Source organism: Pinus tabuliformis, chromosome 9, assembly GCF_031772625.1.
Source record: "Pinus tabuliformis cultivar Carrire ecotype Pingquan chromosome 9, CPIR1, whole genome shotgun sequence".
NCBI classification, from domain to species: domain Eukaryota; kingdom Viridiplantae; phylum Streptophyta; class Pinopsida; order Pinales; family Pinaceae; genus Pinus; species Pinus tabuliformis.
In genome coordinates this window covers 1939062204-1939134292 of record NC_142307.1, presented here as the reverse complement: position 1 = coordinate 1939134292, position 72089 = coordinate 1939062204, and the positions used below count along the sequence as shown (strand labels likewise).

General features: G+C 34.7%; 2 protein-coding genes across 2 annotated transcripts; both read left to right on the top strand.

Moving 5' to 3' along the window:
* Positions 1–32431: 32431 nt before the first annotated feature.
* On the top strand, positions 32432–41401 carry LOC149156722 (NAC domain-containing protein 16-like). The gene is made up of 7 exons (XM_089438460.1): positions 32432–32586; positions 35784–36460; positions 38023–38300; positions 38490–38888; positions 39552–39983; positions 40272–40422; positions 40588–41401. The coding sequence occupies exons 2-7, from the start codon at positions 36289–36291 to the stop codon at positions 41166–41168; spliced, it is 2013 nt and encodes a 670-aa protein (XP_089294586.1). The 5' UTR covers positions 32432–32586; positions 35784–36288; the 3' UTR covers positions 41169–41401.
* A 25292-nt stretch (positions 41402–66693) lies between these two features.
* On the top strand, positions 66694–68191 carry LOC149156721 (uncharacterized). The gene is made up of 5 exons (XM_089444845.1): positions 66694–66734; positions 66826–67030; positions 67157–67201; positions 67348–67396; positions 67547–68191. Exons 1-5 carry the CDS (start codon positions 66694–66696, stop codon positions 67597–67599), a joined length of 393 nt encoding a protein of 130 aa, XP_089300971.1. The 3' UTR covers positions 67600–68191.
* Positions 68192–72089: the final 3898 nt, after the last annotated feature.

Here is a 72089-nt window from a genome sequence, read left to right as displayed (position 1 = left end):
ATTTTTTTGATATAATCAAGTGTTATATAGTAAATATGATCGATATAAGATTTCCTTTGTCACACAATGTGGGATGTTTTAATATGAAAGGATGTCAATGGGATTTGAAAACAATGGAAAGGCAATTCAAAGAGCCATGGATTACATGTTTAAAGGTATGATAGGAAATTTCATGGCTAATTATCAAGAGAATCTCACTTTTCATTCAAAATTATGAGAGCAACGTATTATACATCTCAGACAAGTGTTCCAATGTTGTATATCGTATGATATATCCCTCAATCCAAAGGAATGCCTATTTGTACTCTCAGAGGGGAAAATGTTGGGTCATGTTGTAAGCAAAGAAGGAATATACATAGATCTAGATAGGATGGAAGCTATAAGTGAGATGAAACCTCAAACTTCCAGAAAAAGGTGTAATTATTCTTTGGAAAGTTAAATTGTGTACAAATATTTATACCAGACTATGCGTCAATAGTAAACCCAAGAAACAAATTATTAGAAAAGGATCAAATCTTTGAGTGGGCGTTGGATGTTGGAAATGCAAATGAATTTTAGAACATTAAGTAGGAAATTACTACAATGTTAGTCCTAATAAATCTAGATCTTGAATGAGATTTCATACTCTATTATTCTTCTTCTAATGAAACTATTACTTCCATTCTTACTCAGAAAAATGCAAAAGGGGGAGAGCTTCCTATTTCATTCTTGAGAAAAAATTTACATGACTATGATTTAAAGTATTCAGATTTGGAAAAATAGACTATCGCTTTAGTGAAAGTAGTCACTCATTTCAGAGCTTACATATTTTTAGCTCATTTTATTGCTTATGTGCCCAACCCTCTTGTTAATACCATGCTCAACTAGCAAATTAGGGAAAGAAAATGGGTGAATTGGCTTACAAAATTACAAGAATATGATATCAAAGTTAAACATATAAAGGCAATAAAGGGATGAGGATTGTGCAAGTTAATCAATGTTATTGAAACTATGAATATCACTCTTGTTGATGACAAATATAACCATTCCATTTCAAGAGTGATTAGTACAAATATATTATTTCCTATTTTAAATCTAGATAAGTCTCAGTTGAAATGACTTCAAAGGAGAGAAAAGTCTTAATACTTAAAAGCAATTATTATGTTCTAATCTTTTGTGTTTTATTTGAAAGGAATTTTGATGGAATATTACCAAGATGCCTAAATGCCCAAAGGTCTCAGAAAATTCTTAATGAACTCACATAGGGAATTTGTGGTGGACATTTCACTCATCTGATTACTGCTCATAAAGCAATTAGGATTGGTTATTATTAGCCAACCTTATTTAAATATGCTTATGTAATAATCAGAAAATGTGTTCCATGTTAGAAATTCTCAGTGAAAATGAAAATAAGAGTTAAGTTGTTAAAACCATTTACATTTGAAAGTCCATTCTCACATTGGCAGCTAGATGTTATTAGACCAATAAATTTGAAAGCTAACAAGAGGAATTGATATGTTTGGACTACCACTAACTATTTTAAACAATGGCCAGAAGCTAGTGCACTAAATATTGTTGACTCTAAATAGTTGATACAATTTTTGAAGGAAAATATTTTGTCACGATTTGGTATCCCAATTTTTTTATAACAAACAATGGATCCATCTTTACTGGATCCAAATTTACACAAGTCTATGGAGAATATGGTATATTTAGAGGACAATCATCAAATTATTATTTGTAAAGAAATGGTTTAGCTGAATCCACCAATAAATCATTAATTCGAACTCCGGAGAAAATTATTTCTTTAAATCAAATAATTTGGCCTAATAATCTATTAGACACACTTTGGGCTAACATAATTACCCCAAAGAAAAACAAAGGGTCGTCACCCTATAGGTTGGTATATGGAAAAGATGCCAAACTCCCCAACCATTTAGAAATAAATTATGTATCTATTTCTATGGGAGTTTATGATGAAAATTATGTTAATTCGCTTCAAATGAGATATTATCAGCTTCTCATCTCAAAGAACAACACATTCAAGAAATGACAAATATGCAGAACATACAACAAATAGTCAAGAAATATTTCGATTAGAGTAGTACATTGAAGGATTTTTGAAAGGATTAGTTGGTGTTATTGTGGAGCAAGGCAAAAGAAAAATCATCCTTGCATACAAACTTCGAATCTCTTTATCTCAAACCATAACAAATAGAGAAAGTATGTGAGTTTAATATGAGACATCTTAAACATTTCTTCTTTTAAAATATCTTCATCCCTTTCTGTACAATATTCCTTTCTTCTATGTAATTTTTTCCATAGTAATGAGAGAACTAGTAAGTATTCTCCTATTTATGATTCCATGCACTTAATGGATTAGACCATTTGGATTCTTAGTAGCACATAGGGGTCCACTCTCCCATAGTCGGAGCCAAATATTGACTAACTTTTTGATCAACTAACTTGTAAAACATCATACTTCTTATGAACTTTGAACCTCCCCTCTTTTCCCATACTTAACCATTTTTATGATTGTTGGTGGTTAAGCATCTCTTCTTTTTATTTCTCATTACCCTGCAATAGCCTTTTTTCCTTAGTCATTATTTGTATGTGGATATTGACTCCCTTCTTTCTATGAATCATCTTGCACCCGCATTCTACATTATGTAGTTTGCACTCATACTTCCACAACACACAAATTGCACGTTTTCTACACATCCAATTTTCTCTTGCATGTGGGTTCCCAATGAATTTTCCTTACCTTTCATCTCACATGGGTCATCCCAGGTGACTTGATCTTGCATGGTACTCTTAACCTTTTCCCACTTAACCATTTCTTCTATATTTAGGCTTAATACCCTCCATAATCCCTTCTCTCTCACAGATCACTCATTCCCATAAGGTTCCACAATTAACTATTTAACATGACATTTTCTTTGCATGTGAATGTGAAATTCCCTCCTCACCAAATTCTTATTCTCGTGTCCCACTTCCCACATCCCTATTCATTGATTCTTCATCTTTTCGAGACACATTTATTACAATTTCCAGCACATCCCTCACGTGCTCAAATTCCTTTCTAGTATTACATATGTCATATCTCTTGTTAATAGTTCACTATCATTTTGAATCATGATAATAATTGTTATTTATGAGCCATCTCTTTTGCATGAATCCATTCAACCAAAACCAATATTATAGTTAATATATAAAACATTTCAAAGTCACCACTTTTTATTCATTCACTCACTTAGCAAGTGTTGAGAAGTACAAAGCGGACACAAAGATACCACTAACACTTTGGGAAGACAGAACCAAGATTTTTAGTGGTCAATAGCTTATGGGTGGTATTCAAGCCTCAATCCATAAGACATAAATAATAACCAAGATCATACTTCATGAATTATGCATGTTGGGTGTATGCCCAAATTATTTGATTTCTCAAAGCTAGTTTCTAGTGTGTATAAAGATTTGATTAGAGAAAAAGGAACATATTCCTTGCCAATTCTTTTAGCACCCTTGTTCCTCTTAATCCTAGTGTTTTAATAAAATGCTTAGGTTTCTTAAAGTTGATAAAGTTTTCAAAGTAGTCAAAGTTGATGCCTTCCTGGAAAACTTCAATGGAGGAAAGACCTTGTTGAAGTAGTTTCTAATGAACCCTACCAAAAAAGTGGTGAGCACCAAAAGAATTGAGGTATGTGCACTCACCAACCCATACAAAGAAATTTCCTAGTTGTTACCTTGGGTTCTGGGTCTCAAGTCAATACAGTATGTTCCAAAATATTTTTTATATATTTTACATTATTGTATGTATGAAGGAGTTGTGTTTGACTGAGCTCTTGTTATTTCTACATAAGTTTCTTATCAATTAGGATATTTTAAAAAAAATAAAAAAGGTTTTACAAGAGTTCATACATGGTTTATGGCATTGTCTACTAAAGTCTTTGAAGGTCTTCCAAGGATGCGAGACTCTAATTTTGATAGTTCCCCTATTCAATTATGGCACTTGTCTCTTTGAATACGTAAAGCTCCAATCCATTTTTATCCTTATAAAATTCATTTTTGTCAAAGTGTAGAATGATGTTTGTTGGTCCTTTTGTTGAAATATGCTCTTGAGAGACCATAACCATCCTTAAAGGAAAAGAGACTTTTCAAATGGATGAACAATTTTCTCATCTTATATTATTTGGATTCAAAGGAAATCCCTTAATGCTCCTAGTATATGTTAACAACGTAAACTTTGAAACGGAACTGATACTGTTACCCATTTTGTAAAGATAGGAAAAAAATGACCTGATTTTGAAAAGGGGTGATGCAAAACACACATGTTTTTTTAGAGCATAGTTTTTGGCACTATAAAAATTTTTATGTACATTGCGTTTTAGAATGGCAGTGATTTTGATGTTGATTTAAAAAAGTGGTAATTCTACACCATGCCCTTTTTTTTTTTTTTTTTTTACTTTTAATTTTATAATGTATGAAATGTAAATATTTATTTTGTAAATTTAATAATTTTGGAAGTGGCCTTCTTCTTCATATTTTTTTGTTTTTATTTTTATTTTTATTTTTATTTCTTTTGTACTGAGGTTTTTATTGTTTTGTATATTTAAAGAAGAAGGTCCATATTTTGTATTTACGATATTCTACATATTTATACATCGTTAATTAAATTTTCAATCCACATGAAATAATTGTCTCTAAAAAGCATATTCAAAAAAAAAAATCTCATAAACCATAAAAGAATTTGGGAAAAAAAAAAAACAAAATTAAAATAAATAAATATATATATATATATATATATATATATAGATATATAAGTAAAAATAAAAAACATTAGCAAAAACTAGGAAAAAAAAAAACAAACACACTAGTTAAAATATATATATATATATATATATATATATAGAATGTTGATTTAAAAAAAAAAAAAAAAAAAAGGATTATTTTTTATTAAACCTACATTTTTATTTAGAAACCAAAATAATAATAATAAATAATTTTTTTTTTTTTTTGTAAACAATTTTTTTTATTAAAAAAAATTATCATTATTATTATTTTTTAAAACAATTTTTCTTCTTCTTTTTTATCTAAAAAAACAAATCATTAAAAAAAATAATTTTTTTAAACAAATTTCATTTTTTTATTTAAAATTTAAAAATTAAAAAAAAATTAAAAAGAATTAAATTAAATAAATAAAAAATTAAAAATTTATAGAAGTTTTTATTGATTTTTTTCTTTTTATTAAAAAAAAAAAATGGGCATGGCCTGCCCGCTCACCGACCGCCCGTGGTGGCGCAGTCGTGGGTGGAGGGGCCTGCACGCAGGCCCTCTGCCCATGGCTGCGCCACCATGGGCGACAAGGGAGCGGGCAGGCCATGCCCAATTTTTTTTTCTTTTTTAATAAAAAAATCAATAAAAAACTTTTATAAATTTTTTTTTTTTTTCTAAGTAATTTTTAAAAATTTTAAATTTTAAATTAAAAAAATGAAATTTGTTTAAAAAAAATTATTTTTTTTAATGATTTGTAGGTTTAATAAGAAAATAATTAATTTTTTTGTTTTTTTTAAATAAAAAATATGCATTTTATTATAAACTGTAGATTTTTTTTTTTCATTTGAAAAGACATATATATTACGCCATTTTCATTATTATTATTATTATTTTTAATTTGAGTTTATTTTTGTTTTTTTTAATATTAATTTTACTAGATTTTTAATTTTTTTCATTAATTTTCTATATATATTTTTTAACTAGTTTGTTTTTAATTTTTTTTCCTAGTTTTTGCTAATGTTTTTTTTAATTTCTCTATTTTTACTTGTTGATGATGATGATGATGATGATGACGATGGTTAACGTCCGCTGAGCCAAACAATGGTCTATCGGACCTAAAGAAACAAATTATTTATTTTGATTTAAGATTTTATTCCTATACTCAAAAGGCTTGGAGAGAAGCCTCCCGAGCTCACTATAATTTTGACATTGTAAAAGGCTAGGAAGGTCAATATTGTAACAAAGATTGTGGAATTGAGATCTAATGTGGTTATATGCGGGGCACTCTAAGAGGAAGTGGTTTTCATCCTCGATGTTCCTATTCTCACATATATGGCAGATCCTTTCCATCCATGGCGTTTTAGGAACTGCCCAACGACCTGTTTCACTATGGAGCTCATGAGAATTCGTTCTAATCTTTGCTATATTAATTTTCTTCTTTGAGCTAGTTAAAATAGAGAGATACTTTTGATCTTCTAGGGTGGGGTTGATGACCTTCTTATAATAACTTAATTTTCTTTTAGCCGCTAAATCTTTCTCACACCACATTTTTTCTTTGAACTTAGAAGTAACAATATCTTTAATGTTATTTATGTTTGCAATGCATCATTTTCGTTGATCTCCCAATAGTTTAACCAGGCCCTTGTGTCTTTATGCCACCCTTGATTGAGCCTTAGGTGGTTTTGGCTAGAATTTAAAGCTAGCTTAGGAAGTCTATGATCGTCTATGTTACTGATTTTGTGCTTGTACAATAGAAACCTAAGCATAGCTAGGCTCTCAATAGGGGAAAGACCTGCTTCTATAAGGAGAATAGGATAGGGTGTATTACTTTTAATTTTCAGGTTATAAGTTATAAAACGCTTCTGGATTTGCTCAATCTTTCTCCATGATTCTCTGGAGATGTTGCAACCCCAAACCTCACAGCCATATAAGATAACAGGAGTGACTAAAGTTTCAAAGAGGAACTTCTTTTTATCCCACTTTACAAGGTTTGCTATTTTACAATTATTTTCAAGACCAAAATAAGCTTTCCACCCGCCATTAATCCTTTTCTCAATGCTATGGTTCCAGTTGAGCTTGTGATGAATATCAATTCCTAGGTACTTGTAAGAATACACTTCCTCCAAGTTATTATTGTCATACATAAAATTAGCGTAAGTGTCCTTCTTGGATTTGATAATCATAACTTTTGTTTTGTCAGTGTTAACAGTCATACCCATGGTAGAGCAGAAATCCTTAAGAAGCCTAAGTTGCTTATTAAGATTAGATGGGCACCTTGCCAAAAGAACAATATCGTCAGCATAAAGAAGAAGGATGATGACTATCCTAGCTAAGATCGTGCCATCACATCCTGCTTCCTCTAAATAGCCTTCGAGCTTATCGATGTAAATGCCAAATAGGGTAAGGGAGAGGGGGCAACCTTGTTTAACTTCGATGTTACACTTAATATCTTTCGACCACCCCTCATTGCTCTTTAGCTTGGCAATTACATTCTCGTATAACCTTATAGTGGCAGCTCTCAACTCGAGAGGAACCTTTAGCTCTTCTAATCTATTCCAAAGGTTGTATCTAAGAACCGTATCGAAAGCCTTTCTAAAGTCCACAAAGCAACAAAATAAATTGGATTTATCATTACGAAATTCCTCCGCAATGATCCTAAGCGCAACAAGGTGGTCTGTTGTTGAGTGATGCCTTCTGAAACCTGCTTGGCCTTTAGTCCGCTTACCTTCACTTTCAAGCCATATGCTTAACTTCTTTTCCAAAATACTACCATATAACTTGGCTAAGAGAGAGCTAATCATAATTGTTCGATAATTAGAGGGGTTATTTGTATCCCTGGTTTTAAAAATAGGAATAATGAGGCTCTCAGTCCAAGGTTTAGGGAACCCTTGCTTGACTGCTTGATTGAAAAGCTTGTGGATGTGGGGGATGATGACAAGACCTCCAATTTTTAAGATTTCTGCTTGGTAACCTTCAATGTCCTTAGCTTTCCCATTAGTGAGGCGATTAACCCCAAACTTAATGTCTTCTAAAGAGAAAACTTCTTTCGTTGTGAGAAGGGTTTCCAAATTATCCATGACATTTGGAGATTCATAAAGCTTTTTAAGATAGGAATTCCAATCGTGAAGAGCAATTTTATTATTATCCTTAGTCTTCCTAGTTAGAATCTGCCTCCAAAATTTCTTAGGAGCTACCTTAGAGAGGTGTAAGAGATTCTCCTGTATTTGACGAATGTACTGCCTCTTTTTCCTTTTAGTTAGGGATTTGTATATTTTTACATTGTCCATTTTAAGAGATTCATCAAAAGCTTCCTTAATTGCTCTCCTCGCACTTTTACAATCTTTGTCATACCATGCATTGGTTTTGCTATTTCTTTTATTATTTGAAACTTCAATTGAGAACTTGTTAATAGAATATGAGAGGGTTGTAGTAAAATTATGATAGAGGTCTTCTATGTTGTCTATACTAGATAAAGGAAGCAAATTAGTTTTTAATTCATTTAGAAAGAGATCATTTTTATTTCTATCAAATATTAAGTTCTTTTGGCTATAAGTATTATTTTCTATGGGAACTCTATGCATGAAAAAATTGAGAGTTATAAGTAAAGGCCTATGATTAGAGTCAGGTTCGTGGTCGTTTAAGATGTCAAAATTTATTATTTCGTTGTATAATGAGAGATCGGAAATAACGTAGTCTACCACGCTGCTACCAAGTCCATGGATGCAGGTCATCTTGCTGGAATTGGGCCACTTCTTTAGACCGTTGCAAATTATGAGATCTTGAGCACTACAGAGCTTGACTAGCTCCGACCCAAACAAATTTTCCCCGAGATCTTCAGAGCTCCTTTTGTACTTGCTAGCCAGAGTAAGGTCTTCGTCTAACCAAAGAGGATTAGGGTTGGAATGATTGCTTAGAATAATAGCTTGGTTGTTTGAAGTTCGAGCATTAAAGTCACCTATTAAAAGGATATTACCGTCATTCCTTAGGCTAGAAATATCATTCTCTAAACCATTGTAAGGTTAGTTTTATCTAGATTCTTCTTCTTATAGAAGTTAGAATTAATGGGGGGAAAATAACATATTGCTATGTAGGACTTTTTATTATTAATGTCTTTGATCTCTATCCAACTATATTGGATGTGAGGGTTGTTTTTATAAATCCTAACATGGGGGGAGATGTTCTTCTTAATGTAACAAGTTATTCCTCCAATGCCTCTACGGGAGGATCGCTTGTTCCAGGTAGACCATAGCGTAAAGCCATCTATGTTAGGGACCTTAGATTCTTCGTGCTCCCAAGTTTCAACAAGCAAAATAACATCAACATCATTTGAAATCCAACTTAGCTTGGGGCCTTTGTTCCATGGGAAGCCCCGACAATTTCAAGAAAGGATCCGGAGCATGTTTAATTGCTATTGATTACCATCTTTTTGGTTTCTATCTCGAATAAAGGCTTTTCTATTTCTGATTATTGCCCATTTTCTTTCCTTTCTAGCTTCTTTTACCTTTTGAACACTTTTCTTAATTGTGCTTGATCTTCTGGAATGAGATCTTCATTTATGAATATTCTCGTTCCTTTTAGACTTGAGGTTTTACTAAGTATGTCGTGCTTATGATCAGTGGAGCTCACCTTTATGCGGATTAGTCTTCCTTTATTCTCGGTTAATTTCCCCAACCTTGTTGCTTCTGTGAGACACAATGTTTCAATTTGTAATCTATTATGTAGTTCTGTCTGGGCTAAGGCTAAAGTATCCTCATCTACTTCCTCTTTTAAACCGAATATTATAAGGTTTAAGGCCCTTTTGTTACGTTCGTGGTCTAATTCTATTAATTTTTTCATTTCATCTTTAATTGGTTTGATATCTAACTTATCTACCACATTATTTAGGGTGAGGTGGCTATTAACTTTTTCTTCTAGTTCTTTAATCATGTCTTTCATTTTAAGACTCTCTAAAGTATCAGCATCTCCTTGTTGGGATGGTTGGTTAGTATCTTGGTTTTGTTTTTCTATAATCTGCAGTCTAGTCTCCATTGCCTCCATTTTATTCTTTAGTAGTTCTATTTTATTTTCTATTTTCTACTTATATATATATATATATATATATATATATATTTCACAAATTCTTTTATGGTTTATGAGATAATTTATTTTTTTAACATTTTTTTTTTTTCGTCTTTTTTATATATATTTTTATATTTGTTTTTTGAAGTATTCAACATTTTAATCTTAATTTTAGTAGTTTTTAATTATTATTTTTTGTTAATTTTCTATTTTTATTTTTTTAATCTAGTTTGTTTTTAATTTTTTTTAATTTTTAATTTTTTAATTTTCTATTTTTACCTACTTAATTTTTAGTTTATTTTAAATGTTTTTTTTCTTTTCCATATTTTTGTTTTGTTTTTTTTTTTTTTGGCCAATTTTTTATGATTTACAAGATTTTTTTTATTTATTTTTTTACTATTTATTTGTTTATAATGTTTTTTTTTAGTTTTTTTAATTCTTATCATTATTTTTTTTTTAACTAATTATTTGTTTATAATGTTTTTTTTTTAGTTTTTTTAATTCTTATCATTTTTTTATTTTTTTAGTGATTGATTTTTTCTTCATATTTGATTTTTTTTTTTTCATTTTTTTTTTTTTTTTATGTTTTGTTTTTAGTATATATTTTAATTTATGTTTTGTTATTTTTTTTTAACTTTTTTTTGTTTTGTGTGTTTTCATTGTTTTAATTTTTTTAATTTTTATTTTATTTTATGTTTTCATTATTTTTTAAAAATTTTAATGTTTTTCAGGGTCATGATAAAATATTTAAGCCATTATTTCGAAATGTTGAAATTTTATTTTTGAAAAAAAAAATTGTTTTTTTCTAGCATTAACACTTTTCGTTTTAGCCCACGGGGCTTTGGATTGACGGTGAATGGGTGCGCTGTTAAAGCACTCCTTGTGATAGGTCACCGGTTCAAATCCCCCGTGGGTACTTAGGTTAGTCTTAACTAGAAAAAAAAAAACACTTTTCGTTTTAAGGGTGTCTTTTGGATAATTTTTGTGCAAAAAATTGGTTTTCACCGCCATTTTTAAAACAGGTTGAAAATTTACCCAAGAAAAAAAAGGTGTTATTCCAGCATCAACACTTTTTGTTTTTAGCATTGTTTTTGATGTTTTTTCAGGGTTTTTTGGCCAGAGTTCCCGTTTTGAATTTATAGTTCCCGTTTCAAAGTTTACATTGTTTGTTCGAGACAAATTCTTCTTATCATAATCTTGTCGACAATATAAGTCACAGTTTAACTTCTTTAATGAAAATAAGGAGAATTAATTCATACCCGTGTCAATCACACTAGGAACTCTTATAGTCAAAAACATTTATGGAGTTGATGGATATGCGAGCCACCTTGATGAATTCAAGTTAAACAAGCTTAAAGAAATGAAAGGTTTCGATCTTCAATTTGTATTTTCTCTTCATCTTAATTCAATTGGATATGGTATTGTGTTTTATGAAAATTAAAATTGAAGGTGCTGGAGATAATTAGATCTTTCCTTATACTTCGAAAACTTTTCTTGATGATGCTAGTTCCTTTTTCAACACTAACTTGTTGAAGAAACATCATGGACACTCAACTACAAGTGCTAGTTCCACTCCTCAACATTCGTAGAAGAGCACCTCCACTTGAGCGGGTCAAACTCAAGGGAGGGAGTTTAAGAAGAAATTTAATAATGATAGTAGAGATGGTAGTGATGGAAACCCCCAGGGTTTTCCCTTATGGGGTCTCATACTATTGGAGTGAGTTTGAAGAGAAAGAGGATTCACACCCCCTGAACACCCAAAGACACTAATGTTCAGGCTATGGAGATAATTGACATTGAGGAAATGCTAGAAGAACTAGAGTGGACTGAAAGGAAAGTCTTGGAATGTCAATGCATTGTTGAAGAGCTAGATCAACAGGAGCCGACTAATTTTGAAATTGAGTATGCTACTTTGCATCACACAACCTACAATAAAAATTTGAAGAAAATACAATTTGAAAGAATACATGTTAAAGATGATCAACTAAATTCAAAGGCGAATTATGAGATTGATATTAAAGGGATAAAACCTTTGAAATTGTATGGATTTTTGGGCTACTGGAGATGCATTAGCTTATTCAAATCAAAATAGGAAGTTGAACACTTAAAGAAATGATAAAGAGTTGGAAATGGCTGCACTGCCTAGGCCATCGTTTGTTAAACCCATCTCTATAGTCAAACCAAACTCAGCTTTAGAAGATGTATCCGAGAGTAGTTCTGGCATCAAGGTGACATAAAACTCACTTGTCAAACTCTAGAAATACATTGCCAAATATATTAATAAAAGACTTGATATATTTCTATAAATGTGGGAAGTAGCTACAACCTTATCTAACACATCCGTGAGAATTAATTCACTTATTGAATATTTGCAAAAGGGCTTAGAAAATGATGAGTTGTTTTATAAAGAAGTGTTAACTACATTATCATGAGAGTGTCAAATATGAATGAAGTGCAAAGAAAATAATAAGATCTTCCATCACTAGGGCGGATCAAACAGTTAAAGGCCTATTGGAAGGAAAGAAGAAGGAAACCCCACGAATTAATTACCAAGTGTGATGACTTAAAGACAATGCAAACATAATTATTCTTTAAATTAATTAAAGCAACAAAAGAATTAGAGGGACCCAGTCTCTTTATGGATGCAATGTTATTAAGTAGGGAACAAATGCAAGAACTTGTCGACACACTACGATCCACATGGGGAAATGATTTTAATCAACTTGTTGATTTCCCCAAGGAACAAATTGAGAAGTGGTTAATTCATTTGATCACTACAAATGAAGACCTGGATGTAGTGCAACAAGCCAACTATGATTTGAAAGACATTGAAGATGAGTTATTTGAGATACAAGTGAGGTAGGAAGTTATTGTGGCACTATTACAAGACTTCATTGAGAAATGACTCAAAGAAAGCTTAGAGAAGGTAACTACCTCAAAATAACTACTTGACAATTCCAACCATTCCCACATGCATCCTATGTTTTAAAGGAGAAAAATTCAACACAATAGAGAGACTTCTTCTAGCATTATAGGTAGATTGTCTAATCTTTGGTCTTCTTATCCTTATTCTCGCTTAGAAATCATCTAGCCTGTTGATTGTGGAGTTTTCCACAAATGAAGAATTATTTCTAATTGTCACTTCTTTTCTCTTCTAGGTCTTTGCTTTTTTTAAATGGTTCACAAGAGCTTAACCCATGTCTTTAAATGGATGAATGCATTTACTTTGATCGGATAAAACATACTTTATAAAACATTTATAGTACATCTCTAGTGTGATATTTGAAATTTGATTTTTAATTTCTAACATTGCAAGGGTGTATGTATTTTCATCCCTATGATTTTAATGGAAATATCCTTTAAAGTTCTCCAAAAATGTGTGTCATGATTTCTTTCATTGTTCCAAATGCTTGATATTCTCACTTACAATTTTGCTGGAAGATTTATGGAAACATATGAGTTATGAAATGTAATGTCTATTCGAATACTTATGTTAATATGTTTCGTATTTTATGAATTTCCAAGACCTAGTTCCATCTTAGGTTTCTTTCTTTCTTTATATATGTGTTGTATTTCTATGGATTTTTTAGGTGTGGTCCTATCTCATGCTTCTTTATTTATTTTTGCTTGAAATTCATTTTTTTGCAATATAGAGGGGCACCACTTCTTTAAAAATGAGGGAGGATTTATTCCCTCAAATGTTGTCCTGATATTTGGTCAATCCCAACGATTAATAGGGTGTAGAGTACACACTAAATCATCTTGTAAAAAAGAGAGAAAGTGCCTTCACAATCAAGTGAACTGAGGCACTAATTGCGATAAACCACAAACATGCTACATGCTTAACCTCAAGGTAGAATAAGGTTGGATGGCAATGGATTTTCATGTTAACTGAAGTTGACATGTTGTAACCCCATTTGAGAGAAGTTAGATGTTGATGTTGAAACATAGAATATATATATAAAAGTTGGGATCAAATATTTACTACATGCACATATATCACACATATCTCTTTTTGTCAGTTTAAAGAAATACAAGTAGGGATACACACATTACACACACTTTAGTAAATATATATCTAGATGGTGGAATCTATGTATCTCATATGTTGTGTCTGAATAAGTGCTACAATTACTTCCATCATAATAAACCAAATCATGTGGATAAATTTATTATTTGTATTCATTATTCAAAATGTAGGTTATGCTTCAAAATAATTTTAGAATGTAAATCAGGGTTAATAGTTATCAATTTTGGGTGGGTTTTTTTTTAAATGAATAATGAACAATATGAGATTGAAAGGGGAAATATATAAAGTAATTCCCATTGAAGTTATATTGACCAAGAAGCTTTGTGAGTTGGTTGTGTGTTGTATACCAAAACGGATACTTATGGTATTCAGCTAGAATAAACTTTCCAGAATTCATTGCTACATTAAAGGGTCATGCTCATTGCATGTAAACCTTGGACTCTATTATTATTGATGTACTATTTATTGATGTAGCTTTTGCTAGATGGTCATAATATCGAGGAACAGAACATTAGAAAACTGAACAAAACAACTATATATATATAGAATATATATATATAATATATATATATATATATATATATATATATATATATATATATATATATATATATATATTTGAAATTGTCTAACTACAGTGCACTCAAAGACAATCTTGAATAAATATTTTTCACATTTTGGAAAAAAAAAGTCACATACATATTTTATTTTAAACAATGTTCAAAGCTTCTTTGTTCACTCTGAGCTCAAAATTTGTTCCTCCGCTCTATATTTCACACGAACACGTGCATGTGTGAATATTTGCATAAATTTCTTGTAAAACATAGGAGGAAAACTAGAAAAAATATGCCTTTGTAGACCTCAAAATGAATGCCATAGTAATATAAGTCATGCAATTGTCATCAACTTTCTAATATTAAGTTTATCTTTATTTAGAAAAAGTAGTGCATAAATTGTGGACTTGCATCGAAACCTAATATCTCTATCATTATAGACTTCGTATTTAATCAAAATCAAGAGAAATAAATGTGATGTTGCTCCTTTGTGTAGGGAAATGTTACCTAATTTAATATAACAATGAAGATATCCAACCAAAGTAATTGGAAACTCTTTACTCACTAGTTAACACCTAATTTCATGGATGTTATTTGTGGAGTGGATTTTTAAGGATGGGATGTTTATAAAAAATAAATAAAAATAAAAATTAAACTAATTCATCTTGATAAGTTTCTTCATATGGACATGCAATTAGAAACTAGCCACATATGTTATATGCACCATGGCATGCAACTAAAAACCCATGACTTTCAATTCAATAGCATAGTTTCGTTCATCTATTTTCCTTTTAAGGATAAGAGTCAACCTCTTAGGGACTTGTCTAAAGTTTCCTCTATGTTTTTATAGAGGTGGTACTCCTCTTTCACACACCCAAATTTTCTAATTAACTGAAAATGAGAAATTAAACATTCAACATATTCACCTATGAGTGGACTATGTGATTTTAAAGAAGAAGAAGAGAAGAAAGAGTAAATAAAAGTAGTAAATATAATATCATTGATGATTGATTCCAAGGTACATATCCATTCACATATCATGAGGAAGACACATCTGAAGTGAATACATAGGTAGAAAATAGAGAAATGGTCAATATGTTTCAAAGAGCTCTAAAATAATTTCATTCATTCAATATCATAAAGAGTCATAGGAAAAAATTCATGAGATCTCATTGCTTAATAAAAAATCTATGAAACCACAAATGGCATGCACTCCTGGAAATAACTTTCTTTTAGATTCAAAATATATTATAGGATTTAAGTTCAAATAAAGTAGGTGCCTAAAGCACTCTACAAATTTATGATACTTAAACATAACTTGAATGCATTCACCCCTAAGGGACTGGGATAGGGATCCTTGTGGACAAATAAATAATATATAGTAACTTTGAAGAAAATTAAAAAAGATGTAATTAGGGATCAATTCTACAACTTTATAACAAAATTTACAAAGTTGGGTGATCCAATACTGGGAAGAAAGAAAGGGAAATTCTTCAAATAAAATATAGAACACTCACAAAATTGTAAAAGGAAAACTAATGGAATGAGTCTTCTCTTCGTATATATGTTGATATAATTGTTAAGGCAATTATTCAAGATTAACAATTTCATTTAAATATATTTTAAACCATTCTTCAATATACTCCTTCATAGGCGCGACAATTCTATCTTGCTTTGCCCTTAATGCATATATTGCTTCCTCTATTTCCTTTGAATCTAAACATAATTGTTTAATGGCCCATAATTGGTCTTCATTTTTGTTAACAAATGTAACTGACCACTTTTTGCTTTCTTCCTCCATAAAATTTGTTAATTTGTTAAACTCATTACCCCATGATAACTTAATAACTTCCAAATCTCCTTGTAGAACATCTTTTAGAACTAACATGGAATCTCAAAACATTCTTGGCCCTTGAAGATCTTCTATGAATATAATAGCTTTGGAGTGATCATTGTTCCTTTGGTCATTAATTTTGTACACTTAGAAATAACATATTTTAACATTTTGATCTCGACATACCATCTTGTTGTAATGTGTTCTATCCACTTCCAGGTAGAAAGCCCTTATTGGTTTTTCTGAAAGTCACTAAGGGTAGGAATTTTAGTAGTAAATGTCAGTAAGTCATGTTCAACAAAATGTTGTTTATGTTCTAAGTCCTTTTGTGAATAATATGTAAAGAATAATCGTCTAAGAAAGATTTTAAAATACAAACATATCTCACATGCCTCTTCAATGACATTTAGTTGCCTATTGACATTAACTGCGATATAAATCCTAATTCCATTCAATATCTTTGTTGATTTCTTCATTCTATTCAGTGTGTTAAGCATGATTGTTCGTGTAGGTTCTAGGGTTGTGATAGCCAAAGAGGGCATAAACAAAGGTCTAGTATTGAGAGCTTCTTCAAGTTTGTTAATCTTCTTTTTCATTTGCATGTTCTTGATCTCTTGCTCTGTGAAAAAATGAGCAAGTCCATCCCCTATATTCATATGTGATTTAAGAATTATAGAAGGTCAAAATCTTAGTACATCGACTTTTGCTTCCATTTTTTTGTCACCTTCTTATTCCTAACATGCACCTTCTCAATCTATAGCTTCTTACCAACCTTTTCATGGTGAGTATTATGCATAGTTAATGATTGTTCTTCAAAAATGGTTGGCTCTTTTGCAACCAATTCTTCTAATATTCTTTGACATTTTGTGAGAAATAGTGCTACCCATTCAAGGAATATATCATTATCTACTTCCATGTCAATGGGTCCTTTTTTCTTACTACAACCCTTTCTTACTAGAAATTTTAATACTTCTTGAAGAAGGAATAGCACCATGATATTTTTTCAAGCTACCATGAATGGGTGGCTCTTCACCATCATTTTCACCATATTATTGTTCATTACTTTCAAGTTGCAATTGTCTCTTGTTTTTTACGGACCGAGGAGGAACTTTGACAAGTTTATTGAGCAAATAAGGATTTTGCATTTGCAAGGTTATTCCCTCTTTGCTTGGTTTTGATCTTCCTTCCTAAATTAGTACTGAGGCTTGTGTGACTAAATTATCATTACGTACAATTTGTTCTTTCTATTTTTCTCTTGAAGTCTCTAATTAATTATCTCCAGTTCCTTCTATGATATTAGTGAATAGGTTGCCATATATTACCGATGCTAGATGTTGGGAAAATAATCCCTCGAGATCAAATCCTTAGACAAGTTCAACCTCTTTCAAATTGAAGGATTTTAATGTTTGGGATAACTTTGTTAAATGTGCATAATTATTCAACATAACTTGAATCTCCAAAACACAACTTCTCCAACTTTAAACAATAGAAAAATAATTTGTTTCTTCTTTTTCTTGTTGAATAAAATTGACTAAGAATGATACTTCCTACACACCTCTACAACAAAATATCTATCAAAAATGAAAACACGGAGTAAGAGAGGCATATCTTGATAACCATAAAATGTTATGTATGTATGATTGTCTTTTGTTATATACACTCATTTTCCCACTAAGAACTCTAGTGCTTCTCAAGTCAACCTTTGTAGTTCAATCCCAATATATACATTCTCTAAAAAATCTATCCAAGACAAGGAATAAATGAAATGGTGCCCTACGTCTCCATAAAATAAGATAACTGAATTGTATTGGATCTACTTCAGGATTCATATTATTTTTAGTGGGTTGGATATTGAACATATTGCAATAGACTATCTCCATCACCAAATAGGTCATCATGAAAAATCTCTAAGTTTTCAAATAATTAGCTAACTAAAAAGAAATATCAATAGACATTTCTTTGGCCTAGTCGAAAACAATTTCCTTCTTGAAATAAAATAAAAGATCTATAAGACTGACTTGGGTAAATGAGATGTTGATTCACATACCATAATACATATAAACAACCCAAAAAAACCCTAGTAGGGATTTTCTAGCATTGAAATGTCAATGAAAGAAAGGTTGTCTGGCAGATGTGCAGACTGAACCATAAATTCTCAAATGACATTCATTCCACCACCCTGAGAATCCACGAAAGCATCAAACTTTAGGAACTTGAGTTGTTTATTTGGGTCTAGTAGATTCATCATATTTTTTTAAGGCTTTTGGATTCAATAAGATTGAGTTCTTTCCTTTCAAAGAAACTTTAATAGTTCTGGTCTCGGGGTTGAACCAATGGGCACACCAGTAAAGAAGTTCTCTGAAAACAAATATCTCAGGAACACATCTAGAATTAGCAAGGCCTATAGTCCATATTCTATTATTTAGATTCTCCTCAGGTGTTAAATTCAAATACCATTTTTATGTTGTCGACTAGTGGAAATTCTTTTCTTGTTGAGCAAGTGAATTAGCAATATCCCCATAAACATACTCCTTCTTTATTTTACTGGCCATGTGCTTAATTCTTTCATGAATGCACTTTAATATACATGAGCGGTAACATGTGGTTTTAGGAAACTCTTAGTTATTTGAAACCTAGCTTAGTTTACAAAAAAATTAGTAATACATGCCTTCATCACACTCCACCTTCATTAGGAAGTGCGAGAATCATAACAAGGAGTTAGTAACCTATGACACGTCTCCAATGGAATAATGGTAGATTTGATTCACATAACGCCTTATTGCCACCTTTCCACCTTGAAGATCGAGCTCTCTTAAATAAGCTTTCAATTAGCCTTGAAAGGAGAAAATGAATATTTTCATAATTTTGCATGAAGTATGGCTTACAATTGGAGAGGCGACATTTATAAAATGTATTATATTATTTGTGAAGAATTTTGTATGTGCAAAAGAATGGTTGTGTGGAGAGTTGGATGTGTAGAGGATTCCACACACTTGCAAAATGACTACATATGAGAGGAATCCATGATGGACTATGTGTAGAGCGAAGAGTTTGCAAAGTGCAGAACTATTATTTGAGATGAAAAATTCCACACAAATCTTTTGGAGATATGACTAAGTATGACATTTCATAATAGAAATGATAAGTGTAAATGATAGCTATATAATGATGATGATTTAGAACTAATTTGGTGATACATGAAAATGGATCAATAAGTTAATAGGTGGCATAGTAACTAAAACCCACAACATGCAATTCTTAGTAGGTCGCACAATTGACTAAAACCCATAACATTGAGTTCATTAGCATAGTTAATAGGTGGCACAAGTAACTACTGGTTAGAAAAATATGTCATGCACTTAATATAGATGAATAATATAACACGTTAATAATTTGAGGGCAGAGGACAATGACCTTTCAATGTATATAGATCATACACTTGGCTCATATTACTTTAAATATAGAAAACAAACTCTTTATCCTCCACTACCACATTGTAAGAAGTATTTCTGGTTATTGGTGTCACTATAACTGCTTTGAGAAGTGGCTAATTTATTTGAATTTTGTACTCTTACATTTGTTTTCATGGCTAACTTCAACTACATCTAATGTGCTTATTATACCATGAAGTGAGAAGTGCACACTCAACCCTTTTGATGTTGGATTACGAGGTTTTGAAATTAGTCTTTAATAAGTATTCTCTTGCATTAATCTATTCTTTGAAGCATTTGTGAATTTTACATAACATTCATCTTTTATAAAAGAGATAAGCCATAAAAATAAGAGTATTTTGCATCATAAAATTCATTGGCATGTATTCCACCTAAAATACTCATGAAACCCAAATATCCCATCACTTGGTCTCATAATTACATCAAAGGCATCGATACAAAGTAAATACAAATTTAAATGATTATAAAAATATTAGTTTTGAAAAAATTTTAAGTAGGAAAATGAATCTTTATGAATTTATCGAAGGCAAAAAAAATAAAAGAATAAGCTAAAATAGACAATTCATAAACTCATTGTTACCTTACAGTAAAAAAAGGTTACGTATTTCATCAAAATTATGAAAAAATTAAATCCCAATTGTCGATATATTTACTAATAATTAAACTTTAAATTTTAATAAATAATATAATATATCATAATTTTCATTATTAAGTACAACTATATTAATATATAAAATATAATAAAATATTTATATACATGGATTAACAAAAACATAAAACCTAATAAAATATTTATATACCTTTATTAACAAAAACATAAGCATTTTTAAAGCAATGTCTACATTTACCATGAAACCAAGTTATTAAACCAAATGTTTAAGTACCAATAACGTAAAATTCCACATAAAAATTGTGAAAAAACGATAAAGCCTCGTCTAAAACAAAAACACAATAACATCATAATAAAAAGGGACAATTGGCTGGTACATAATTTCTCATTAGCTAATAATATATAACGATTTAACATCATGAGAGGTGAACATTATTCTCAGGATTTGACCCAAAAAAGTTCAAGCTTGGTTTCTATTTATTTTTTACTATTTACTTAGATTTAGGATGTATTTTTAACATTGAAATATAAAAACGATGCAGGGAAAAAGAAAAAAAAGCGAGGTAAGTGAGAATTATATATATAAATAAAGAGTTAACAATATATATATATTTTAAGTCAACTATATATATTTTTGTATTAATTTATGAATATTTATATTATGATGAGTATATGATCAAAACAATTTTGATTTTAATCTTGTTGGATTTGTTTGGAAGGTGATAATGACAAAAGATACTAACAATAACAAAATAAAACTAAATGACCATACATGGATTGCCAAAAAGACCAAAATCAACCAAGGATCAAAATACAACCCACTATCATAACTTACCAGCAAGATTAACCAGAGTCGGCTTGTCTGTACCATTACCACATGGTTGATGAAAGCCTTCATGGATATGAGCCTCCATGTGTGTCATCCTTCCTTCGAAGTTGTCCAACCTCACCCAAAGTCGATTCTACCCTTCCCAGAGAGAAACCAACCTGTCCATCATGTGCCATTGATTGTGCTAGAGGTTATTCATGAATGTGATGATCTCGTTACAGTCTTCATGTCTGTGTCAAGCTAGTTAATCCACCACTGTTGACATCTGGCGAAGTTGAGCTTCTAAGACGTCAAAGGGAGAAGGAAAATTGACATGTCCCAATGAGTTTCCGTACTGCTGCTCAATCTCCCCCCCCGTCCAACTTCTCTATTTGATGACAACCTCCTCGACCACATGGACTAGCACCATGACCGACCCACCCTCTCTGATGCAGCAGAGTGCCCTTGTTGACCCCCTGATACCGCTCACGTGAAACATTTAGTCCAAGACCCCTTCTTTCACGATGATTAATCTACCAAGACTCCCAACGCATCCAAAATCTTGCTCCAGCTTGACCACCACACCCCACACTATCGTCCATTTGGCAAAGTCTTCAATGATGACTCTACCGCCACCTATTAGATCCCAATCAACCTCAATCCTAAGCATGACCAACACTCCCGCAAAGATGCCACCTTTCCACACTTCTATAGGCTCCTCCTTCTCAATAAGAGACGTGCAGACCCCGCCCCAAATGAAGAAAATCCCCAACCTTCTAGCCCCTCTCCACACAGGACCCCCAAAGACAGATAAAAACAAGAAAGAAAAGTAGGATACACATAGAGGTTCCCACTACCCCTTGAATTCACTTTGGCTAAACCCCAACAGTCTGCAAACGCCACTACAAAAACCCCACAAAACAATACCCCAGTTAAAGTGAAAATTAGACAGGGATCAGGTACCTACAGCACCAAGTGAAAATACAAATTGCACCCCAAGTAGTTTTTGAGTGCCTTAAATGTTTTTCCACCACCCTTTCCACTCACAACCACGAGCACCCAACTCACATCAGCTTCTGTGTAGAACACTAGACTAGACCCTTCAAAACAACCAAATAGGGACCCCAAGGCAACTGATCGGTAAAAAGTCCCTTAAGAGCTCCTAACCACACAAATTGAAAGAGACTTTTGCATGAAATTACAAAACGCCATGACTCCGAGTCCCAAACGACTATCCCTTGCACCACCCATAGAGCCCAAAAGACACCATCCTTCCCACTAGCATAACAAAATGTTGTAGTCCACAAGCTAAGAGCAAGTGGGCTGGACTGAGAGCCACCCAACTTGTTTGTAGAATTTCCTTGCACCACAAGTGTATCCCTCATTTTCCAAAACCCACAAACCTTCCCTACTACAATGCCAGTGGTATTTAAGAGCAAGTGGGCTGGACTGAGTGCCAAGTGAGGCGCCCACAACACGCTTGAATAACATTAATGTCGCATGGGAGGGGAGGTGTAGGCCATCTCTAGAGCCACCAAACCAGCGTCTACCACCCCCATCTAGCATGATTAAAAACATTTTTATAATAAAACTTATATTTATTTTAGCTTCAGGGACGAGTTTAGTTGGTTGAGTTTTCGTTGTTAAAACACTTTTACTATTAAAAAATTATAATTTAATTCTCTTAACACTATCGAGGTTAGACTTTATAATTGATCCATCAAGAAATTATCCTTTTAAATAAATTTAATTGATACAATATTTTATGAACGTAATAGTCACCAATCTCCAAAAATTATAAACTACATTAAAAAGCATTTATTTATTTTTAATTTAAAATTAACACACATATATATATATATCACAATTTCATCCACATATATATAACTTGATATGGCATTCTTTTTAAATTGATAATCCTCCAAATAAGTTAAAAAAAAAAAAACCTAAACACCATCCCAATTCATTTCTTATCCATTTATATCATGCTTACACACTCATCGAATTATATACATGCATCTTAGTTGAGATGTCACACAAAGCCAACATCATGACACAAGTTTGTTTGTGTGTGCCATTTTAAACACGTGGTGCCCATGGTGTGGCACATTTAGACCCACATTAAGACACATCTATGGTGTTATCATAACAAGTCAAAGCAACCATCTAAATTGCATGTGTTATGGTGTTAGCATAACAAGTCAAAGCAGCCATCTAAATTGCATGTGATCATTAAGAACTGGAATTAATTTTTTAATTCCCTTGCCCCTTGTCCCTTTGTAGATGATGTGACTTTATGTAACAATATAATTTTTAATAAATAATAGTGATTTTTTGTATAGTTTATTGAGTATAATATGTACCTATTATAATAAAATTAATTAATAGAAAACAACGTACTCTTATTTTCCTAACCACTTAACCATAATCTCATCAACCCAATCATTACTTTATAAGGTATTTTTCCATACTTTGAACAAGACTTCAAAAGAGTCCAAGGAATATATGTAATTATAATGACGAGTGTGCTTACGAGTACATAAATAATGCACCACTTCAATACATTACTTTTAGCCTTAACTTAAGGGGTGGTCAGTAAAAATTATTTAAAAAATGTGAAAGTCCAAGGGGCAGAACCCATTGAATTACTAGAATGATCTATGGTCATTGTCCCCATGGTGGTCACTGTGCCCATGGCGTGTAAGGAAAGCTTTTCCTATATTTAATATACAAACAAATTGCCTATTTCCACATTTGTTAATAGTCCAGCAATGTCAATAAACAATGATTTTATATTCACATTGACATTATACATTACCAAACATATATCCATATTAAGAAATACCCGGATCTTGTATTCACATTGAAACCATATATTACCTAAATTTAGACTTAAATAAATTACATATTACCAAATTTATATTTAATTAAACAATACCCCTATAGTGTGATCTTGGGTTCATATTGAGATCATATATAGTGTAACCTTATGTTCATATTGAAATCCCATATTAATTTAAATTAAGGTAAATTATATATGGTCAAATTAATATTTTATTAAAAAAATTATGTCGTAATTTTGTATTTATATTAAAATGATATATTATTTAAATTTAAATAAATAATATATTGTTAAGTGAGAAAATATATCATAATTTAGTTATCAAATCAAGGAAAACCACACCACTTGGAATAATTGGTTGGTGGTCTGTAGGGTCTTGGGTTGTTAAGGCCTAGTCTAATTTATAGATGAAATCTAATTTTTCCTTGGAATCTCGTAAAACAATTTCAAAAAAGAATGTGATTTTTTGAATCTGGTAAAACAATTTCAAGAAAGAATGTGATTTTTTGTTGTTTAAAATATATTTTTGATATCACTTTGTAAAACCTCTAGGGCACTCGAATTTTACATATTAAACAACTTAAACTTGTAAATGAAATAGACTTTTTCATGGGAATCATGTAAAACAATTTCAAGAAAGAATATGATTTTTTGTTATTTAAAATGCATTTTTAAATACATAAATAAATTCAATAACTTAAAAATATCTCTATATTATAATTTATATTAAAAATTAAAACAAAATAATATATTCCTAAATATAAATAAATTACATTTTACCTCTGTTACACAAGATTCCTCCCTAGAGTTGGAAAACCGCTCCAATGGTTCCCGCACTCCCATGAGCTTTGGAACTGTATGAGAACGTTCCCTTTTTAGGGGGAGCACTCCCGTGAGCTTTGGAACTATATGAGAACGTTCCTTTTTAGGGGGAGCTGCAATGGGACCTGAGGAAAGTTTCGAGAGCTTTGAAGACTGTTTTTTTGGAGTTTCCGCGTTCTCTGGGGTTGGGGAATACAAAGACTGTAGAGAAATATGTTGAACTGCCCACAAAACCTGAGCCTATGTTGGGGAATACAAAGACTGTAGAGAAATATGTTGATCTGCCCACAAAACCTGAGCCTATGTTGAAACCTTCACAGGAAGAAAGACCAAAGACATCCTTAACGCAAATATCTTTAATTGAGAAACTGGAGCAATCTCTAGGGGTTATGGGTTAAGGAAGCGTGTGACACCTCGATGTAAGTGTGATATCTGGGATGTCATGTTGATGAGTATTTCTTTTGTTGTTTATGTATATATATAGTAGAAGATTGTGTGTGCATATTGTATTTGGCAGTGAATGCTTAAACATTAGAGTTGCTTTACTTTTTCTCTTAAGAATAATTAAAGAAACATATGTAAAACTGTTACTTTGTATTTTTAAACTAGATTGTTTCAAAGATTGGTCAAACTGGTAATGAACTTACATTTTAATATTTTAGATATATAAAAGGGAGAGAGACACCCAAATAATATAATTATATATAAAATAATATATATATTTATTATTTTTATATTTAAATTGATTTTAATATTTGAATATTTTGATATATATATATATAAATTATATAATTAAAAAATATATATATTTTATATTTTTATATTTTTAATTTATTTATTATATAATATTATAGCTCCGAAATAATTTTTGAAAAAAATTCTTGCTATTCCGGACACTCGTACCCAAATTCCCAACCCTGTACTCAAGTTCCCCAAATTCCCAACCCCGTACTCAAGTTCCCAACATTCCCACGTTCTAAAAACTCATACAACATAACATTTTACCCCACCTACACCAAAACCAAAAATACCTCTACATAAGAAATACTTCTGCATTGTGATTTTGTATTCGCATTAAAACTATATATTATAAAACCTAAAGCTAAATAAATCACACAATACCAAACCTACACATAAACCTAAAAAAAACCTATACTATGATTTTTTATTCACATTAAAGCTGCACGTTACTTGGACCTAAACTTAAATAAATCATATATTGCCTTTAAACAAAAGACCTTGTGTTCACATTACACATATAAAAGATTCTTTTAGACTTTGCAAAGATCTTTAGAGGATGTGGGGTTGGATTATCATAAAGAAAGTTAAATTTCTTATCCACAACTTAAAGGGTGTGGGTAAATAGAGTTGCCTTTGAATAATTCTTCCTATTTTTTAAAATGCGTAAACACAACACTAATAAAAAAAACAAAAATAGTAATATATTTTGTTTGACTAAAATTATTAATATAAAATAAATTTTTGTTATTATAATGAACTAAATGTATCGTATTAAATAAATAATATTTAATTAATATTATTTATCATTTGATTATTTTTTAGATTATGTTTTTTTTAAACACATATTTTTTTTAAGAAACGTTGTCTTTTTTAATATGAAATAAATGCGTGCACATTGTTTTCAAGTAAATGTTGTTATTTTAAAAAGTCAATATTTTTTTCCTCATAGGGTGAAATTTGACTTGTAGTTTTTATTTGTATTTTTAATGATATGGTATGGTTTTCTTAGTTTTATTTGTATTTTTAATGATATAGTATGGTTCTTAGTTTTCATTTGCATTTTTAATGATGTACTATGGTTTTACTCTTGAATAGATGACGACGTTTTTCTTGTGATTTTGAAATGACATTTAAATTTTGGACTGGATACGCAGTGAATAGATGGTCAATATACTTGGGAAAAATGGTCAATATATTTGGTTTGGTTTCCTACTTGGCACGTTGAAATCATCTATAGATAATGCACTGATCAATCTAATATTTTTCTCATTAATGAAAGACACCACCAAACAACTAAAAAAAAGGGGTTGGTAATTTTTAATTAAATTTAAGTGTATATATATATAAAATGTTAATTCAATTTTTTTTTTTTTTTAAATATAGACACTTTATATTTCATTCCAATTTTTTTACAAAGGTGACTAGCAAAAACTGCCATATACTCTAAGAATTAACAAAGACCCATTATAGGCTCTTTCCCATTCCCCAACACCATAAGCAATTGAGGAACCCTATTACATAGATCGAAGAGACCATAGAGCAAAATGCTCATCCCTACCGGGAAACTCCCGAATGAACTACAAATTAATTCCCAAGACAAAACCTGGGATTTTCCTTCTTCCCTTTTCTCCAACGTACATCGAACCAAGTTTGGACGTCAACCCACCTTGCTGCAGGAGACGTAGTAGTCGCCTTGCCTTTATACAATTCCAATGCCATGGAATCATCCTTAGTATTCAAATCCTTGTCATTGTCAGAAAGGTCTGAATCATGAGTTCGTTTTTGTATACTTATTGCAACCACAATCATGGCTAAATCACTATCTTGCTCTGTCCTTGATTGGATCGCCCCTGCTGTGGAGTGAGACATAATCCTTGGGGGCAATGACATTCCAAACACTCTGTCTAAGTGTTGCGACTTATCATTTCCTTAACCAACTGATTCCTTAGAACCAAGTCCTTCCTTTGGATCTCTCCAACCTCAACTCAAACTCTTGGGCAATGAGGAGACAACGTATTTCAGAAAAGGACATACAGTTTGAAGGTGCCCAGCCTGTTGGAAATTCCTACATCGGAATGTTGTGTTTTCATAGTCCAAGGGCTGAGAAAACACATGACCCCTCCAATGAAGCTCTATTTTATCGGGCAAACCTTTATGAAGATCAACCTCAACGCATATGCGGACATAAGTAAAAATTCCTTGAGATAACCTTTCCCCATCAATTTTAATAAATCGCCCAAGTAAGTTTCCCACCCGTTCTAACAACTTCGGATGGGTAAAGTGGATGGGGAAGTTCGACAACCTTACCCAAGCTGGAGTAGACATTTCCGACATAGTGAGAGGATTAAAGCTTGGGAACCACTGCTTCACTGAGAGACCTGCGCAACCCCAAAACCATGGAACTTGGTCAAGGATTCATTGCATTTCCTAGAGATGTTTGAAGATGACCACAAAAAAAGACCTTTTGAACAAAATATTATCTCCAAATTCTGTGTCCAATTTTTATAGACCCAGTCTCTAAGGGCATTTGATGATGGCCAAAATCCGTTGAACCAACATATGATTTCCTTCTCTTGGAATTTCGCCACCTTAAAACTAGTATCATCATCGGTCACTTCAAGGCATGGCATGTTCTTGGAATGTTCCACCACAAAGCCTGGGGCAAAAAGATCCTTGGTAGGCAGAGAGCTGAAGCCGAGTTGAAGGACATCTTTAAAAGATAAGGATTTAGATTTAGGAGCAGAAGGAGTCCCCTCGCCCCTGACTCCCTGTTTGAGCCCATAAACGAGGATAATAATAACATCATTTTAAATGTCGCATTCTTGAAGATCTTGTGACAAATTTAAAAGCTTCCCTTTGAAAAGAAGACATATCACACCTAAAGGGATTCCAATCCTACTATGAATTCGAGCTACAAGGGAGGAGACAACATCATGCTCCCTGACGCTCAAGCATAGCGACCTTCTAGCCAATGTTTAAAAAAAATCAAGAAATAAACAAGTTTTGCAAACGTGGAATCCTACATGTATGGAAAACTGCATGACTTAGACTAAAATCTAGTTGAGAAGTAATGAAAAACACATTGTTGGCAAACCCGATCAACACCTGAAAAGTTTGGCCAAACATTTCATCAAACACTTGACAACCATACTTCCCAGCAAAGTGTTTCATACTCACGAACATTTCCTCAATGTCATTGTGACTATCTAGAGACAAACCACCTGAAAACACAACATCGATGTTCAATTTCTAGTTTAAATTTAGAGCTTCTGTATCTCAAGTCATAAGATGGACCGATGGTTGTCCATGGAGTTGCAGAGGAAGCTTAGCAACGATAAACAGAGGTCCACCATCGAGCTTGGACAACACTATTAACATGTTGGGTGTCGCTTGCCTCTATGCGAGAACATCACCATTAGAAACATGTTCCTTCATCACCATAGTTAAGAAAACCATATCTTTATCTTTCTCAATAAAATGTTAATTCAAATATTGACATAAATATTATTTTTAATTTTAAAAAATTCATTTATAATAATTTTCAAATAAAAAAATATTAGAAAAAATAGACCAATAACAAAGATAAAGGTAAATAGCTTTTAATGAAAATGAGTATTACATTCTCTTTCATGAAAATAAAACAAAAAACATCATTCTAGTCATATCAATCTAGAGAGTCCACTTAAATTGTCTCTAAATTCTTTACTTCTTCCTCAATCTAGATATGTAATCTTTTGGCTAACAAAAACACTTTGTTATTTCGTTTTTTAATTTGTAATATAGAGAAGAATATCCTATTTAGCTTCACTTCTCTCCACCAACACCTTTACCATAATTGTCTTTACTTGCCAATAAAAATCAATTATTTGAAGATATATGTTATAATGACCACTACTAGTACAAATGTTTTTTCCCATCTCCTCATACTAGAGAAAATGTCTTTCCACCATAGCTTTTGTTTCCACATTGTTGATTTCATTCCTCGGTATTCGTGGCATGTGCTCGCCATTGATAACTACCAAATTATATGCATTTTGTTGAGTCCATGTGTGAGATTGACCCCAATGCCCATGACGACCATGATAGCCCTGATTTTTTCCCAGATGGGGCATGATGGAAGATAAACACAGAACGAGAGTGAAGTAGTGATACAACTAGTGAGGAAGGAGCCACAAAGAAGTTAAATACAGACTAAACCTCCATGGATACAGATACATAACATTTAGAGGAGTTTGGCAAAGACCTCTCACCTATTGAAAAAGGGGGGAGTAGAGACTAAGGTGACATGATGATGTGCACAAACTAGAGAAAGCAATGATGAAGTCAAAACAAAGAAATTACCCAAATCATGCAATAAATACCAACATACCCATAGTGTGTAAGACATGGATGGGTGAGCCAAGGCATCAAATTTCTTTAAACAACCAAGACCAACAACCGCGTAAATGAGAAAGGTTGTGAGGGCAACCTGAAATGATGAGATGATTTGCGAGGAAACAACAATCACAAATGCATTAAACCTTACATTGTCCTTGTTAAACCCTAAATGTGTTGCATGCTATAGGTGATGTGGTCTAGTGCCACTTGTGTAGGCCTAGGTGTATGTGTAGAGGATTAGGTTGAACTTATCATTGCCAATAGCTAAGTGGGTAGCATCCCATCCTAAGAGTGTTATAAGTACTTTTACTTTTGTGTCATGAAACAATTTTTTGATTATTAGGTAATTTTATAAAAATAAATTTGTGTAAATGGTTTTAAAATATTTAAAATAAACGTTTCACTCATTATAAAAATCAAACTATATTTTAGCCTTTCCAATTTAATAATATAATTTCAGATAAAATTATAGTTTTTTGTTATTTAAAATACATTAATGAATTCAAAATTAAAAAAAATTCTAAAACAAACAAATTTAAAAATGGTTCAAACCAAATAAATGATAAAAAACATATTCAAATATAAAACATTTACACAACTCATACTCAGTGGAAAGTAGAGTAATAACATAATCAATTATAAATAGAGTAATAACAATGGTGACTCCGAATGAGATGAATTTTTTGTTTTTAAATCATTTTCTACCTTTTTCAAAATATTTGGTCTATCTCAAAATATATTGAATATATTTTTATGAGTTCAAATTTTAGCATTTTATTATGTAAATAATATTTATCATCACTTTTACTACTTAATTTCATTTTATAAAATATTTAAATAAATGTTAAATGAAAATATTAAGTTAAATGTTTATTTATTTATTTATTTTTTTATATCATTTTTTTTTTTTTTGGGTTTTTAGTGATTTCGATGGTTTTTATGGTTGTGAACTATGGGTCAGCAATACATTCTTTATGCTTGCCATGGTTGCCAACAATACATTAGACATGCAGTGGAAACAAATTGAGAAAATTAAGCGTTTGATTATACACAAATTCAAAATTAAAAGTGCAGTACATTATGCTATCTTGTTAAGTGAGAGAGAGGCTGGTCCTATTGAAGCAATTGTTATGGTGTGAGTCATATGGTATTTACAAAAATTGAGCAAATGAAAGAGGGTAGATGGCCTAAGGTTGTCTTTGATGACATATTGTGCAACACAAAGAAAAAAGACTTGATGCAACAAAATAACAAATGATTTTGTAAATGGGGTATTTGCTTGAATGTTCCATAAACAACAAAGAGATAAAAACTTTTGTTATGGATAAGTTCCATAAGCATACTTGGGATAAAGAGCTAGGAAGAAAGAAAATGTACTATATTAAAGTGTTTAATCCCGCTCATAGTCATCAACCAAAAGCATACATAGAGGCTAATATCTCTTGGAGAACCAAAATTCTTATTCCTTAGTTAATGACTAATTCTCATAAACTCTGTTGTGAAACACGACGCTAGGAAATGCCAAAAGAAGTGTGGGAGGAAAGAGTGTGTTTAATCCACTCATAGTCATCAACCAAAAGTATACATAGAGACCAATATCTCTTAGAGAACCAAAATTCGTATTCCTCAATTAATGACTAATTCTCATAAACTCGCTGGAAAAGGCCAAAAGAAGTGTGGGAGGAAAGAGTATGCTTTAGAAAAACATTTCATTTTAGAATGTGAGGCCTTCAAAGACACTAGGGAAAGTGTTGAAATGTGACAGCGAATTATGTAATCATGAGTAAAATCTTTATTAATTAGTTTTGTAAGTTAGTAACGAGATTTATACCGAACGATTATGTAACATAGGAGAGACTCACATGAAACTGGTGAATGCCCGAGAGAAAATGTATTATTGAGAATCATTCTTGATTAATAAAGATCCAATCCCTTGCTCCGTTGTTTCCTTGATAACCTGTCAAGGTTTTACCACGTAAAATCATCTTGTGTAAATGTGTGATTTCATTAAGTTCAAAAGAAAGTTACGTAGATATGCTAACAACTAGCTCTTGGGATAATTTATTTAGAGACGCTGGGAGCATTTATGGTGAGGCTTCACAACCTAATGCATCACGTAGATAAAGAAGCAATCTGTCTCGTAAGCTATCTTTAGATGAAGAAACATATGTCCTAAGCTATCTTTAGATAAAAAAACATCTGTCTTATAAAACTATATTTAACTCCATTTCTTTTTTTCTTTCTTTTATTTTGTAATTTTTAAATTAACATTTTAATGTTAAATACCTAAATATTTTTAATTAAAATTAATGGCATGTTTTTTTAAGGTGTACTTTCCTCACCGCTAGTTTGAATTATGAGAAAACCGCTACTTTGAATTATGATAGATTTTCTCAGTGTAAATATAAATAAAAAAAATAAAAATTACTTATTTTTAAGCTAATAAATTGACTAACAGATCTCCGCGGCAACACGTGACAGCCGAGTAAAAATACCCTAAAGGGAAAGTAGGTACGAAGATCCAACGAAGGTTCACTGGCGGCTTAACCTGATGCATTACCCATGGTTAAGAGTGACTTAAGGACTCTGAGTTGAGAGTTGACTCTCCCATAAATCACTTCCAACCGGGAAGAATTTTGTTTACTTGTGTATGGTAGCTCGAAGACCTATCACAGAGGCCGCAGGGTGGTCGCACCAGGGGCTCAGGTATGCAAAATCTTTTGGTTTTGCACAGATTCTAGCTGGAGTTGGTTGTCCGTGCTCTGTAAATTGTATCGATAGCCTTTGTGTGTAGATTGGGCTTCGCTGTTTTGCTTTTTCTGAGCCCAGTTTGAGGGAGAAAAACTCTAAATTTGACTTCTTTAATGTATTTTATTTCAGTTCTTTCCTTTTTAGTGCATGCGTTTTTTATCTTTTATTTGAGCATATGGGTTATGCTTGAATTCAATTTTCGATTGGGACTGCGCATGGAGGGGTTAGTTCAGTAAGTAGGGTTTGAGAAGCTTTGAAACGTTTGAATTCCTTGCTTGTCAGCGATTAAACATATATGGATTTCATGTAAATTGTTTCTTGAATTCAAACTAAGATCTTGTAAATATATTGTATTTCTGTTGTTTGTATTGTCGGTTTGAAGAAAGTTTTGGTAGGTCATATGGAGCGAAAGTACTTTAATATGATTGGTTTTGTTTGGGGATTTGGCGTAATTGGACTATGGTAGGCCTAAGACTTCACAGACAGGGTAGAACGGCAGCCTTAGGTGTTCAGTTCTGCGAAATTTTGTAGTTCTGTTCAGGTTTTAGCCGCATTTGGTTAGCTGCGCTCTGTAAATTGCATGGATCGGCGCTCTATTTATTTGGTTGTGTTTTTTTTTTACCCCTTTCCTGAGCTCAACTTGAGGGAGGAAAACTCTAAAAATTATTCGAGGTTTTGATTTCATTTCATTTTGCCTTTTTGTTATTAAGGGATTTTCTAGTACACCGGGTTTTTACCCGAGCATCTGGGTTATTTTTGAATTTAACTTTTGATTGGGACTGTTTATGTAGGTTAGTTCAGCAAGTAGGATCTGAGTAGCTCTGAAATGTTTGGATTCTTACGTTTTTGTGATTAAGCTTATTAGGTTCGCTCTTGAATTGATTCAGATCATGTAAATATGGTTGGATTGGATGTAGTAAAGTTCCGATTTTGGCTGGGCGGGATTGAAAAAAATTGTGGTGGTTTTATTTATTATTATTATTATTTTTTAATTGAAAGTATTTTGATATAATTTAGATTGGGAGGATTTTGTAGTGCTTTTTTGCTTTGTTAGACGGAAACCATTCCTGAGAGGTGGGAAACTCGTTCCAATGGTTCCTGCGCTCTCGGGAAATTTGGAACCGGCACTCCCGAGAATTTAACTTTGGAACCCTCGCTCCCGGACTCTCGGGAACTTTGGAACCAGCGCTCCGAAGAACTTAACTTTGGAACCCCCACTCCTGGGAACTTAACTTTGGAACCCACGCTTTCGGGAACTTTGGAACTGTATGGGAACGTTTTTTTTTTTCAGCGGGCGCTGCAATGGGAGCTTGGGAAAGTTCCGGGAGCTTTGAAATTTTCTTTTTTTGGAGTTCCCGCATTCCCTGGGGTTGGGGAATACAAAGGCTGTAGAGAAATATGCTGAACTACCCACAAAACATGAGCCTAAGTTGAAACCTGCACAGGAAGAAAGGCCAAAGACATCCTTAACAAAGATATCCTTAATTGAGAAATTGGAGAAATCTCTTAATGGGTTAAAGAAATGTGTGGCACCTCGTTGTAAGGTCCATATCTGGGATGTCATGCTGATAAGTATTTCTTTTGTTGTTTATGTATATATATGGCAGAAATTGTGTGTGCATATTGTATGTGGCAGTCAATGCTTAAACATTAGAGTTTTTTTAACTTTTTCTCTTAAGAATAACTAGAAAAACATATGTAAAATTGTGCCTTTGTATTTTAAAGGCAGATTGTTTCAAAGACTCGTCATGTGTCATAATGAGCTTAACATTTTAATATTTTATTTATATATTTAAATTGATTTTAATATTTGAATATTTTGATTCAATATTAATTTTTATTATTATATAAATTATATAAATAAAAAAATATTTTATATTTTTATATTTTTAATTATATAATATTACCGCTTCCTGTAAAATTGTGCCTTTGTATTTTTAAGTCAGATTGTTTCAAAGACTCGTCATGTGTCATAATGAATTTAACATTTTAATACTTTATATATATAAAAAGGTGAGACTCAGGGAGAGACAAACAAAAAATATATTTATATAAAAGAGAGATAAATATATATATATATATATTTTTATATTTTTAATTATATAATATTACCGCTTCCAATTAGCCGTTTTTTGTAAATTTTGAGGAAATCTTTAGTCATTCCCGACACATGTACCCAAGTTCTCAAAGTTCTCACTTTCCAGAAACTCATGCAACATAACTTTTTTGATAAATAGCTACCTAAGGTTTTAATTCAGATATTAGCGTACCTAACGTTTTAATTCAGATATTAGCGAGATTGGGCGAGATTGGGTAAATGCACTGGGTCGATTAAATGTATTGGATTTACGGCTTTTGCATGGGCTTGGGATAAAAACTGTAGTTCTTGTTTTTAGTTTGAATTTCTGTCAAATGATATGGTTTCGTTTAGGCATATATTGTATATATGAAAGTTGGTACGAATTCAGATTCTGAGGGAGATGTAAATATACTGGATTTACTGTATTGGAATTTTGTTTTTTTGCACAGGTTTGGATAAAGGTGTACTGGGTGTCATTTTAAAGGTTCTTTTCAATGTGATTTGGGTTTTGAATGTTTTGTTTGAGCATATATTTTATATGAGTTAAATTAATGGTTGAATTCAGAATTTTAGCTGCATCTTATACACATACTGGTTTGAATTTAATGGAATTGCCATTTTTTTACGTGGGGGTTTGGAAAAATTTGTGCTGGGTGTTTTTAATTTCAAGTTTTTTCATATGGTTTGGGTTTCTCAGGCAGCTTGATTGAGCATATACTTTGTATGAATCATGATGGAATTCAGGTGTTGATCTGGCTCATGTAAATATGCTGGACTGAATATATTGTAATTGTTATTTTTGCATGGGATTGGGATAAAGCTGTGCCAGATGTTTTAAATTCAAAGTTTTTTCATCTGATTTGGGTTTTGAGGGTTCTGTTTGAGCATATGTGTTATACAAATTGATTTTTAAATTCAGATTTTAAGCAGGATCATGTGTATACATTGAGCCAAATGTATTGGAATTGTGATTTTTTACGTGGGAATTTGGATAAATCTTTGCTGGGTGTTTTTAATTCAAAGTTTTTTCATATGATTTGGGTTCTGAGGATTTTTTTGGGGCTTTTGGCAGGGAGCTTCATAGGGTGGTATCTTCACAGGACGGAGCATCTCAGCCCTTTTGCTCCCATGTCAAGGAAACATATAAAGGGCGGCAGAGGATTTCCACTCGTTGAACATTGCTGCTTATTGTGTCGACGGACACAGTGGTGTATACACCAGAGTTCATTGAAGGATTTCACTTGATATATTTTTACCTTTTAAAAGTTCACCTGATTCAGAAGACATTCTGTGGAATCTTAGTGGATGTTGGAGGAGTTATTTTTTTGGCCAGAATCTTGTTTATTATAAATTTTTGCAAGGTTTTGTTTGGCTTATCAAGCAAACCAATTGAGGGTTTAAATTTTCAGAATTGGATTGTCTACTTGGTCAACATTTGCATACAGTAACGTGGTTTCACAGATTTTGGACATTTGGATAGGTGTAGAAGAGTGCTTTTGTGATCAACGTTAGCAGAGTTGTGGGATTGTACGGGACAGTGCAGAGTATATACACTATCTTGTACAGCTTCTGTAAATATGGTTCGGACTAAAAAGGAGCGAGTTTCTTTACCGCCCGGTTTTCGCTTCCACCCAACGGATGAGGAGCTTATTCTATATTATCTGAAGAGAAAAGTGTGTAATAGACCACTGAAGCTTGATGCAATAGCGGAGGTTGATGTATACAAGTGTGAGCCTTGGGATCTCCCCGGTAAAATTTTCAACGATTAATAGTGAACATGGAGTAATATCTCTGCATGGAATAGCTTCGACTTGGTTCTTTATATATATATATTTATATTCCAGCTTGCAAAATCCATTTTTGAAAGTTTTTTGATTGCTTAGTATTTGTGGTTTGTCATAAATGATTGGCTGCCATTATCTGTTGGTTGAATATTTTCATTTAATGTCATCCCTCAGAGTATTTATGGAATAGTCCTAGAAAATGATAAAAACATGAAATTTGCATTTAAATTTGAAAGAAAATTTCTTTGACTGATCAGTGATTTTGAGATTTCTGTCATTATTGTGTTTTTCTGTTTTACTTAGTAGTGGAAAATCTTCAATCATGTCGGTTGCCTTTATGTATTAGCTGCACAGTAATTTATTGGGGTTGCTTGGAATATTGATTTAGTGATAGAAAACAAGAAAAGAGTTTTCCATAATTTAATTTTAAATTGCATATGGAGGTAGATGAATTATTTACTAGATTTTTGTGCAATTGGCTTTTTCCGAGATGGCATGGTGCCGCAATTTTGTCTATATGACCTAATCGAGTTGTCTATCAATATCATATTTTTGGGTTTATTGGAATTTGGGATCCACAACTGTCTTTAAGGGCTCACTGTTTAGATTCAGTTTGATGCCTACATCTACTTAATCTCCATACCATGTTTACAGGCCATGTGACATGATTATTCTGTATTGGTAGTTTGACAATAAATTAGCAAGTGTGTCAGAATGAGCTTTGTAACCCTTTCAAGGTGTGAAGCAATGCATCCTTAGGAGTACCTTGGTAAAGTGATCACATTTTTTAGATTCACTTTGATAGCTACCTCTGTTTGAATTCCAAATAGTTCTGTAACAAGGTCTGAGTCCTAACCCTGGGTTTATACTGCCCATGTGAAATATGAGTATTCTGTATTGGTAGTTTTACAATAAATTAGAACCTATGAGGAATGTATTCAAGGATGAGTTCGAGTTCGTGTGGTCATTTCGGCAGTCATTTGCCTTTTAGTGTACATTCCTATGGAACCCAATGATTGTCTACCAAAAGAGATCATCCGACGTCCATACTTCAAGAAAAACACTTTGACATATGTTTTGAATTTGCAGCATTTGTTCTTTTACCTGATCTCCATGCTTCAAGAAAGCACGGTAGGCACGTTGTTTGAATTTGTAATCTTTTCTGCTACCTAATCCCGTGTAATTCATCGGTGTTCAAGCTCATTGCCAATTTACTTAGTTATGTTGTTAATTCAATCCCTTTTTAGTACTTTTTCCACTGTAATCTGATTGTGACAAATGATCTGTGAGGGAAGTTGGTGCAGTGTCACAAATTTTTGCGATGTAACACAATCAGCTTACTTGATTTGTATGTACATATGTATGCTATTGACATAATCAAATAATGTATAACTTAGACTATTTCAGGTTGTATTTGATTCTTATTCATGTATTTTAAACTGATACTGAGATTCTATAGGGATATTTAGATCTTGGAATTTTCAATTCGTATTACCTCGTTTACTGATATTTGCTCTTTGGTTGCAGAAAAATCTCGTTTACAGAGCCGGGACTTAGAATGGTATTTTTTTAGTGCTAAAGACAGAAAATATCCTAATGGATCTCGAACAAATCGAGCGACTAGAGTAGGTTACTGGAAAGCCACTGGTAGGGATCGAACTATTGAATCCGACGGACGGACAGTAGGTATGAAGAAGACTTTAATATTCTACACCGGGCGTGCTCCTTCTGGTATACGGACCAATTGGGTTATGCATGAGTACAGGTTTGAAGATAAACAACTGAGACATTCCGATGTTGTTCAGGTAATAATAATTGTAAAGTCAGATGGACTTCTGTCTGCTTAGGTATATTTGCAAGAACTTGCTTACCAACACTATGTTGTTTGATTTTTACCTAATACACGCATATGTTGATACACATGGGCGTGTGCAAGTGTGCATCAGATAGATGGTTAGATAACTTACTTTTTGATTGCTTTTGTTTTCCTCCAGGACTCCTATGTAATCCTCAAACTATATGAGAAGAGTGGCGCTGGTCCGAAAAATGGGGAGCAACACGGGGCTCCATTTAGAGAAGAAGATTGGAGTGAAAATACCAATGAGGATGTTTTGACATTGCCAACAGTAACAGATGCTTCTCCACTTGCTATACAACTTTCAGGTGGCAACTTAGATGAAAACAGTGAGGATATATCTTCCAAGCAAGACCCAGTTGTGGAGGATTCTTTTGTTCCAGATCAATTGCCTCTCTTTCCAGATGAACTACTTGTTCCTTCAGGAAACTCATTATTTCCTGATGATGATGACTTGTTGAATGAATTATTGTTCGAATGCCTTTCTGGTCCAGAGAACAGTAGTATGCTGCAGCTGCATCAGTTTAATGATGTCCAGGTAAATTAAGCCGTATGGCGAACATATGACGTGGATTAATAGTTTCTCTCATAACTAGAGTTAATGCCATTTTCTGAGCTTAAGATAAGTTTATCCGTGCAACTGCGTCTTTCATAAGAATTCCATTGAGTCAAATGAACTTCCAAGATCAGTTCCATCCTTGTGTGTCTTTCGTAGTTACTCTCTTGAGTCAAATTGAATTCCAATGAGACCTTTTTCGTATCATTTTCTTTAAAGCACCTCACAATCTCCTTCAAGAATTTCACTAGCGGTTACTGTAAGTTCATCTATCTCGCAATACGGAGTAGGAAAATTAACCTAAGTATATCTATTTTAATGTCCGTGCATTCTATAGGTGGCAAGGTCTTGTTTTAGTCAGTACAATACATTATATATTCTTCTGGTTCTTGAGAAAGTTTGCGCTTGGGCTTTTGAGTGCATTGTAGTGGACAGGTTATAGACAGCTTTACACCTGCGTTTTCTTTTTGTTGTTTGACTTTATAGTTGGTGGAGTAAGTCGTCCCTGTATTATGAAACACAGTTCATGGATTTTAGATTTTCTCTTTGCTTATTATATACTGTATGATACTAAAACATAAGACCGTAAGTTTTTGTAGCTGTTCATTACTAAGCAGACTTTTGTTTTTGGATCTCCATGTGCAGAAGCAGGATGACATTATTCCCAGTGAAAGTTCAAGGTGCACCATAATGCACAAGGAAGGAACAGAAATTTTGTCTGAACAGGATGACATTAGCTTTCTCTTTGATGAACAACATGCGAGGGCGAATATTTCTCAGGGTGATGGCAGTATGGAAAACAAAGAGCAGATGATAGATTGTTTCCTACAAGATATTCAAACACCATCCTCTTCTCATTTAGCAGGCGATTTCCTAGAACTCAATGATCTCACAAGCGAGCTGGAGGGAAATACTTCTGGTCTAGGAAGTTTTAATGAGCTCGATGAGTTTTTTGATGCCTCAGATAATATGCATGGTTTCTCTGATGCTTCAATGATGTTGAATGGAATGTGCAACCCAGTAGAGGGCATTACCATGGGCTATGCTGAAAATTATCGGTACGGTGTGTTTCCTGAGGTAAGCCCCCTACATGATTTGGTAGCAGAAGTGGGCCATTCATGAGAATTGCCTTCATCGGCTGCATCTTTTGGTTTATCGGGATCTGTCAAATTATTCTTCAATTGGTGATGAGAATAATCGAAATCATTATGCTGCTGTGGTTCCATAGCTTGATTTTGTAGGTTCAAGCTTGATTATGCCTGAAAACTCTGCAGATTTTGCAGTTAGGAAATTTGTGCATATCCTTATTATTTGCTGTTCTTTTCGAGTGTTATCCTCCTTACTGAATGTGGTATTGCCCAACAGGCATCTAATGTTTATGTAGAGCCAAATTTGGCACAAGTAGGAGATAATTTAGCATCTCAGCTTTGCACAGAAGGGCAAATGATGGATATAAATAGTAACTTCTTTGCTTCTGGGGAAGTAAATGATACTGGGCTTTTGGCACCTCCTATAGGTATGTTGAAAAATATGCTCGACATTAACATGTGTGTATGTTATACAATTCAATGCTCTATCCATATACAAATGATTTAGGACGATGCTTGCTTGTGAGAACACAATGTGGTTAATTGCTTTGCTTTTTTTAGTATCTTATCTTCGTGACTGGTTCATTGTATAGGTGGTTCTGAGTACACTACAATAGCACAACATATGAATGCTGCATTGCTGGGGCAGCAGGACAATAATGAATCCACCCCAGGCTCACTATCAAGATTTATGAATATACTGGGATCCATTGATTCACTCCCTGCATCAGCTGCTGAATATCCTTCGAAAAAGGGGTCTTTGAGTAAACAGCCAAGCTTTGGTTCGATACATGTTAGAGCTGCAAATGCTCATCTTACTGCTGTAACAGTGGCCTGCACATGCTCTAATAATCTGGAACACAAAAAGGGGGATGCCTGCACATGCTCTAATAATATGGAACACAAAAAGGGGGATGCAACTGGGTCTTGCACTTGCTCGTCTGATGTATCTTATGGAATAATGAAAGGTTCATTTTTGGCTAATAGCTCTGTAATCAGTCCTGTTGACCTAAAATCAAACATCTCTAAACCTTCAGAAAAACCAGCAGTCAGGAACACAAGGGGGTTCGTTTTTGTGTTCTTCTTAGGAGCCATATCAGCTCTGGTGTGGCTTTTGATGCTTGGAGCTACTATCAAGTTTGGCGGGTGCATCTTCAAGTTATTATTATCGTAGTATAAGCTCCTTTTGGCTCAACAAACATGTTATTTGGTATTGCAAAATTTTATCTATAAGTAATTATTTGGCAGTACAAAACTGCATATTACTGTTTAACTGAAGAATCTGGACTCCTTATTCTTTTGGATATAAACAATTCAAAAGAGAATCTGGGTATGGAATTTTATTTGCATTGTAAACTCTTCATATGACAAGTTTTGCAAACCTTAACTGAGAGTTTATTCTCAATATATTTTGGATTGCAGAGATCAAGATAATTTTGTCTGAATCCGCGGCCTTTAAAGCAGGGGAACGTACATTGAAATGTCATTCTAATACTGTAGGAGACTTGGAAGGGCAAACTTAGTTGTTCAGATGATTTGGTCTGCCTAACAAACTTTCATACAGTTGTAGTATGATGTCTCATGTTTCTCATTTATGTTCTCCTTTCACTGATATAATTCTTTTTGTTTTCTTTGTGCAAGTTACAAGGAATGTTTTCAGATTTAATGGCATTTGAAATCTATACAGAATATTTGTTTTTAACTTCTGCTCTTTTATTTTATTTTATTTTATGTCCGGTTACCCCTACCTTTACCCAATTTCAAGATCTACGGGATTCTGGCAAGAATAGACAACAAAAGGCAGGCGAGACTACAGGTTAATAGTGATTGGCTTCAACGCTGTGCTTTATCATCACAGTGCCATACTGTACTACCACATCAAGACATTTCATTCTCTTCGTCATACTGTTTCAAGTTCTTGGTATTAAAAGCTTTTACAAAAACACAGTAGTTTTGTCTGTTTTTATCTAGAATATAAAGCAGTTTGGTATTGTCCATATTGTTTTCTTAATTCTGCAGCAGCCTTAGCTTGAATTATCAAAATTCAGTGTGTTAGATTCAGAGCAAATCATGCTGTAATCACACTGTGTCTACTCGCCTTTGCATGAAATATTCAGTGATAAATTGGTAAGATAAATAGTTCGATTTTTTTATTTTTTTAAACAGGGACAGCATTTTATATTAATATTTACGAACTTACAGAGCGATCCCGGCCATACCGGTAGGGTTCGCAGCTCTGCTGGAAATATTTTCGGAAGGAACTTCTTAAATGGGACCTATAGATTGTTTTGTATTATCGCCATACTGTTTATGTTAATATTGACGAACGAACTTGGCTATCCGGGCCATACCGGTAGGGTTCGCAGCAACACGATTCTGCTTGAGGTATTTTCGGAAGGGAAAATTTCATATATAGGTCTCATTGTTTTTGTTTCATCGTTATAATGTTTATGGTTACTATTTTATTCCCAAGAGCAGACTAATGTGCGAACAGAATTTAGAAACGGAAGAGAAATATATGATTGATAACCTTATTCTATCGAAACTGCATAAAATAGCTAAGCATATTTCATTGTGTCACTGTAAATTTCATTTATGTCATCTATTTCGATTCATACCATTTAATAACTTGTGAATCCATTAGGTTATTGTTGCGTCGAGAGGTACTCTACAACCTAGTGCATGAGGGAGATGTAATGTAATGTTACATTAAAAGCCTGTTAATATATTGTATATGCAAGACATGAGGGAGATGTTGTCATGTAATATTACATTATATATATATATATATATATATATATGTATGTATGTGTGCGTAACATTATTAAAAAAAATAATTAATAGTGTTAGTTTAAAAATCAATGTCAGCTGTTTTTAAATACTTGAATTTTCACTTTTATATGTAAACTTTATATAATGAGATAAAGTAAGTTAAAAAAAATTACTTCTTAGTATGAGGAATAATGTAATTTCTTCATTGAGCTGATATCTAATGTCTATAGTATGTTAGAAATGTGTAACTTAAAGTAAATATAATGTTAACATTTTGACTAGGTTAAAATAAAATCAAAATATTGTAGAGATGTGTAACTTAATGCAAAGTAAACATTGTAACTTCGTGAAAAAAAATTACAATAACAAAAAATATCTATAAAAATTAAATAATAAAAAAATAAAAATGACTCATGGTATTCGCCCATGGTTTTAAAAATCCATGGTATTCACTCATGGAATTTCTCTAGAATATAATCTATTTAAGGGGCATTAAACTAGCCTAGATTCATGTTAGTTAGATGTTATATTTAGATGCATAATTAATTGTAGAAAATGATGGCGTTGAATCCATGTAGCCTATAAAGGTAAAACTTTCTTGTAAAGGTAAATTTTTTTATGTATATGTTGACAATGGGCATTTGTTTGCAGACGTGTGGAAATATTAGGAAAAATGTAATTATTACATTTTATCTATTATTTTTGCCTACTTTCATTCACTTCTTACTAAGTTATATTAGATAACCTTCGATTTGGGTGTGATCGGAAAGGAGATCCCTTGGAGGATCCATGATATGTGTGAAAGACAAGAGGATAGGGTTGGTGGGCGGACCACCTAAGGACCCCACATGGGCGACATTAAGGACCGAGAGAGAATGGCAACATGTGTCAGTGGCCTTGGGAAGGCAAATGGTAACACAAGGTGTTATATGAGGGAGAAAGGTGGTGAGGGACAGTGGAGTATGCATGCAAGGTCTGAGGAGGAACTTGCTTGCAGGAGATGAGACTGGTAGCAGGTGGGAGCAACTTGCGTGCGGAAGGGGGATTGTTGCCACCAACAAGAAGAAGCCACCAACGTTTTGGAGGGAAACCTGTATGTACTTCAAGCTTGCCTTAGTCTTGATATGGAGTCAATGTTGCAAGAATGGAGGTTGGTCTGACAAATAATGGTGGTGATTTTGCATGTCCGCTTAGGTCGAATGGAGAAACAAATTCAAGCTTGCCTTAGTCTTGATATGGAGTCAATGTTGCAAGAATGGAGGTTGGTCTGACAAAGAATGGTGGTGATTTTGCATGTCCGCTTAGGTCGAATGGAGAAACAAATTCAAAGCCTGCTGTAGAACAAAATGCCTGTGTCGAGTGCTAAGGACTCGGCTCCCATTGAATCATCAGATCACTGAACGAAGATAAGATAAGAAGTAATGCAATTTTGTTTGTTACTACAATGATTTGGTTTACTTTGATAGCAGAATGTTTAAACATAGGACCAGACTCCCATTGAATCATCAGATGACTGAAGGAAGATAAGATAAGAAGTAATGCAATTTTGTTTGTTACTACAATGATTTGGTTGGATAGCATTTACTTTGATAGCAGAATGTATAGAGTAGATACAATAACTTATTTAGCATGGAAGGATGTACTCAAACTGTTTGCCAACAGGGTTGGTTTCCTTCGGGGAGGTTGAGGCCACCAGAAATATATAGAAAAAGAAAGAAAGTATTGCCAAGGTTACAAAAAAAAGTTATATTGGATAAAATATAATACTATAATATTACATTTTACCCAATATTTCCTCTCAACAGGTCCACTTCTTTATATTTGCAATTTAAAAGTAAACAAACTCAACTATAAAATTAGGAGTGAGGGGAAATATTGAGTAGAATGTAATATTTAGCACGGGGTGTGACATGAAATATTAGGTAAAATTTAATAATATTACATTTTAATTAGTATTTCCCCCACCCTTGGCCACTATTTATTAGGTGGGGGTGGTTATAAATATTGGGTACCATATAATATTGTAAAATTATATTTTATGTAATATTTTCCCTCACCCTTTCACTTTTTGCGCAGAGAGTCTTTCTACAACCCCATATACGGCACATGTGTAGATGTAATGTAATTCTGCTCTACAACCCCATATACGGCACATGTGTAGATGTAATGTAATTAAACATTTTTAATGTCGGCTCAATTGTAATCAATATATAATGGAAGGTGGAGAGAGAGGGAAGAAGAGACACATACAAATACAGACATAGAAGTTAGATTTAGAAATTCATGAATATTTTGGATTTTCACTAAAATAACTACATTGATTTCAATGTAGTTGTTGATTTTTAATCTCATTTGATCACATGCACTATATGCATTTAGAAATTCATGAATATTTTGGATTTTCACTAAAATAACTATATTGATTTCAATGTAGTTGTTGATTTTTAATCTCATTTGATCACATGCACTATATGCATTGACTTCAATATAGACGTGGATTTATAATATTAAGTAATACCTTACAGTGGATGCATTGATTTCAATGTCGATGTTGATTTCTACTCATATTTGATTGCTTGCATTACATGCATTGGTTTCAGTGTAGATATTCATTTCTAATCCTATTTGATTGCTTGCACTAGATGCATTGATTTTAGTATAGATGTTGATTTCTAATCCTATTTTATTGTTTGCACTAGATGCATTTATTTGTGTAGATATTGATTTGATGCAACTAGATGTATGACTTACATTAATTTCAAAGTAATTAGCTTAATAGTGCCTCCTCCATCTATATCTCTATCTCTCATTGTCTTTTCTTCTCCGTCTCTCTATCTCACCCCCTAAATGCACACACTATCTCTCCATATCTATCTATCTATCTCTCTCTTCCCCTTCTCTCTCTAACATTTCTTTCTCCATATCTATATCTCTTCCTCCTTGTCTTACAATGATTCAACCATAAATACATTACTTGAATTTTCATCATAAATAAAATGTTTGAAAATGGAAAAACTAATACGTGTGACAATAGGAACACTAGAAGAAAATAGTATCAGATCACAATGTAGATTGTTTGTAATTGACTATATTCTTATTTTTCACATTTTCTATCAATCAAAATTGTTACATTGACACTCTGCACTCAAAATTTGTATTCCATCATTTTTTATCTCTCTCATCTCGCAAATTTTAAATTAAATTTACCAAATTAATCTTAACATATTTAGCATATTTAAAATGATCACAATAATTAGATGTTCAACAAATTTTGTATGAACGCATGAATGAAACCAGCCTAGATCCATCTTAACACTGGATCTATCAAGCGCCGAGAGGGATCAAAGATCTCGAGGTGCAAACCTTTCCTCAAGTTTTGCACCCACCCAATTCACTTTTTGATTTTATAGAGTTTACTTTTATATATACATATGTAACCCTCCCTCTCTTTGCCTCTTCCTCCATAACTATCTATCTCTTCCTCTTCCTTTCCCTCTCTATCTCTTGCCCCCCGTCTCTCTCTACACCTTTCTAACAATAATACAAAACTTAAAAGAATCATGCAATATCTTTCCTCTATCATTGTTAATCACTATGCTGATGGATCCTTGGTTAAGATGCATCTATAGATAGATAGATAGATATGGGGGGAGAGGCAAAGAGAGGGAGGGAGAAATACTTTTAATCCTATAAAAATGAAATAATAAAATAAAAATAAAAAATAACCCTATAAAAATTAAATAATAAAAAAATTAAAAATGACTCATGGTATTGACCCATGGTTTTAATAATCCATGGTATTGACTCATGGAATTGCTTTGGAATATAATCTATTTAAGGGGGCATTAAACTAGCTTAGATTCATGTTAGTTTGATGTTATATTTAGATACATGATTAGTTGTAGAAAATGATGGCATTGAATCCATGTAGCTTATAAAGGTAAAACTTTTTTATGGATATGTTGACATTGGGCATTTGTTTGCAGAGTTGGGGTAATATTAGGAAAAATATAATTATTATATTTTATCTAATATTTTTGCCTACCTCCATCCACTTTTTACCAAGTTATATTGGATAAAATATAATACTATAATATTATATTTTACACAATATTTCCCTTCAACGGGTCCACTTCTTATTGTAATTTTTCTTTATATTTCCCCTCAAGCAAACAGTTATGAGGATTCGAATACCGCACAAAATAAATCTTCATTTAACAACAAAGCACATCTCCTACACCAAACTGCTTCTTCGACTATCTTCAAAAGGACAAACACAATAGATCACGAAGCTAAGACATCAATGTCCCAAGAACTAGAAGAGCTGAAGGAGATGCAAGATAAAGAAAGTTGGTAGATCACGAAGCTAAGACACTAATGTCCCAAGAATCAGAAGAGATGAAGGATATGCAAGATAAAGAAAGTTGGAAGACCGTAAAGAAGAAAAAGAAAGCTACGACACCAATCTCGCCAAGAAAGACGAGGAACTAGACAATTAGAAACTAAGAAAATTATAGGTCCGATAGACCAATTTGGTCTTAGTGGACGTTAACCACCACCATCATCATCATCCACTTAAAAGTAAACAAACTCAACTATAAAATTAGTAGGAGTGAGGGGAAATATTGTGTAGAATGTAATATTTAGGGTGGGGTGTGACATGAAATATTAGGTAAAATTTAATAATATTACATTTTAATTAGTATTTTCTCCCACCCCTGACCACTATTTATTAGGTGGGGTTGGTTATAAATATTGGGTACCATATAAAATTGTAAAATTATATTTTATGTAATATTTCCTCTCCCCCACAATGTCGGCTCAATTGTAATCAATATATTTGTAACAATTAATATAGATGTGTTCCATCTATAAATTTAATTAATAAGTGGATAAAAACTTAATATTTACAATATGACCATATTTTTAATCATGAATATTGACCATGGATATTATTAACTTCTAATTAGATTTTTTTTAACTTTTGAGGTATATCTAAACCCTCCATCCTCACGACTAACAATATTCTCATAGAGATTAAATGGAGGTTTTAATAAATTAAAAACTGAGAATACTTTTATATATACATATGTAAAATTTATATAATATTATAAATAACCAGGATAGATGCATCTTAACCAAGGATCCAAGGGAAGTGAGAAAAAAAGTGATTAACAATGATAGAGAAAAGATAGTGCGTGATTCTTTTAAGTTTTTTATTATTGTATTTTCTTTAATATGATTGATCCAAAATATAGGTTTAATATTTTACAACTTAAATACAATACAATGGGATCATATTTAAGAAAGAGAGTGAAATGGAAGGAGGAATAGAGTGGGAGAGAGAGACATAGACATAGAGGTGGGAGAGACAATGGGAGAGAGAAAGGAAGAGAGAGAGGAGGGGGAGAGAGGGAGGGAGAAAGATGGATTTGGAGGGGGAAAGAGAGGGAGTGAAGAACAAATACATTGAGAGATAGAGGTTGAGAGAGAGAGGAAGTGACAAGGGAGAGATGAAGATGGAATGAGGGTGAGAGGAGACTGAGGGAAGAGAGAAAATGAAAGGATAAATATAGGGAAAGAAGGGGAAGAGAGAGACAAGGAGACATAGATATGGAGGGGGGAGAGAGGGGGAGAGAGAGAAGGAGAGAGGGAGGGAGATAGTGATAGAGTTGGAGGGTGGAGAGATAAAGTGTGTATGATGGGGGGGGGGGAGATGGAGGGAGGTGGGAGAGAAGGGGAGAGAGAGGAAGGAAAAAGAGAGAGGACTTGAGAGAGAGGAGAGAGAGAGGGGGAGAGAGATGGAGTTGGAAGGGGAAGAAAGACATAGAGAGAGAAAGGTGGAGAGGGAGTGGCGAGGGAGAGATGGAGAGTTAGTGCGGGAGAGAGAAGAGCGAGAGAGAGAGAGGTGGAGAGGGAGTGGCGAGGGAGAGATGGAGAGTTAGTGCGGGAGAGAGAGAGAGAGAGAGAGAGAGAGAGAGAGAGAGAGAGAGGTGAGAGAGAGAGGGAGAAGAAGAGGGAGGGAGAGAGAGATAGATATATATTGGGAGAGATTGTGTATATTTTGGGGGTGAGAAGGAGAGACAAGGGGAGATATATATATAAATGGGGTGGGGGAGACGGTAGAAGAGAGAGGCAAAGAGAGGGAAGGACAAAGAGAGATAGATGGGAGATAAAGATATAGATGGAGGGGGCAGAGAGAGAGAGAGAGGGGGAAAGGAAGAGGGAGAGATAGATAGATAGATAGATATGGTGGGGGAGAGAGAGAGCATGACATGTGTTTAGAGGGCTGAGATAGAGAGACAAATAAGAAGAGATGGAGGGAGGTATAGATATATATGGTAGGGGAGAGAGGGAAGAAGAGGCAGATAGAGAGATGAGGGAGAGAGGGAGGGAAGAGAGAGAAGGAGAGGGGCAGGGAGATAGATATAGAATGGAAGGTGGAGAGAGGGGGAAGAAGAAAAAGACACACAGATACACATACATACATAGAAGTTAGATCTAGAAAGTCATGAATATTTTGGATTTTTACTAAAATAGATGTATTGAATTCAATGTAGTTGTTGATTTTTAATCCTATTTGATCACATGCACTATATGCATTGATTTCAGTGTAGATGTCGATTTATAATCCCATTTAATACCTTACACTAATGCATTGATTATGAAAAAAGTAATTATTACATTTTATCTAGTATTTTGATGTAAAATAAAAGTGAAAATAAAAGTATTTAAAAATGACTAACATTGATTTTTAAAGTAACATTTTTTTTTAAGTAATGTTACACACAACATCTCTTGCATATACAATATATTAGCTGACACATATATATTTTTCAATTTTCTTAATGTAACGTTACTTGACAACATCTCCCTCATGTACGCACAACATCTCTTGCATATACAATATATTAGCCGACACATATATATTTTTTATTTTTTTTAATGTAACGTTACGTGACAACATCTCCCTCATGTACTGGGTTGTAGAGCGCCTCTCAGGCACAATAATGTGTCATATAGATGGTTCCTGCTCTATTTGGAAAGATTGTTGGAATTATTCCATTGATTAAGTATTCTTGGTTTCCTATTGCACATTTATATATAAATATTGAACTTATCCAGGAAATTCCTAGTTTCTAATGGAAAGGGTAATGAGAATTATCATAATGCTTGTGTTGGATTTTGACTTTACAGTTGTATTTTGATCAAAGTTCATGAGCTTCCAGTTTATGCACATAGATATCAAATTTGTATTATATGGGCTATTCTTAGTTGTCTCTTTAACTTACTCACATAAAAAGTTTGTCAATAGCTTTGGTATCCCTCTTTTTGGAAGATATTTAGTGATTTAATAAGTTATCATAAGCAAGGATCCAAAATAATATATTTATTTGAGATATATTATAAATTCCAAATTTGTTATCAATAGTAGCCATAAGATTTCCTCAGTTTGAATTCTCTTTTAGAATTGAATAAACCTCTTTATAGTAATAACTAGATGAAGATACAAATTATCCCAATCAAAAGGGCTTCAAGGTTATATTGCATTGGAGCAAACCTTTTAATGCTTGAAGGAGGCTATCAAACTCCACATTGTATGCTTCAAGGCAACAATAGTGAACTCTAGTGAGAGATCTTTATCCCTTGAAATCAAGGTATGATATTCTTAGATAGTCATATAGACCCACTCGTTGGAATTTCAAACTTGAACATCCGCTCACTGAACTTGCAACGACTTCCCTAAATTGACAAAATTGGGGAGACCCTCATTTTCATTTCTTTGAGCTTTGGTATAATTTTGTTGATAAATGCATCTAAGGTCATGATAATGATATGGTATGTAAATTGTTGTAGATATTCCAATTCATCACAATAAATTAGTGAAAAAAAACTTAAATTTATAATATGAGGGGTTAATTCCTTTGACTCAGACTTGTTATTATTATTTTTGTTATTTATACATGCAATAAATAATATGCAAAAAATAGAACAAGTATATGCAATCACTTACAAACAACAACGAACACCAGGATATGCCATGGGAAACCCTTTCAAGAGAAACCGAGTTAAAAGTGAGGTTGTCCTGCTATCTTTTGTCTCAAATGAAAATGATGTAAGTACAAAGGAGAAGGCGCTTTCTATGGAGTTGCTTGAGATTTGTGGCACGTGGGTTGTTATAGGACACAAACCCCCTCTATTATGCTCTTTATTTACACTCAACAACTCTTATTTACTATGGAACAAAATGCAAGCAAAGAAAATGAAACCCCTTATTATCCTAGTGGCTCAGTTAAAATACAACCTAATAGCCAACTAGGGGTTAAATTTGACCCATTCAACCCTCATTGTGAGGTAGAAATTGACTCTTATATGGTTTTATTCATAGTCTCCATGTCATTAGCCCCTTTTCCATGACTAACGGATGTTGACGTGGAATCCTCACAAATTATGGTGGCTAATAATGATAGGTCAACTTTCAGGAGGCATAACTTTCTCATCCGAACTCTGGTTGATGTGATTCTTGCATAGTTGGAAAGGCATTTGGGTGTGGAACAATGTCACAGGATCGTGTGCTTAGGCATGGAAGTTTTAACCCTCAAAATCATTGTTTAAGGCCTCAAACTGGCCCCAAAAGGTTTCAAACACATTCTTTAAACCAAGTCCCATCAATAAAACTACTATGAGTTGATTCCTTCAATTTTCCACTTTGAAAGCATCGACATGGTTGGAAAATTATATAGTGATCCAATCCAGATCATAACTCTCCATTTTGGGAGGGTTTTGGTTCCCAAAAGATTTATTGAATGAGGTGAGGAAAAATTTCTTATACCTTTTCCTAGTAGTACCATTTAGACTTACTTGGAAGCTATCCTTTCAACCCAGTCTACCAAAGCTCATGTTATCCCTATCTTGTAGTTATGGACCTCTTCTACAAAAATGTATCCTCTATCAACTTTACCTAAGCATTTGGTGCTAAATCCTCTATAAAAGGTAGGGCCTACTCCTCTTATTGGTCCAACATTATAGACTCATATAGTGTTAGATTTGTCACATTTAGGCACATGTATGGGGGTAGACTGAGTCTATAGGCATTATCTCCCACCTATTCTAGTATCTTGAAAGGACCATGTAAGCAAGCCTTGATTTTCTTATCAGGACCCTATGGCCCCTCCTCATTCAATTGTAACTACACTTTATCTCCCACTCTAAATGACTTCTATATTTAGTGTTGATCATGTTTGTACTTTCCCTGTATCTAGAGGTGAATGTGAAAAATATACAAAGAAAGTCTCAAATTGTGACTTACCAGTGGAAGTGTGGACTGCTCTTTTGGAGGAGTGTTGTATATAAAACAAATTTTCATCTCAGATCTTCGAATGCTTCTAATTATAACCCCTCAAAAGTCGTACCGAAGTCCTATTAACTATTATTTTCCCATCTATATGTAGATGGAATGTTGTAGACCTCTTCAATTTTGTGTCCATCTTCTCTCACAACATAGTCCAAATGCATTGAAAAATTTGGTGTCCCTATTTGAAATGATGCTCCTTTATATCCCAAAAGACACCTAGACTCATTCAAAAAACAAGTTTGCTACTTCTTGCTCATTGATGGTCTTTTTATAAGGCATGAGAAAAAACATCTTGCTGAACCTATCAACTACTATGAACATGTAGTCATGTCCCTTCTTGGTTGGTAAATCTACCACAATGTCCATGGAAATTATTTACCAAGGATGAGTGGGTATAGTTAAGGGATGATATATACCTTGTTTCCTATTATTGGACTTGCTAGTACAACAAAGAATACATCCTCTAATGAACCCGGCTACATATTATTTCATCCCAAGTCAGTGTACATACCTCTACAAATTGGAAACTATCTTCCCAACAGCAAAATGCCCTAAAACCTTGGAGGTGTGAGCCTCTCCAATCAATTGTAGTTGTGTTGGCTTGACGGGGTTTGGACCCAGGTTCAGAGTTAGCTACGCTAACCAACAAAACCATACACTACCGGCCCTTTCGACAACAACCCACATAACACAGGCTGCAGTCTCACCTAAGGCAGTATTGGGGGATGCTAGAACCAGGCTTCTGCATCCAGAAGGCTATGTGATGTGGTTTAAGGCATTTTCTGCAGTTTAGGCCCAATTTGACCTTCACAAACTCTTATTGATGAAACTCAAGTGATTTTTAGTTAAAGAGAGTTATAAGCTTCGCGTAAAAATCTAATCATGCATGAGATAACATCTAACAATAGATCCAGATATTCATAGAGTAATTAAGATAAAATACAGATAAATATCATTCAGCTGCGGGTAAATACAGAAAATACACAAGTGCATAAAAATAGACACATAATTTCTTCAAATATAATTTATTACTTCAAATCTTCCTTATACAGCTTTCCAGGCGCACACAGTTGCAGACTTACCAAGGTCTCAGCGCACTCAGCTGCAGGAGACTTCCCCTTCGCCAAGACACAAAAAGATCTACAATTACAGACTCAAAAGTGTTCCATCCATCAAGTGATTTCTATCCTTAGACTCGCTAAGACACCTTTTTATACTCTTTTCTATTACATACCATGGCTCGTAAACCATGGGCAGATCTCATAACAATCCCAAAATATAAGGGGTTTTGACCTTCCTAAAACCCCTTGAATCCTATTTGACCTATGCTACTTGCGCTTCGATCCTTAAAATATGGAGACTTACAATATTTTAACAAAATTGACCCAGGGGACCCTGTCCCAACAAGCCCCCAACACAATTATGTGACTCGTCCTCGAGTAATTCCGTTGGTACGCTTTGCATATTTTCTTTCAGGCTAGTGAACAAAGACTTCAATGGCTGAAGTGCCTCCATGCATTGAACTACTGCCTGTTGAACTTCTTCAACCAACTTTTTTGTAGTTAGCCCTTCTACTGCTAAGTCGATGGTTCGCTGCATTTGCTGCATACTCTTGAGTGTGCCTTCCACAGTCTGTGAGAGTTTCCTTGCTTCTTGTTCCCATGGTTGTATCCGTGTAATGATGATCTGCATCTTCATCTCCAACTCCTCGATCTGTCCTTGCAGGGATGTCCCCTCTTTCAACCAGGCGAACCGTTGCATAGGGGTTAAGGTGCGCGCTGTTGCCTTTATTTCATCATACTGCAGCTACTTATCCTGGATGGCGACTTCAATATTTTTTACCTATTGGTCCTCCTGCAGTGAGGCCCACATTTCTAGAGTCCCTTCAAATAGTTGGCTACACTCTTTGACTGCAGTGTCGAGCTTTCCTCTGTCTGTTCTGATGGAAGCCTCACACTGCTCTCAGATCTCTGGTGGTGTGGTGGGTCGTAGCTTTAATTGAAGCTCAGTAATTTGTAGCTGCAAATCAAAGCAAACTTTATCCACCTGTACCTTTGATTCTCTAAACGCATCTGCAAGCCGCCACACTTTTTCTTCAGAAGCGACCTCAGACTAAATCTGGAGCTCGGGGATCTCACTGCATACTCTAGAAATGGCCTACTCCAGCTGAATCCTTCTCACAGCTGCCTCATCATGATCCTGGAGAGATTTGTGCTTTTCATCACACATTTGTTGACTGGTGATCTGTGCATCCTTGATCACCATGAGAGCCCGTTTCTCTCGCACCCTAATATCATCTGCTACACCCTGGTGTAGCTCATGCAATGTAGATAAGGGGAGCACCACGAGGTTAATACTTAGGCCTTTAGGTAGCTGAGCACTCTCCCATTCTGTGGCATCATTCAGATGTAAGGATCCATCAGGCAGTGGTACAACAGGGAGCTCTGAAGTGAGGACTCACTGCACACTACCCGATGTCATTGGTTTCTCACTCGCTTGAGAACGACTCGCTTGAACCTGCAACTCCTTGAGGCTCGCCTAGACCTTCGTCAAAATGGACTGGTACTGTTCTTCAATGTGGCCCCAAATATCTTATGTCGCGAAACTAACAATATCTCCAATTTTGTCAAGGTCCCCCCAAGTGAGGACCATGGCCTCTGCATCGACGGACTTATCAGACTTGTGCTTCTTTCGTGCGCCTCCCGCACTTGACTTTTGTTGCCGTTTAAGAATAAAGGGAGAATCAACATTCTCCAGGTCTACAAAGGGGTCTTCGGTACCCTGATCAAGTTCTTTTGTATGTTGTTCTTCATCGAGCTCGACCTTTGGTTCCTGCACAATATTCTTCTCTAGGTTGATGGTCATCGTCTTCTTTCCCTTCTGCGCCTATTTACTAGTACATGTTGCACCTTCTGCACTAGTCCCTGTTATACCTTCCAAAATATCTGTTGGAAGGAGCTAGTTAGTCGGCCACTGAAGGAATAATTGTGTGATATCATCTTCAGTGACCAAAAATGGCAACGTTGTCCATTTCTGCATCAAATCGCACCTCGCCCAGATGTATAAATGATGGAAATCGGCCTTAAAATCTACAATGCGCCGATATTATTTGAACAAACTTGGTGACAACTGTGGCTTTTGGTTAATTACCATACATAATTCCATCTCAAACATTACCCAGAACATCTTATTTTCAATGACACTGGCAGGGTCCTTTGTTGCCGACAACGAGGGAAATTTGATAGCCTCGTACAAATTTGGATCCGTCGTAGGGAACTGGGAATCCTATGGCGTCCTCCAAGCTATCAACGCGATCAATAATAACAACCACACATAGTGGAATTCTTTTCCTTCCTCTTGCACTTCATGACAATCATCCAAGAACTCTTGGCATAAGTACTTCACCCAATTGAATTGGACCCCCTTGCTGCACTGCGCAACCAAGGATACTACTGGTGTCGGTACTTCATCAACATGACACTTGCGCATGATTTTTCCTGCCAAGATTTGTGCAGCAAACCGCACAACTTCATTCAATATAGAACTAATGGCATAGCCCTGGGACTTCTTCACCAACCCGAAGTCACTTTTCATTTGGTCTGCGAGATTTTTCTCCTATGACTTCCCCACAAAAGCATCTACGGGGTTCGCGCCTTGATATGGCAGCGCTGTGATTCTGCAGATCAACATATCATCAATTGGGATGGGCCCTCCTAGCTAGAGACACCCATCATGAACTAGCGCCAACAACTGGCGCACACAAATGGTATTAATAATGCTGTGGCTAAAATTTGGGACATACAACATGTTGAGAAACCCTACGCGCTCAATCTCAACCACCCACTTCTTTGGTTCAAGTCTTGTAATGCCCGCCTCCTCATAGTAGACTGTCTTCAAGTATTTACTGGGTTCCAGCTGTGGAAATTTCTCGTGGTCGCCCAAATCCCAATCCTCCATCTTTAGAAATGGTACCCAGGCCAACAAGTCACCCTCAATAGGTACTTCCTCTGGTAGCAACGACGTGAATACCTTGAATTTCACAGAGTCAGGGTCCCTAGTTACTTTGGCGGTTGGTTTTCATGGGGGTATATACGGTGGCAGCTGAGAAATTGGCTCTGCACCTTTTGTGCTGATATCCTCAATCCCCACATTCATCTATTCTTTGTGCAGGACCTAGGGTTCCATAGGCTGCTTGTTTTTATCCATACAACCCTTCTTTCTTTGCTAAGTTGGAATCTTTCGTGGTGATTTCTGAACCAGGGTTTGCTGTGGATTTTTTTGCTTTTTCTCTCCTGCCGCCGAGGCAGTATGCTTTGGTCTCGGCGACCAGGGTGTTGTAGCAGGGACTGGCGGTGTTGCAGTCATGATGTTTCCTAACCCTCTCTTCAAGAATTCTTGCTCAACTTCTGGCCAACTCAGGTAACCAGACATACAACAATACACTCAGCTCTTTAAGCACAACAACACATAATAGTTTCTCAAGGAGAAACATGTCCAAGTATGGAGCAAGGTGAAATATTTATAACTCGATTCGAATTCAAACTGTCTGTTCCCCCACAAATCTTTCTCATAAATGCAATTTTGGCGGCAGATTCTCCCATATTTGTGCCTTAAATGAATTTTCCCCACTCCTTTTAATGGAAAAATTGTTGTCGAATCAACTGTAGCAGTTCCAACAATCACTTTCTAGGTAGGCTGCGTGAAAATCCTCCTTGTGCCGTAGCTTCTTCGTCACAGTTTCCACCCATGTGTTCTTCCGACACATCATGCAACCTTCCTTCTCCAATAAAATTTTTCCTTGGAAAAGTAGTTTATAGTCCTGCGCTTTCTTTCAATTTCCAGAAGCACTAAGACTTTCCGATGTCCATGTAGTCATTGCACAGGGGTGGGATCATCCCTATAAATCTTCAACCTGCTCCCATTAATCCTGTCCAGAAATATTTCTCCATTCAGCTTCGCAATATGAACTGCGCCACAATTCGAAATGTCCTTAATTACATACGGTCCTAGCTAGTGCATCTGAAACTTCCCCAGAAATTTGGTAAACTTGTTTTCATACATTATTACTAAATCACCATTTTTGAAGGTGTGTTGCTTGGTGTGATAATGGTGCCATGCCTTTTCTCTAGCTTTCTGTACTTGCTGATGAAAGCCAACCAAAAATCAGTCTTACTCTAATGCTAGCAGCTGTGCTAGGCATTCCTTCATGATGTCGCGATCTACCATCTAGGTTGCTACTACATTCTGTAGGCTGGGAACTATGTATTCCATTAACATTACTGCTTCTTGTCTGTAAACAAGTCGAAATGGTGTCTTGTTGTGGCCACCATCAACCCCCCTCTTTGTTTAGTATTAGCAATAACACTAAGCAAATGGGGACCCTTAATAAAAAATTCAAAAAACATTTTATAAAACTTTTTGTATTATGCTCCTTAAAAATATGTCGCATTGCGTGGAGAAGATAAAACATCCCCTTATGAACATAATAAAAACTGCGAAGAAGCGATGCGAAATTAATCGCATCGCACACATTAAGAAGCGCTCTTAAATGAAAATCTTAAGAAATCTCCGACGGCCGATGTGCGGCGTCGCATATCGCAATATCACATAAGCAGCACACAATGATTTAATGACTCATGCGATCTGCGATGCTGCGATCTTGCGATATCTGCGATCTGCGATAAACGCGATCTGCGATCTGCGATAATCCGATCTGAAAAAATTTGCGATGAAATATCTAGATAATGCGATGACGCGATGCTGCCATCACCCATCGCAAATTTCCTCGGCTCAACATTCAAGAAAAGCTGTCTATAGACCAAAATTAGGCGCGCGCCTTAAAAGAAATTAATGAACATATGCCAAAATGTTAATGAAGGACAGTTTTGTGTTTTTCGAAGAGTCAGTTCACGATGGGTTTCATGATTTTATACATTCATAGAGGTTAGAGCTTTCGTATAAGTATTTATTGTCATTACTCTTTTCCTTTGCGTGAACTGTAGGAATGAAAAACAGGGAACAATATGAAGCAATGAGCAGGAAACATCTAAGGAAAAGGGGAAAGCGTCAATGCTCGGAGAATAGAGAAGAGATGCCCTCATGAACAGATGCCGCATGCAACAGAACCACAGATTCCAGAGTATCACTCAACAGATGCTGAGGTTAATAGGAGATTCAACATTTAGGGTCAGAAAGCTCACAAAAGCAGCGTGTTTACCAAAAATCCTGAAACTTCTACCCGGTAAAGGAAAAAGGCGCTAAAGAAGGAAAACGCACCAGAAAAGCCCGGAATAAAGAACAGAGGCAGTTTTCGATGCGCGATTAGCACCTAGCGCTAATCAAGCATCGATAAGAAAATTGTTCAGAAAGCAAAGTCTCTGACTTACTTAGTCATTCGCAAGTCCGGAAACTGAAATAGCAAAAGCAGAAGCAGTTTGAGGGAAATTTGGGTTGTTGCCAAGCATATACACAGTAAATTCGCCCAACCAGAAGATAATTCTCAAAAATATCTTCTAGTGTACTAAAAAGTGATACCAGCGCTTGCCATTTCTATTTTCATAGCTCAAACAAAAGCAGAAGGCAACCAGCCGACTCTTCCCAGGCGAATGTTGAATGCTCGCAACATTTAAAGAGCAAATGCAGAAATAGTTAGGAATTTGATTCAGTTTTTAGAAATAGTTTTGCTTTAGAAGAAGGGCAGTCATTTAAACCGTATCCTAAATTTATGTAATTAAGTTAATTAGTTAGCAGTATTTAAACCCTTCTCATGCATTTGGAGAAGGGTCCAAAAATTTGTCAAAAACTTGTCCTCAGAACATGCACTTTTGCACCCTCGGAGGGGGTTTTGATGAATGGATGGATCAAGGTTTATTAATGTTTGCATTTGATATCTGCTACTGATGTTGCACTTCTGTACTCTTAGTAGATGTTAGAGCAAGGAGAGATAAATCATTGTTGCTTGAAGCTTATGAGCAGAATCAATCATAAATGGTACTTTTATCTCTTGACCATTTCTGCTTATATTCTGAAAGTGATATACAATTTTAGTTGTTTATATGTTATTGCATGAATGTGTGAGTTACCATTTGGCACTTTTGTACGGTGGAGCCATTTATTTATGTCTGATATATGAATAACTTATTATGCGATATGCTGTTCACAACTGTTTTGCCTAACTTTTTATGCAAAGTAGTTCGTCTTAATTGATTTTTATTCTTATGATAGCTGAATGATCTTTATTACCAGTTATTGTCTGAAATCTTTTTAGATCACATAATAGAAGAAATACACCCCGGGTTAGCATAGATTAGATGCGCTGTTTTTCATTAGATTACAATAGCATAGATTTAGTTTAAAAGTTTGAATTAGATTAGCTTTAAGTATTCTTAGATCAGCAACATCCAACTCTGCACACACACACACACCCTTAGATTGGGAAACTGGTCCCATTATCCCCAGTCGGACCCGCTATACCAAACGGATAAGGAACTGCCAACCAAGGTCCGGACCGGGTGGGTATCCCCCTTGTTGTCGACTCGATTTTCGGGGCTTCAACATATTTGACGCTAGAAGGAGGGCCTGAACTATGAATGGCACCTAAATCAAAATCTAAATACCATTCTGAGAGTAAATCGCCCTAATCAACCTCCCTGACTTCCCCAGTACGCTTAAATCCAGAGTCAGAAGTCGCTCGAGTATCAACTGCTGCTACACAACCTAATATTTCAGACCAATCTACCATTGAACCCCCTGAAGTTCAAACTCTGATTCAAAAACTCCAAGGATTTTCCATTTCTACTCAGAGGTCTGATAAATCTCAAAGCAGCGTGACTTTGCAGTACAATCCTGCTCATCCCCTGACCAGATTAAAGAGTGAAAAATTTGGCATCTAGCCAACTGAATTGCCTCTCCCCACCAGGAAAAGAGCGAGGAAAACACCACAAGAGTCTGACAGTGAGACTCTTTCATCTACATCCTCCATTTCAACTCCCTCACCGCGAAGTCAGCCACCCACATCTTCATTCCAAACCATCATCCATCCGCTTACTGGAACTCCCACAACCCCTCTTCAATCATCTACGATCATAGTGTCCTCATCTTCCTAGCCACAAGGATGATCTTCTGCACTTTCATTCACTAGCAACTCAACGATGGTCTAGTCTCCATGGAATAATCCTGGGGCAGTTTTAATGCCTCCACCCTTGAGTCAAATACCGGCCCATCCTGAGAAATGGCTACCCAAATTCAATCCAGAAGCAGGCATGCTAGCTGAAGAACACATTAACAATTTCATGCTTTCTGTCAATCTCAACGGAGTTACTAACGAAGATGTTGTTGTTCGGCTTTTTCCCTACACAATGCAAGGAATAGCCGGGTCATGGTACTTTTCATTACCCTCCAGGTCTATCACAAGTTGGGACATTTTCCAAAGTCAATTCCTTACCAAGTTTGGTGATGACAGATCAACGGCAACGTTAATCAATGACCTATCCAATCTTAAAGTCGAGGCTAGAGAACCCATCAAAGATTTCAATTTACGGTTCAATAAGATCCTCAACAAAATTCCCACTGCTTCCCAACCCAGCGAAGAAGTACGTTGTGAATGGTATATTACGGCCTTACCATCAAACTTAGCAATCTTTGTGGATAGGGCAAATAAAACAACCTTAGTTGAAAACTTGACAGAGGCGATAGCAGTAGAGAAACGCTTAATAGCCCTGGAAAAGAGATCTGCGATAGAGGAACGCAAGTCTAAAAAAGTCACCTTCAAGGAAGACTCCAAGAAGAAACAAACGAAAGACCCTTTCGATTTGGAAGGATTGCAAAAAGTATTAAAAACCATGTCCAATGAGATGATTGACATAAAAAAAAAGTAGCAGAAACTTCTTCGAAAAAGCCATACAGAGCTTTTAAAAGAGGTCCTTCAATGGATGTAAAACCACCCAACGCTATTTCAAATGTCGAATCCGAAGAAGAGGAAGAAGAAGAAAGTACCACCGAAGGGCAGACTGATGACGAAGAAGTTGTGGAAATACAAGGAATGTGGGATTTCATCCTCCCACAAGAAGAAGATCAAGAAGCATTTCCGGTTAGCACTCGAAGCAAAAATCAACTTGATCCTCCCCAAACTACCCCTAAGCAGAAGAGCACAAGCTCTGCAATAAAAGATAAAGTCGCAACAAAAAAAACGACCACTAAAGCGACTCAACCTAGCCCGGTCCAATCAGATTAGACAACTCCATCAAAAACACTAATAGTGTCAGATGAAATGGAATACAATATTATTGACGACATGAAAAAGACTAGGGCTAATATTACCCTTTACGAATTGAGCAAATTGAAACATCAACAGAAGATAATGATGAAAGAATTACATGCTGTGCCTATCACATCTTTGCCTATAACTGTAGCTTCCCACAACATGGGAAGACCTCCAACCAACACGATCAATAAGATTGATCCAAATGACATCGCCTTGATTGGAGGAAGATCAAGGTCTCACACTCCCCCTTTCCTTCTCACTTATGAAATTTTCAATAAAAATGTGCACAATTGTTTGGTAGATTCTGGTGCTTCAACGAATATTTTACCCAGATCAACATGTGCCAAGTTAAATGTTCAACCACAAAAATCCGCAGTGCGCATAGTTCAGCTTGATCGATCTCAAGTCGAAGTGATTGGTGAACTTAATCAAGTAACCATAAGATTGTCATCCAACCCAAAGGTATGTCAGGTTATTGAAATTCTAGTGGCTGATATCCCAGAATTCTATGGCTTGATTCTTAGCAGGGATTGGTCCGAGAAACTCCATGGATACTTTTCAACCGACTGGTCACACATGTGGTTACCCTACAATGGTAAACCGAATCAAATAAAGGTTGAGCGAGAATTACACCAGAAGTACATAGTAACGGAATTGGAGGGAGAAAATGAAGCAATAGCGTATAACAACAGTATCATAGGCAATTACTCAGTAGATTCTTTTCTCAGCAATTTCAATGCTCATACATCACCTTAGAAAATTCAGTTTTGTCCCAAGTCGAAATTTTTTCCCAAACTGATAATTCAAAGTGTGTTAATTTTGTAGATAAACCTATAAATACATCTTTGTTTTGGAAATTATATTTTGATGGCTCTAAATCTAACGAAGGAGCAGGAGCAGGATGCGTTCTGATTAGTCTAGAAGGAAATAAGACCATGCTTACGTGCAGACTCGAATTCGATTGCACAAACAATACAACAGAATATGAAGCCTTGGTGCAAGGCCTATACAAAGCAATCGGGTTGAATGTCAAGTATCTTCAAGTCTTCGGAGACTCTGAGATCGTCGTTAAACAGGTACGTAATACTATTCATTGCCTATCAAGTCATTGAAAACACTATCAATCTTTAGTACAAGATCTGACTGAGCATTTCATAGCATTCAATATTTCGTCAATCCCGAGACTCCAAAACGCAAGCGTAGACATTTTGGCTAACGTAGCATCTAGGCTTATTCCCTCCGAAGAGTTTAGTCCAGATAGATTCTCAATAGAATTAATCTTCAGACCATCCATCCCTGACAACATTACAAATTGGAGAGTATTTAATGACGATCCCGATATTGTAAATTTTCTCACTTCCGAAGGATCCTACTCCAATCAGATAATTGACGAAGACCATCACGATCGACAAATACAACAAAATGGCACTGATAATGCTATACCTAAATCGGTGGTTAAGTTAGAAGACTTATACGATTTGAAAAATCAGTTTAAAAGGTCTGCCAATTCAAAGATTTGCAGTTCAACTATGAACTACGAATTAGTAAACCTAGGAACCGATGATAAACCACAAAACATTAATCTAGGCATCGGCTTAGCCCCTGAAGAAAAACTAGCGTATATTCGTCTTTTAAGACAGTATAAAAATGTTTTTGCCTGGAATTACGATGAGCTGAAAACATACGACACTTCTATCATTCAGCACACTATTCCTATGATTGACAACGAAAAACCTGTCCAACAGAAACTGAGAAAGATCCACCCCAATTTAGAAAATCAGATAAAAACCAAGCTAAATAAGTTGTTAAAAGCCAGAATAATTTTCCCCGTCAGACATTCCAAATGGGTCTCCAATATGGTACCCGTTAGAAAGAAAAACGGAGATATTAGAATCTGCATCGATTTTCGGAATCTCAACAAAGCCTGTCAAAAAGACAATTTTCCTCTCCCACCTATGGAGCAGATATTACAGGCAGTAGCAGGCTCAGAACTGATGTCTTTCTTGGATGGATTTTCAGGATATAATCAAGTGCTGGTACATCCCGATGATCAGTTGAAAACCACATTCAGAACTAAATGGGGCACATACGCATATCGGAAGATGCCATTTGGTTTGATCAATGCCGGTGCTACATTTCAGAGAGCCATGGACATCGCATTCAAAGGTTTAGTCAATAAATCCGTAGTAATTTATTTGGATGATATAACAGTGTACTCCAAGAAGCGAAGCGACCATCTCAGAGACTTAAAACAGATCTTTCAGCGATGTTTAAGGTATGGGATTTCACTTAACCCAAAGAAATCTTTTTTCGCACTAAGTGAAGGGAAACTTCTAGGATTCATAGTGTCAAAATCTGGTATTCACATCAATCCTAACAGAATCAAAGAAATTTCTGAAATATCCCTACCTCATAATAAAAAAGCCATGCAATCTTTCCTTGGTCAAATCAATTTTGTAAAGAGATTTGTCCCAGATTTTTCACGAATTGTGTCTCCTTTGCAAACCATGATTAAAAAGAATTCAAATTTCAAATGGGGTCAAGATGAACATGAAGCATTCAACCTGATCAAACAAGTTATCATTAATGCTCCATCTTTAGCAACCCCGAATTTTTCAGAATCTTTTATCTTATACACATTTGCCTCAGAGAAATCATATGCTGCGATCCTAACTCAAGCAAATCAAGAAAAAGCGGAAGCTCCAATCACATTTTTTAGCTCGAATTTACAAGGTGCTGAACTCAACTATTCAGACGTGGAGAAACAGGCATATGCTGTTTTCAAAGTGGTCAAATATTTCAGACCTTTCTTACTTAAAACCCATACTAAGATCATAGTACCGTTTCCAGCGGTAAGAAATCTTCTAGTACAGAAGGATGTGGGTGAGAAAAGAGCAAATTGGATCACTGCTTTACAAGAATACGACCTTGAGATCAAGCCAACAAACATTGTAAGAGGTCAAGGCTTCTGCAAAATGTTGGCCGGAGCATCGCAGATTTCTGAAAATTCATCTGAACAGGTACAACTGTATGAGGTAAGCCTAAATGATGCAGAATCATTATATGCTGACATCATTTATTTTCTTAAGAACGGATATGCTCCATCACACCTAGATTACACTAAGAAAAGAGCTCTGAGATTGAAAGCTAAACAATATCAGCTCATAAATGATGTTCTTTTTAGAAAGAATTATGATTATGTTTTTCTTAGATGTCTTGAGAAAACTGAAGCTGAAAAAGTTTTGCAGGAACTCCACGACGGACCAGCAGGCAGACACTATGCTGGAGATGCTACTGCACATAAGATCTTACGTGCAGGATATTACTGGCCTACGCTGTTCAAAGACTCACACAGTGACGTAAGGAAATGTCAAGTCTGCCAAACAACTGCTGAAAGACAAAAGAAGCCGTCCCTGCCACTACAGCCGGTAAACATCGAGCAACCATTCAGTCAATGGGGCTTGGACATAATAGGTGAGATCGTTCCTCACTCTTCTAAGCAGCATAGATACATCCTCACGGCAACAGATTATTTTACTAATTGGATAGAAGCAGTTCCTCTCAAGACAGCTAATTCTGAAAATATTATTGAATTCATAGATCAATTTATAATCACTAGGTTTGGATTGCCAACGGCTTTAATGTTTGATAATGCATCATACTTTTCTGGAAATGCAATGACTGAGTTTGCACTTAAAAGAGGGTTCAAACTGAAATATTCGGCCAACTACTATCCGTAAGGTAATGGGTTAGCTGAGTCAACAAATAAAAACCTAATCAGGATTATTAAAAGAACAGTTGACCAGAACCAAAAGAATTGGCACAAAGCTTTGGTAAATGCTTTATGGGTAGATAGAATAACGAAGAAAGCTTCAATCGACACTTCTCCCTTTAATTTAGTTTATGGGAAAGAAGTGGTTCTTCCAACTCACTTAGTCATTCCCTCTTTGTCTTTAGTACAATACATCGATGAAGTATCTACTTCCTCCCTACAAATAAGACAAATGGAAATAATTAAATTAGAAGAACAACAAGAACAAGCTAAGAAAACCCATGCTCATCACCAAGTGCTAATAAAATCCTCTTTTGATTCTAGCATAATGACCAGAAAAAGTTTTCAGATGGGAGATTTAGTTTTGAAATGGGATAAGGCTCATGAAGAAAAGGGCAAACATACGAAATTTCGAAAGATGTGGCTTGGTCCTTTTGAGATTGTTGAAGTCATAGGTCCATCAACGTTTGTGTTGCAGGATTTAGCAGGTAGAAGGGATTCTTTACCTGTTAATGGACAAATCCTTAAAATATATTTTCCATAGAAGATTATCCTTCTATTTTGTAGAATAGTTTTTTTTTCTTTTTCATAATAAAACCAGTTGTGAGTGGTTACTACAGGTATTCGCAGAAAAGACACCAATTCTCTTTCAGATTTTGAGCTTTCGCTTGTATAAGTAGCAAAATTTTTTGAAAATCTGATTTTTATTATTGACAGATACAGTTAAAAACTTTAGCCTAGATATGATACTAGTTTCAACTTCAAAAAAATTTGATGAAAGCAACCTTTAGCGAAGGAATTGTTTTATATCAGCACAATGAAAGGTATCAATAGCAAAATAAGGCTTCTCTGTAAGACTGCTATTTTCAAACTCTATTATTGTCGTCCAGAGCTTTCTTAAGGAAAAACAATGACTTCCTCCCCGCTAAAAAAATCGCAGCATTTAGAGGAACAATCCGAAAAACACTATATCTCAAAGAATAAGAGGTCTCATCACGAGCCGGCTTATCATGATCACAGATATTATAACTTGTTGACTTTGCCAATACTGTCCACCAAAACAGGGCAACGACTCAAGATTGTTGCAATCAAAAGACAAGGGGTCTCATCACGAGCCAGCTTGTTCAGCAAAAGTGTAAATCAAGTGAATGACTGTGTCATAATTTTGGCTACCAAACCAAGACATTGTTCTTTGAGAATAAAAAAGGGAAAAAGTGTCAAAATGGGTTTTTCTTTGAAAAGTTGTAGATAGCCTTAAGCAGGATAAAGGATCATTGCTGGGTAACAGGTAACCCTGTCGAGGCTATGGACGCCTGCTGGCAGCAGAGGCTCTACCTACGACAAATGAGCATATTTAGGCCGATAGGCCTTTCTTTGAAAGGGACCTTTCGTCGTCCCTTTCTTTCTCATGCTGACACGTTGCATCGGGAACAGAGTGATTATAACTGCAAAGTTTTATAATCTCATGGCGACACATGGCATCGGGAAAAGAGCGGGGATAACCAAAGAGTTCTGCAAGCGAGCTGCGTCGTGTATTCATGGATATTGATGAAAACGGTTCTGCTGCTAAATTCGTGCCGTTTTCTTAGGAGCCGCTTCATTCCTCAGGTATTCCACCAGGCGGACGATGCCCCATTCCCTCACCTCCCCAAACGCGTTCATCGCTGAAGGTCTCAGGGCTTCGCTAATCAAATTCCTGCGAAGACTCCGCCACAGAGGCCCGTATGCGGCCGAACTGATGCTGTGTCGGTTGCTGCTGAAGATTTTCTGCATCCCGCCAAAGGGTGGGCGGTCAGAGAAGATGGAGCCCTTCTGTGCCGTGTTTTGCAGGTATTGAGCTCACCTTATCTCAAAGGCATTCCCTCCAGCCAGAAGGTAATTCAAATCTTTTTCCCGTCTTGCTTTCTGCAGTAGCTACAATTTTGGTCTTCTAATTTTGGTCAGGGGTTCCTTGTCCACACCTTGCCTACCGGCTAAATATTTGGGGTTTTCTGCTGGCAGACAAAATTATATTATAGTCTAAAGCGAGATGATTTCAAGAGGAAGGTTAAAAGTCTGGTCCTGGCAATATTTTTCTTCTTACTAACACCGATTGAGGCACAGTAATTCCAGAAGTTCATTTTCCCTGTAAGCATTCATACAAATATGTTCTATTTTTTGTAGTGATGCGTGATAGGGTTTCTTGGCAGCAGGTAAACAATTCTACACTAGGGTTTGCTCTCGCGTCTGGAGTAGTTCTTGGTAAGTTCTAATATTTTACCCTCAGGATTCGTTACAGTTTTATTTTTCTTTATCTATAGGATAATTTCCCTTTAGTTTCTCTTTTGAAAAATAAGAAGGAAATTCTTCTTCCGCTCAACGAATTCATGAGGAATTCCTTGTCGTTCGCAGAGCTCACATGGTTACGGGAGCATTGGGACTTATCCAGTCGGGATTATCATTAACGGCTTGCGGCGCACCTACCCAGGTTCATTTTATTGGCAAAGCACTTAAGGCTTTTTGCCAGAGCATTGTTTTCATTGTGTTACTGTACTTTAAATCTTCTGTTGGAACTTACTTCCAGGGAAGGTGCCACTTTGTGGCTGCTTTTTCTTCTCAGTTCTTCTGTAATGATAATTACGACCCTTTTGGACAATATTTATGTGGTCTTTAGTATATTATTATCTGCTGAAGCAAGTCATACCCTTAATGGTTTCCTTCTCTGTTAGGAAAGACTATGGCCTCCAATCGTGCTTGTTTTTTCTTTCTGCTTCTTGATATCAAAATAGAACTTTTTATATGTCATCTTGTAAGAGGCCTTCCGGCCGGGACTGTAATTGTTATTTTCGGGTTAAAATACAATACATCGGCTACTTTTGAATGTTTAGCCATAATCTGTGGCATTGCCCTCTTTTACATATGGATATGTTTTTTTTCAAATTGTTCTCGGATTGATTCTTATATAAATATAAAATTGTGGTTATGCTTTACTGTTCTTTTATGAGGCAAAATATTCTAGCTTTACTATACCCTGAATACTGTATTTTTTTTTTAATATTCTCAAAAGGTTGTATGCCCTTTGTTTTCCAGGGATTGTTCCAGGCATTCATACCTAGGGTCTGACAACAAGGCGCTACCCTTCCTGTTCTAGCCCTTACTGCTCAATAGTTAATAATTTTTTCTAGGCACTCCTTGCGGTTTGCTTTGTTTGATCCTGCTAAGGCTTAAAAAAAATAAGAGTTTAACACAGGTATATCTAAATTTGAAATAAGCTATGCTAGCATGTAAGTCCAAAGATAATGTGGGTCAAACTCGACTCTCAAACACAAGAAGCTATTGCAACAGCCTCTGTTCATCTGGTATTTTCTAACCCCATATTTCCTTAATAGCTCTAGATCCTTATCAATCCAGATCTGTTAAGAAATGATCGATACTAGCATGGAGCCTTATTATCCCAGATCTATTGTGTACTAAGAGGTGTCTATTTTTCTTGGCACTCCTTGCGGTTTGCTTTGTTTGATCCTGCTAAGGCTTAAAAAAAAAGAGAGTTTAACACAGGTATATCTAAATTTGAAATAAGCTATGTTAGCATGTAAGTCCAAAGATAATGTGGGTCTATTCTAAACTGGTTGTTTTAATAGTTTATTTACTATTTTAAATAGTTTTAATAGCTATGCAAAACTAGTTGTTCTCTATATGGAGTAATACAAAGACAAAAACACGTACTCAGGGATCTTCTCCATCCCAGGGTATGGAACAACTCTTCTTTATGCAGAAGGCATTGCTCAGGGTTTTAGTTAAAGATCTAATTCCAAATATAAAAGTTTTGTAATGTATAGAAAAAAGGCATTGAGCCATTGGATCTGAACACACGCAATTACAGGTGGTTTGAGCGGAAAACTAGAAGATTTTGGAAATACAATAAAATTGCCGCAACAGCACGGCAGGGAAGCCAAGGTTGTGAGTATTGCGTATTTTGGTGGGAATGAGGGATAACCCTTAAAATATCTTTTCAACTGCAAGAGATCAGGTTACTATCAAAATGTTTTTTGTGTTTAACCTTAAGAGAATATGCAGCTAAGAACATTTTAATATTATTAAATGACAAATTTTACAAGGATTTGACTGGAATGCATCGGTGAATGAATAGCCTTGAAAAAGGCATGGCGATGTTCAGACTCCAGAGGTCATCAAATCAGACTTTCAGAAGTTTAGATGATGTGGATCATGTTGAGCTGCTGCGTGCATTGACTTCATAGTGAGGGATATCCTTGTTTCTGGTAGCTCGATTTTAGTTAAATGTTGCTATACGGATATACTTCCTATCTCAGGAACCATAACTTTCCATTTATGAGCTAACTGGTATCAATAACGAACATTCTGAAGAACTTTTTTTGGTTGCACACCTTCCGCCAGACTCTTTCTGTAGTGATTTGAAGAAGTCACTAAATGTTTTTACATACCAGCTATGGGTTTTTCCCCAGTATCTCCGAGTACTTGAAGCGCTATAGTTTTTTCATGCTAATGATGGGTTGTCCCGGGTATCTCCGAGTACTTGAACTGCTATTTTAAATAATAAATGATTTGGGCTACTGGAAAAACCAATCGCTGCAAAAGATAGAACCCTTCCCACCAACATATAAAGCATAATAAAATTATGAATGGCCGTATTTATGAAGAGAGGAAAGAATGTGTAATGTTTAGTGTGGTGGAAGTCATGGATACTCTTGGAGGGAATCTATATTCAAGCCCATGAAAGACATGTTTAGATGATATTGCTCAGAAATGTAATCTGAAAAATATCGATGTGAAAAATAACTTGTAAAATGGGGAGAAATATATATTCTTCACTCTTGGATTTCCTTCTCTTCCTCGATGGGATGGATGTTTACGGGCATGTTGCTTGCGAAGGCTAAGTGTAAGGACCTTGTTATATGTAGCCGGGAGAAGGGGTACATGAAAAGGCATCCATGTGATGAGAATTTTGACAATGACTTTTTGCTCTCTGTCATTTTGCTGGTATGCTTCAGCCTTAGCTTTGGATAGATGTCTTTTTTCACGATTTCATTTTGTTTCATAGTTTGAACAGATTGTACAGTACGGTTAGACACTTGTGATGTAGCTCAGAAATCTATTATTAAAACAGTTTATGTCAAGCATGTCGACATGCTCTTTTCTATTACGGGATGGCCATAAATAGGGGATATAACAGAATATGCCCTTCAGTCTTTTGAGATTTTGAGATGAATATGGTGGGAACTTTATGGCAATTTGAAATCTCAATTGTTTTTTATCGATAATATAATTTTGCAGCTTCAATTTGCTCAAAAAGATATTATTAGGATCGATGTATATTTTTAGACATTGCCTGTTTCTGCATAGGAGAAGACAAGGATAAGGTCATAAAAATATTTGATGGATGTGACTGAAGAAAGGTCATCATAAGGTCATAAAAATATTTGATGGATGTGACTGTGAAGGAAGGTCATCATAAGGTCATAAAAATATTTGATGGATGTGACTGTGAAGGGTGTCACAGCAAGTGTCTTACGCAGGTCAAGACTGAAAGCACTGTAGCAGCTGTAGGATTGCATCCGAGTATGGGCAAAGTTTTGGAAAAAAAACCTTGGTGGTGTGTGTGGCCCAAACTGACAACTTTTGGATATGTATTCCACCATTCATTTGTAAATGTGTGACAGTGAAGCATGATTTCAAGTAGGAAATATGATGCTCATCACAACCTAACAACTATAATGATATGAATAAAATTGCATTGCTAGCTATCTATATTTATTTTTGAATTTTCCGTTCATGTGAAATAGCCTATGTTTTCTTTATTTTTCTTGCAAGTAACTGTTCATCTTGATATTTTCCTATTATATGCTCCTCTTTACAGTGTAATATTTTTACAGCCTGTCTACCTGATATTTATTTCTGTTGGTCCAATGGAACAAAAATAAGGTTCTTTTCATTTTTCCATCTTGTTAAAATGTTACTGTTTTCAATATTTGCAGCTTTTGCTGTTATAAAATTTTCTACAAATTTCTAATTTTCAAATATCTGTATAAACTTTTTATCTGTCTATCATAGAAGTTTTCTGTTATAAGGCCAACTGTATATCATAAAATTTTCATTATATGCTAAAAGTTGATGATCACAGTAAACTGGCCATTGAGGGTTCACCTTGTGATGTTATCAATCTAACATGTTAAAAAAGAATTAAATTAAGGTTGAATTTGCGATTATGTAATAATGATATGGATTAAGTGGCAGGTGTGCAAGAGCAGTTACAGTAATAGAAACTGTATGACAGATTATATCATTATACCAACGTAGTAGGTGCTTAAATTTCATACTAAATGTCCATGAGAACAAGGACATCTTTGGCTAGGTCTGTCTTGGAGTTACCCTTGCTAAACCTGTAATATTCTCACTACCAAGTTGCTTAAATTTCATACTAAATGTCCATGAGAACAAGGACATCTTTGGCTAGGTCTGTCTTGGAGTTACCCTTGCTAAACCTGTAATATTCTCACTACCAAGTTTGAGATATTTGTCTGTAAATATACTCGAATGGATATTCTTGCTGTTTTTTTTGTCTCTACTGCAGGGCAAAACAAAAATATGTTAAGGCCTATAAATTTTGGTGCCATGATAAGTGCATATTGCAAAAATTCACATCTCTCTGACGTTGGAAATGGACATCATATCTGGTCAAGGCAGTACTTATATGATAGGTATTCCATCCATAATATGAACTTTGTTGGAGATGGAATTCCCTCTGGCAAATATCATTGAATCTAAATCAGCATAGATTAGAAGAGCACTGTGTACATTATCTGTATCTTCATATAGATACAAAGGATTGCATTTGCACCATTTTCAAATTGTTTTATATTTTAGACCCAGTGCCATCTGAGAAATGGACCAAGCTGAGTATCATGATGTATATTTT

Excerpts from the sequence above, each read along its gene's own strand:
- LOC149156722 (XM_089438460.1), top strand. The coding sequence starts at position 36,289 with ATGGTTCGGACTAAAAAGGAGCGAGTTTCTTTACCGCCCGGTTTTCGC. Across the intron at positions 36,461-38,022 it reads TGAGCCTTGGGATCTCCCCG|AAAAATCTCGTTTACAGAGC; the intron begins GTAAAATTTTCA and ends CTTTGGTTGCAG. Across the intron at positions 40,423-40,587 it reads GCTTTTGGCACCTCCTATAG|GTGGTTCTGAGTACACTACA; the intron begins GTATGTTGAAAA and ends TTCATTGTATAG.
- LOC149156721 (XM_089444845.1), top strand. The coding sequence starts at position 66,694 with ATGGATATTGATGAAAACGGTTCTGCTGCTAAATTCGTGCC. Across the intron at positions 67,202-67,347 it reads GAGATGATTTCAAGAGGAAG|GTAAACAATTCTACACTAGG; the intron begins GTTAAAAGTCTG and ends TCTTGGCAGCAG. Across the intron at positions 67,397-67,546 it reads CGCGTCTGGAGTAGTTCTTG|AGCTCACATGGTTACGGGAG; the intron begins GTAAGTTCTAAT and ends TGTCGTTCGCAG.